This window comes from Xiphophorus maculatus, chromosome 7, assembly GCF_002775205.1.
Source record: "Xiphophorus maculatus strain JP 163 A chromosome 7, X_maculatus-5.0-male, whole genome shotgun sequence".
NCBI lineage: Eukaryota > Metazoa > Chordata > Actinopteri > Cyprinodontiformes > Poeciliidae > Xiphophorus > Xiphophorus maculatus.
Window position 1 is genome coordinate 14,978,462 of NC_036449.1, and position 72,089 is coordinate 15,050,550.

Consider the following 72,089-nt stretch of genomic DNA (forward strand, 5'->3'; position numbering starts at 1 on the left):
TGCATGAAAAAGTCAAATAAAGCCAAAAAGAGCAATTACATGATGTAAAAATATTCAAGGCTTTTATTGTGAAATTTTCAATATGCTTAATTTTAAAGTTCAAAACTAATCCCATGTGTAACAGTTACTGAGTTAAATCAGTTATATACAGCCCATAGCAGCAATTAGTTCTAAAGGCCAGTTCAGTCCTGATCTGTTTCAACTGAGCGGTCCACTATAGATAGAACTACAGCGATGCGTATTTGTAGTCCAAACCAGCAGCCAATAGCCTCTTGAGTTCCGTTGCTATGGCAAATAATGGTCTCAGCAGGTGTGAGCTCTGAGCTCTGAGCTGTCAAACACACAATTGTGTGTTTGAGCAAACACGTTTTACTGACAAAAAGCATTGGAAACAAATCCTTCCTGTTCGGGAACCGTAATACATATTCGAAAAGCGTTTGGAGCGTATGAGAGGCCTATGTGTCTTCTGCGATAGTCCCGAGATTCATATCTGTACCTCACTCAGAGCATTTACAGTGATGAGAGAAAGAAATGTTGTGCCCAGATCTGAACCGAGATCGGCTCTCACTCTAATTTGAGCAAAAATGAGAAACTTTGGGTCGCTTAGAGGCAAATTGTGGACAAACCGTAACTGGTATCGACGAGCCGTCTTCACTTTCGAAGAGATCACAGACGTATCTACAAAATGAAATTTGAATGGCATTTCTAGGTGAATTTGTGACGACACAGAAAATCCTCAAAAATAGGGTATTTCTAGGATTTTTCCCATTGACTTATAATGGGGTTTTTTTCGCAGTTTTTTGCGAATTATGTCGCCACGTTAACCCCGAATCCCACCAAAAATAATAGCTCCAATGGCGTGAATTTTCTGCACGTTTTGATACCTCATTTGTAGGTGTGCACCCAGCGGTATGAGCCGCATTAACGGTGACGGAAGAAAAATAAAGAAGAAGAATATTAAAGAGACGCTTCTCTCCGACAATAGTAATAGGTTCCTGCCATTGCTTTGCATGGCAGGCCCCAATCAAAAGAAATTCAAAACAGAGGACAAACAAGGTTGTTGACATCGGTCAGTCTGAAAAGATAGGAAAACATTCCCAAGACTCTAGTGAAACTCAATGACGGCCATTATCCAGTAGCAGAGAAATATGGAGCAATAGTAGCTTACCAACATTATTTCAAGAGTATATCAATGACTCATTCAGGAGATTGCAAAAAAAAAGGACATCAAACTGCTGAAGGCTTTAAGGTATCTGTTCTGGATTTAATAATAACAGAGAGACTGGACAAAAATGTCATCTGTAAAATAACCACTGCTGGTCAGACAGAAAACAAAGGCATAGCTCACACTTACTAAAAAAATATTGATCCCCTAGACTTTTGGAGAACTATTATGCTAGAACTTCTTGGAAAGTGTGTATCTTGCTTTTTCTAAAGTAAAGCTAACATTGACTAAAAATAGAAGACTATTATATTTGTGTGATGGTTTGCTGTGATTGAGGTAGGCATGAACTCGGCTCTGTATTGGAAAATCTTGATGCAGCGTGTCCAAGTTGGGTTATGCACCAGGACAAAACTCCAAATCTTATTGGCTCAAAAAATGAAGATTTTGGCGGGGTCTAGTTAAAGTTTAGACTTAAATCCAATTGGAATGACCTAAGACAGACCATTCATCTCTGTAAATCTCCAAATGCGGCCATGTAAAAATGTGTTTAAAGAATGTAAAAAATCTCATTTGCAGTAATTGTAGGACAACCAGGTTTAAGGTCAGACTGTGAGAACTATCCCCCGTAGGGGTGAAGTTTGTGGGTGAGGTGTCAAATTATTTTAAGTTCCTTAATTTTTAATGGAGAAACTGTTTTCCAAATACATATTTTCAAGGTAAGTTACAAGGTTACCTAAATATGTTTTATTCAGAGGTTCAATTGGCTTTTATTTATATTTGGATCTCATGCCCTGGTATGACTTTTCATCTAGCAAAAGCCCTGCTAACGGGACCTCACAAATGTACAGGGATGCCTCAAGGTATCAACGAATAAAGTCTATGGGAGCCCAGCTCAAAGATTAACAGAATGAGCTTTTTAAAACATTCTTAGCAGCAGCCTCTGAATGGCTTAATAGGGTGATAATGAGTTGAAAATGAAAATTTGCCTCTATTTTCAGAAAACCTAAGAGTTGCCGGCTGCACATCCTCACACACATGTGAAGGTGCAAGTGCATGCAGACGCAAAAGTTATTATCCCCTCATCCTTTTGAATTTGCAATTAGGCATGCATGGGCCGTCATCTTATAGAGATAATTCAGGAGAGATGAATACGCTGGCACATGTTCCTGTTTCTATTCATGTTAGATGAAATATTGATTATGAATGGCAGTAAGAAATCCGCGTCTATTAATTGGAATAACATATCGCAAGCATCGCACTCTCACCTTAATTGAGTAAAGACATTAATACATTGGTGATGTACATTCGCCTGGGCCCTGGCTGCCACCAGGTATTACTCTGGGTTGTTGCCTAGGGCTATACAAATATGAGCTGAAAATGAAAGCAACTCCATAACCATTTGGATGGTGGATGGTCTGATAAACGTGATGGAAATACTCATGCTGTTTATGTCGTCTCAGCCAGTGCTCTTCCCGGCTTTATAGCTAAATCCACACGGGAGCACGAGAGGTGATGGTCAGCTGAATTATCCTCACTGGTGCGGAACATGGGCGTAATACTAAGCAACAGCAACACATGTTGACACACGCAGGCACTCGGGCTTGCACATACAACTGTGCTCTGACACGACATGCATTCAAGCACACACAGCGAGGTAATTATTTTGTGTAAATAAATGAGAGGCACACAATGTTTTGGATTACTCAAATGCACAGAAAATGAGTGAGAGGCGCACACGCAGCCCCGGAACTTATTAACACGCAGTGTCGACACAGTGGAAGTTGGGTTGCCATCAGGGCAGCAAATGATCACGCAAAAGATGCGCGGGCAGAGGCTGTCATTAAAGGCACAATGTGTGTTACCGTGGCAACATCATAGAGGGGCCTCCGTCTTTTTAATGTTGTGGTTAGGAACAAACGACATTGCATCCAATCCCCGTGTGAATTAAAGGCACATAGCTAAATAAAGCTCAAGTACCCCCGCTGCCACACTTTTACAATCCGCCGTTTGTCTCTTCTCCGTGGGGAATTCTCCAGCAACCTGTTTCTGAGGGGTAAAGGGTAGAAAGGTGGAGTAGGGGGGGAGGGATGAGGGCAAAGCCACCAAAGTGTCGAGACTCTACAATCAGAGTAGCTCTTTGATCAAATTTAATTTTGAAACACTTACTCACCCTCATCCCCCTCCAACCCTCTTCCTTAAAAAAAAAAGAAAGCAAAACCTGTCAAATGTTGATTGTCACACTTCGAGGTGGCCGTAATTGCACAATGGAAATGCTTCTGTGTATTGGCTCAATTCTTTTCCTGACAGATTTAACACAATCCCATCATCCAGTATCTTTTGCCCCCGCTCGGTTAAATGTGAGTTCAAATCCCCAGACTATTCCATTTTGTAGCAAAATGACCTCAATGACAAAGGTAATTACCTTCGACTCTGAGTCATCCCAGCCAAAGATAAAATCCTCTGAGATTTCTGACTGAGATTGCAAGTGTGGGTTTTGCTGTCCTTCTTTGAGGGCTGTTTATTCCAGATATTCAAGTCGATCTGTTTGTTTATTTGTTTAATCATCAGCATTTGATCTGTCATCTGAGGATAAGTTGGCTTTGGTTTACACATCGAGTCTTGTCAGCATGAGGAGCCAAGATAAGGTGGATTGCAGTATTTAATTAAGAAGGAAGGAAGCCCTTCTTGTATCCGGGTACATACAGGCACCACACAGCAATTGACCTTTGTGAGCATGTCAAGACTTTATCTTGCTCCCATCAGCCCCAAGCAGGAGTTGTCAAGACAGTAACTAGGAGTGTTCTCATGCAGCCCTTTTGATCTGCACAAACCCAGCATTTTCAAGTTGTTGCCTTCATGTCATTTATCAACCAAGTGAGACAATGTGATTTTATGCTTTTTGTTGTCAAATTCCTAAAATATCTAAATGCTAATTAAGGAGAGGAATTCTCGCTCATGAACAACCAAATTAATTTCTCGCTGAGGTGTAAAATGAAAGACAAAAAAAAAATGTTTGAGTTAAATCGAATTAGAGGAAGCATTTTCCTGAGCTATGCTAAAATGTGACAGACATAAAAGGGAAAATCTATTCTATACACGGTCTGCATTGTTGCCTTTTAAAAAAGACGTTTACCGGAAATCTGGACATCAATATTTGCAGTGAGCATTTAATCACATAACAGCTTCTGGACTTTGTCCATGATTCAGTTATAATTCTGTTATTGTTCTCATTATTCAGTCATAATTGGGTTTACCATTTAATGTTTCCATATCTAATGTCTGTGACAGTGATACACAAAGCAAAGCAATTGTAAGGGACAGCTTACTACATTCTTTCCTTAGCTAAGAGTGACCCCTTGAGGTATAAGGTAAAGTTGCGTGTTGTTTTTTCTGGGGGGTTTTAATATTGGCAGCCAAATGATCTCCTGTAGGAATATAGTATCAGCATTTACAATTAAAATTGTGGTAATTTTAGAGGATATTGATGACTATCATGTTCAATAATCACAAAAAAAAATATACTTTAAAAGGTTAGAACTAATGTCTCTAAGACCTCATTACATGAAAGAAACGTATTATTTCTCTCCTGCCCTATATAAAAGATGTGTAGTCAGACATTAGGTTTGAGTAACTACAGTTGCAGTTATTATGTGTTGGTTTTTTCATGACCTTATTTCAGACATCTTTTCACAGCAATGTCAAGTACTTCTCTTTATTCACCTAATGATTATTTTTTTTGCTACTACTCAATTCAATTCAGTTTATTCATCTAGCACCAATTCACAATGGTTACCTTCATTAAGGTACCATATGATCGATTTTTTTTTATTTAAAAAGTCAAATAAATTTTGACTTTAGTTTGTAGTTGGTTTGTTAAGCCAACTACAAAAAGTTATCAATTTCAGAAAACATGGCAAACTATATAGAGTGATTGACATTGCAGCAGTTCATCCTGAGCAAGCATGTGAACTCTGCTCAGTATGAAAAGCCATCTTCCATGACCACCAAACGGGTCAAGAGGACTGAGCAGAAAGACAAAAATCACAGAAACACTGGTCCAGGTTTATTACCTTTTTCAGTCAGAGTATTATTTGAGGTTCTGATGGTCTGTTTCTTCTCATAAGGCAGATTTACCAAGTTTTCAGTTGGAAATACAACAACAATTTTCCAACTTGTACATCTTTTGAGACGCTTCAAAAGATGATGCTGACAAATAATAAAAGGGTCAGAACAGATAATAAAAGGGTCAGAACAGACTACCAAAGTAGCTTCCTTAGTCTACAACAAAAACTCTATTAATTTTGAATGATTTTTACATGACGCTACAACTGTTGACGACGATCTACCAAAGCAGCGCAGCAGAGGAGCTGGAAAGTAGTGATATTTGTGTTAATGTTTTATTCAGTAGCTTCAGTTCTCCTTCAGGTTTAAAAAGGATAGCTGACTTGGAGAACTGGCCATCGATCAGATGTCGCTGGTGTGCATTTTGTTTCATAGTTAGACAAATAATAGGGTTTATTTTTAATGTGTATCTAATACTGCCGATATGTGTTTACCTGTATAGGTCTCCAAGCAGTGTGGCCAATTTTTATATCAGGTAATTGCTCTTCTGGGCATTATATAATTGATTTAACCAAACCACTGTTACACATTGGATTAGTGTGGCCATTTAAAATGAGGCTTACTGAAAATTTCAAAATAAAAGCCTCAATATTCCTCTCAGGTTATTGAGGCTGATATTATATTAGCCTTTATTATCTTTTTCCCTCAGGTTAGGTCGCAAGGCAGTGCATTAGCATTAGCTTTTTACCTAAAATAAGCTATTAGCTATTTTTCTTACTTATTAACCACGTTTAGTATACTGAATGGAGTAAGTCAATGACAGACAACATGCTAGTGATCCCCCACATGGTCCTGACAACAGTTAGGGTAAGATTAGCATTTTGGCTAATTTTAGCTGATACACTTACTGTACTCTAACATGCTGCATGGAGCAAGTCTGTGTTGGTCAACATGTTTGTGGAGAGTCACAAACATGTTGAGTACATTGTAGCTTACTTTAGCATTGATGCTAATGTTTAGCATCAGAAAGCTGGGTACAAAACAACGGGAACACTTTGGCAGGCCCTGGTTAAATTTCTTCAGGAATTTTCTAGTTATTATTATTATTATTATTATTATTATTATTATTATTATTATTATTATTATTATTATTATTATTAGTCTTAATGAACTTATTACCAAGAGACATGTGACAACAAATATTTTATTTTTGTTTATTTTTAGGTGTAACTTCAATTAGACATCAAACATATTTTTATAAAATAAGTCATCATAGTGAGATAACTTTAATAAATGTGTTACCACATACAGTTCCTAAAGTTGGTAAACAATTCAGACAGACACAGACACACCCCTACACACACATATTTTTTTCATGTATTTTTTTTTTTTGTCTGTGAACTTTTCTCTTGCTCTGTTCTGCTCATCGCAGATTATGGACATGGACCACCAGGTGTCATCAGAGTATCTTCATTTCTTCCCAAGCAGCTGCCAGGAAAGTTACAGCTTCATTACATTCTTTTTAAATGAGATCATGAATCTTCAACAAAATATCAAATCATGCAATTAATATTCTGTACATAGGAGTCTATAAACATTACACCCAACAAGCCAAAAAAAACTATTTACATCTATGTTGTTCCTTGCATGGGTTTTCATACTCTTGTACTCTGCCTGTTCATGCACAAGCAACTGTACAACTGCACATATTTTAGGATGTATGTCTTCTATTTTTTCAAACTGTAATTTTTTATTTTAGGTTTTGGATTAACTTGCATATTATACAACTGAGTTGTTTTAACTATTTCTACTGTTGTTTTATAATGTATATATCTGTGTGCTTTCTTTAGCCTACCTATTTACTGCAACTCAAAGGAAGAAATGAAGGTCTATTCTATTGTATTCTATTCTACTCCATAAAGAGTAACCGCACTGAAGTATTATGACAGAAAAAACACACGAACAGTTAAACAAATAAGGATGTACAACATGTACAACATGTCTTCCCATGCTGAAGCAACAAAGCAGCATGGACACATGAAAGAAGTCAACTGGAATTTATGAAGCTCTGCTTTTGGTCAGATAGAGTAAGCCTACATGCTTGAGATGATAACAGCTTTCCACTGAGTCCAGGGTGCTATAGGGGCTTCAGAAGAGTTCCCAGAGGCCATCCCAGATAAGATGAAAAGTTGAGTCGTGGTAGGTGGAATTATGACCGGTCAGCCTGAAAAGGTGATAAAGTTTTATGTGGTTGAAAAAATAGGAAGAAAGAGAGCTTGCTTGACTTTACAGAAATTAAAAATGTAACTAAATAAACCTGAATTCTTTTTTACAAAAGTTTAAGGGGTAGAAATTGAGTGTAAATATATCCTAAATCTGTGCAGACTTAGGCAGTGCTACCGTTACTGTGTTCAAGTGGGAAACAACATGCTGTGTGTGGCTTTTATAATGGCTTATAAATGCTGACTGCCAAACCAAGATCTGCCTTCAGGACCGAGGGGTCTATATGGAGGTTATGAGATGTCATCCATGATAGCTGACAATGTTGCCAACATATTTTCTCCCTTGCCTCCCTGAGGGAGGCCTGACTTTTTCTCAGAAGCTTTAGTTCAGACTGCTTGCTGCTAGTCCTTGCATCCACAAAATAATTTCCATGCCCTGTCTGTTATTGGCCCTGTCACTTAGTCTGGCCTCAGTTTATTGTCTAATGATCATGCAGAGTGTCAGTCTGTCTCCAGCACTCTTCCTTTGAGCCCCGCAGTTTCTTGTCACTAGTTTTGTGGTAGCCTTTTCAAGTCTGATGTGAGAAGCTTCTTGCCAAAAAATAAAAAACATCCTCCAGTGAGCTCAACAACCAGCTAATTTGTCCCTGCAATGACAGACTAAATTGTCTCCGAGGTGGCCTGGTGTTTAATCTGTCAAGTCTCCTTTAACTGCATAGATCTCAGTAGAGCGTTGACATGTCCCTCGTTATTCAAAAAATGCATTGTTGAAAAGTTTTCTTAATAATAGACAAGCTTTGATAGATTTTCTAAAAACCTTTTATGAGCTTTGTTCTGCACTCTTGGATTGTTGCTGCATGTTAAACACTTTTAACAACTTCTACAGAGCATTGTTAGGATGGTGTGCAGGTTGAAGCACTGAATAATGTGGATTAATTATTCACCACTGAATATTCCAGTCAAATTACGTCGGGAAAAGTGGCATTGTTATAATACATGTTCATCTCATTAGATTGCAATCTCATCAAAATTTCAATTTATCTTATTAATTCAGTTCAACAGACAATTCTAATTTATAAATGCATTCATCCACTAAATGAATGACCATATAGTTTGTTGTGCCTAGGTTGCTTAGTCCTTTCTTCTAATCTTCCCTCTGTGCACTTGGTTTGTTTGATATATTTCAATTACTTATTTATGACAACATTTAAAAATCAATTCCTCATAAATTGTGTGTTTTGAAAAAGAAGAGGACTGTTTTGTAAGGCAGAAGTTTGGAAGCTTGGAACCTGCAGCTCCGAGGAGGAGCTGGGTCTCAAAGGAGGCGCTAGGTCCACAGGCATTTTGCACAGCTCAATGGTTGCCTTGGGAGATTAAAGGATTTATCAAACATGCATGAAAGAATCAAGGCAACACTCCAGGTATATTTTTTATGAGGGTATAACATTATAACATGATGTAAAGCTCAAAAAAGTCGATTTTACGCAATACTGCCCCTTTAATTCCTTGCCTGTAATTCTTCTTAAAGCCTTCAAATCACCATGTGGCCCTCAAGCTTTTATCTGCATTTTAGCAGTCGTAATATTAAGTAGAAGAAAAAAGCATCTACAAGGCAAAGGTTGATGTGCTCTAAAATTTATTGATGTTAACCATTTGTTTTAGTTAATTTTGATGGTTAAGCCTCAAAGAAAATGAAACCTGAAGATGGGAACATATTGTTTCCCTGAAAATTTTAATATTAACCTAGACGAATTCAAAAACTTTCAGTGGAAAAATGCTGTGATGTGTTCTGTACAATTATGGAGAAAACTGCTGACTTTATACTTGTCCAGCATACAACCACTGACACCCTACAAAAGGTTAAAAAAAATTGCCTTTTCACAAAGTGCCGAATCCAAGCATAGTAATTGCAAGACTAGAGGAAGGAAACAGTGTGGTAGAAAGTGGTGCAAAAACAGCAGGGATAATTGCACACTTGTGACAATTGTAAGGCAAAGCCAAATCAACATTTTGAGAAAGATTCACAAGGTTTCAGTCATCAATGGAGTCAAAGAGTAACCACACACAGACTTATCGAGAAGGAAAGCTTAAACTATCACAGTCCTTGTGTTAATAATACTAAACCAGAGAAAATATCAAACGCCTCTAATCAAGGCTGTGCAGAGAAGACTGGAGTATTACTGGGTGGCCCAAACACTTTTCAGACAAAAATAATTTATAACATTTGTTTAAAAAAAAAAAAAAAAAAAAAAACAAGGACCAAATGTCTGGAGGAAGAATAGAGACGTACATGATAATCCAAGATGCTTTGAGTCCAATGTGAAGTAAAATTACAAGAAAGTTTTGTATCACTTTATGATTCACCCCAATGTTAATGTTGAATATCATTAACAGATATTCAATAAATTTTAACATTATGAAAAAGTTCATTTATTTCAATAAATCAGTTTACAAAATAAAACACATTTTATGGATTCATTACACACAGAGAGGGGTTTTTCAAACATTTATTTTTGTTAATTATGAAGATTTCTACTTACAACTAATGAAAAGATGACACCTAGGATTAGAAAATTACATCAGACTAGCGATCTGTTCAAGGTGCACCCCAGTTTACCCCTGAAGGCCGCTGGAACTAGGCAGCAGCCCCCCAGAAACCTTACAGGGATAAGGAGATAGACAGTAGATGGATGATATTACATCAGACCAAAGAAAAAAATATATTAAAGAAATGTACTGTATGTATGTAATGGAAAGCCTGTTTAATACCTGCTTATTTTTAAAGATTCTTTTCATGACAAATGCTCTTCTTTGGAACCCATGCTGTAAGTTAATGAATATTTTCCAACTGGACTCGGTTTCTGCCAGTGCTGCTGAAAGAAACATCACCTGGTTCAATGACGATCACATCACTATTCAAACTCAGCTGACTTTATCCAATTAGAGATTTTATTTTTCATTTTTAGGAAGAAGACTAGACGCAGTGGGCCCAATAACAATGGGAAGATAAAACCTGCTATCAAAGCAGCCTGGGATTCCACTTCAGGAGAGCCACAGGCTGATCCTATGCATGCCATGCTGCAAATACACACTAATTCATTCAAAAACAGCCCCAACAAAAACTTTACTGCATATGATAAACATTGGCATGCTTCTTACTAGAATCACATTTCTTTAATTAAATTCCTTTGTTTTTGTATTTCTCTTCTTTAATATCCCATGATTCTGAGAAACAAAATTTTGGATTCCCATTAACTGTCAGCCATAATCAGCAAGGTTTCTAGATTGAAATATATCTCTGTACAGAGAAAATTAATATATTGTAAAAGTTTTCATTTATCAGCTGACTTATTAAAATGAGTTAACTTATCAATTTCTACTTCAATTTATGCAGATGTCCTTGTATCTGCATTAGAACTAATGCAACAAAGGCCAGTCAGAGCCCTCCTGGTAGACAGTGGTAGAGCGTTTTATTGGAATGCTGCAGCTGGACGCACATGACAAACTGCAATGTGCCATCCACATAGAGAATAAATCAAGAGAGCTACCCATCATCCACTGTGGCATGGCTCCAACTCCATTTGTGTATGTCTGACCTTGGAACACATAATTGTTAGTCATCATCATTTTCCCTCATTCACTTGCTACATGTGTGCATTAGTGCATGTGTGCATGCTGCCTATGTGTTTGTGCAGCACACTACTTTCTGCTCCCAGTTGGTGAAGATTATGTTCAGTGTCATGGAAGACTTAGAGAGATACTAAATGAAGCTCATGTCATGCATCGCCTCATATTCCTGCTACACTTTTTGACCAGGGTTGAAGATTTATTGTAATAATGTAAGAGAAGCAAACATAAGCAGGAACAAAAATGAAATGCAAATAAGCACATTAAAATTTGGTAATAAAAAACAATGCAGAGTGACTGATATTTGACTGCAAGGAGATAAAATCATATCTTATCATACTTATACTGCACTAAAACATAAATGCTAATTTATGCAGAAATAGAGTTATAATGATAGGCTTAGCTAGCGATGAAGGCCCACACTGAGGAAGAAAGCCTCTGAAGGCCGTGGAAACAGAAGCAAAAATGAATTGCATGCACACTGAATACCGCCGTCATACTCTTTAGCATGAGCCACAGGCAGTGTCCCTGATGCGCCTGCTCTCATCCCATGTGAGCAAGAGCCAAGTGGAGAGTATGATGGATACAGCTCCATGAGGACACAGCAGAATGCAATGATACTTGACATGTTTCTGCCTCAGTGCTAACCCATCCAGCTAAAAAGTGCCAGACAGGTAGTGTTTTTTTTTTCTTGCGTGGGTGTGTTTTTTCTTCATTTGCTGTATCACTGAACTAACATAATATTTAGTATGCATCATGTGTCTCCAGTTCAGATCAGAAGCATTTAAATAATTAACACCGATTATGCCTGAAAGCCTATTCCATAACTGTTTGGTTTTCATTAGGGCCGACTGAAAAATATGCACACAGGGTGGACAGTGACTCACACACTATGACTCAGTTTACCTTTTAGAATAAACACACACACTGTTTAACTTTTTCTTTTTTTTTAGCAAAGCTTTTAATTATTGTAATCTCCGATTTAGCACATTCGGATTAATCCAAATAGCTAATTATCAGATTGGTTATGCATTTGTTGAACTTTATAGCTGCAGTCTACTCCATTAACATCAGCCCTTCTTGAAAGTAATAAATGATGATAATAATAACATAGGGATTTGTTGCTGCTGAATTCTACTTAATTCACAGGAAGCACCAAAGGGCTATCTTTTGTTCAGTTTATTTACAAAGTGCTAATTCACAACAAATGTTATCTCAAGGCAATTTAGAAAAAGAGTCACGTCAATCACACATTAAATCACACATACATTCCAATTAAACCTAGTTATTATCATATCCAATTGCATCATGCTAAGTACCGGGTTGAGCATCAGACTACAGTATGTCAAATTTAATTTCCCTTTGGGATTAATAAAATATTGTTGCATTTGAACTGAATTGAATTGAATCCCTGTGAATAAATGTGTTCTCTCTGGGCTGCCCAGTTACTGCCCACAGTCCAAAAACAGGTGTTTTAAATTATCTCTGTAAATTGCCTTTTAGTTGAGAGCATGTGTGTCTGTGCATGGTGGTTTGACCTGTGTGACCCTCTATGACCCTGTAAGGACCTGAAGACTTGTTCAAGATGTAAAAACTGAACAAGACCAGATGGCTCTGTGATTTATCTCAGGCTGGAGACATTTGAGATTGTGGTGGAGGGGAGGAGACAGAATAAACTCTTATGAATCATGGTCAATATGGACTACTCCTCCACTACATGCTGGACAGACAGCACAGTACCTTCTACAACAAACTCTTATTGCTCTGGTGTTGAAAATACAGCCTTCAACCTAGACAATAACTCTATAATTACTGTTCACCATCACTGATCCATTTGCACAAATATGTACGGTATATACATTTTTGGAGAACACTATTTTACTGTATAAACATTTCCATTTTATTGCATTCTTATTTATGTTGTCTGTTTTCTGTACAGAATATCATGTTGCTGTTGCCCAATAGCTTACCAAATCTGTTATCAATAAAATATGGTTAATCTTATTATTTTAGTAGAAAATAAGTCTTTAGCCTGCTGGAGACAGGCTTCAGTGCTCTGGCAACCTTGGAGAGATTAGTGGGTGGATTAATAGACAGTTTAAATCTATATGCTAGGTTATTTAAACACTTGAAATTACCCTGAGGTGGGACTGCTTGCATGCGTGATTGTCTGGCCTAGGTTGTTGAGTAAACTAACTCTTTGTAGAAAGCAAGAAGTGCTGAATCCTCTGCTAGTCCTACCCAGATCAGCTCAGAAGGCATGTGACCTCTTTTTTATTTATTTGCTTGTTTTTTTAAAGACGACTAAGTGTAGTCCCTTTCTTTTAGCTCTTTCCATATTTCAAGTAAGCTTCCCTTTAATGAAATTAACATTTGCAATGAATTTTGACTACATTATACATTCTATCATAAATAATGTCATTTTGTTTTATTTCTATTTGTTTGACTTACAATCAAATTGCAATTTAGGTACTTTAAATTTTCATATCCCTAGAGCGCCTACAATTATTCCTCACTTTGTACTGTGACTGTGTTGCAAATTTAATGTATGATTTTTACCCTAGTAGGTAAGTAAGTAAATTTTATTTATAAACCGGAATTCAAGCGCAACATTAATCCTAGTGAAGTTCATATGTGGCTCCAGAGGAATTTAGCTTGAAGGGCAATGGCTTCTTTTGGGGAGGTTGGTATACAGGCTTTTTAGTTAATATAAATACATTAAAAAAATTTTTTAAAAACCGTAACATTTCTCATAAAACACCTTTGTTGTCTATTAATACAACATAAACAATAGAAAATGCTGTCATTATGCTTTAAATTTGCTCATATGTTGCAGAAATCTAAGAAACTAATGTTTCCAATTTCTGAAGTCTAATTCTTTAAATACAAAATCAAGCAATGATGTCTGAGAAATAATTTGTATGTTATAGGTAGCATATGTTGTCTATGCCAGCTATAACACAGACAAAAGTATTTTGGAGTGTGAATGAGAGTAGAAACCCTGTCCTGATACCTGCCTGTTTTTATTTTAAATCCTCCACAGAGTCAGCAAAGTAAATCTGAAGGGAAAAACTGTCCCACAGTTTAGGAGCCACAGACTGAGAGAACCTGTCCCCCTTAGTTTTTAGCTCAGTGTGTTGAACAATCAGGAGACTCTGGGCTTGGGACCAAAGGCCATGAGCAGTAGAGTGTTTGATAAAAAGCTGACACAAATAATCAGGAGCCTGGACATTCTGAGATCTGAAGGTGAGAACAAGTACTTTAAGCCAAATTCGAAAATCCACTGGGAGCTGAAGTACATAGTATAAGACTGTGGTGAATATGAATGTATTTGCTAGATTTAGTAAGAAGTCATACTGTTGCATTCTGAATAGCCTGCAGACATAAAACTCATGATCTGTCCAGATCAGTAAAAATGACATTACAGTCATCCAAATGTGATGACACAAAAGCATGAATAATTTTCTGCTCTGGAGACCATGTCTTGAAATGTTTTGTTTTTTTTAATTAAACAGTAATGAGAAACAGCTCTAATGCAAGAGTGAAAGCCTAATGAGGAGTCAAATGTAATCCTACATGTTCTTACATTGTATTTGATTACTGGGCAAAAATAATCAACTGACTAATTGATTTTAGAATGCAGGTGAATAGAACCTATTATAAGAATCTCTGTCCTATTTGTGTTAAAAACCCGAAAATCTGTGGAGAGTTAGTAACTGCTTTTCCATTAAGTAAGAAATTAAATTAAAATCTCACGTGATCAAGCTTGTTCACACAATAAATAATTTAAAATCATGGCAGCAATGGATGTCAACATTTAGATTAAATATAATCATAATTGAGCCATGGCATTAGCGCTCATCACCTATCAGCCATTAGAGAAGACATTGGAGCAATAAGCCTTGGCAGTGGCTATGTATGCAGTGTTTTGACAAAACTGTAGTCACTGATTATAGAGAGGAGCTATGGATTTAATGTGTTGGAACCAATAGTTCAACTTTTAATGAACTGTGTGATGCTGATAGAGCTCTGATGGAACCAGCTGCACATTATCCAAAAAAACCCTAAAACAAACCATCATCCTCCTACCACTTCCTTCTTTGTCGTTTCCGGCTGTTGATCACATGACTCGTGTGATGCGCACAAAGTATTTGCATTGCAGTTTTGTGGATTACACCTATTTTGATATGGCTGAAAAACCACCTCATCCCAGCAAAGAAACTTATTATTGAAAAAGCTTTTTTTTGTTGTTGTTTCCATTAGGTAAACTTCTTTTCATAATTTCAATTTGCACAATTTTATGGTAAATGGAAATGCACCTAGTCACTCATCTGATATAAACACTGGATAACATGTTTACTCTAGCAGTAAATTAATATTATGTAATTAGTTCACCATTCTTTGGTGTAATTATTTGTTGTTTGCACACTTTCCCCTTGGTTTTCAATTAAATAAAAATTTCACTTAAAGATTTAAAATATATATTATGGTCAAAGTTAAGTTTGGTGCCCATAGGCAACAACTTTGCAATGTATTAAAAGTAGAATGTAATTAATAGATTTAGTCAATTCAGACTAGTTATTGTGATTAGGCACAATAATAATAGTAATAATATTGCTTTTATTATTATTGCTATTATATGAATATTAAAAACAGAACATTTCATATTCATAATATTCTTTCGACGTGTAATGTAGAAAGAAAGAAAAAGTTACAACAGCACCTTATATCAGTTTACTTTGGATTAGTCCAAATCCACAAGCTATGGAAAGGAAGAGCCAGAGTGATGGTGGAAAAGATGTAATCGATTCATGTCTGCAAAAAGACAGACAGTGACACGGTTATCCTTTTTTTTCAAGCTGCATCGCTATCTCCCCCCTGCAGGCATTTCTTATTTCAGGTCTGGCAGATTATATGAAGAGCTGATGCAACTTGGCGTTGGCAGGGCGTTTTTTTCTTCTTCTTCTTTTGTTTTGGGTTTGTTTTCTGCATGAATAACCAAGATGCGTTGTTTCAGATGCAGGAAGCACGCCTCAGACTTTAAATCATTGATATCTTTGGCGGACTTCTTGCTGGTAGGTAGGTCAACATCTTTTGGGGTGGTTGAGGAATGGGTGACGGTGGAGGTGTGAATTTAGATGGGGGTGCATCTCTGTATGATGCTCCACTGAGCTGATGTTTTGTGCATGAAATGACTTGACATCCTCTCGACCACCGAGTGAGAGGCAGCGTGTTTGTGCGCGTCCGGGGAGAGGAAGAGAGAAAAAGAGAGACAGGGAAAGAGAGAGAAACGGGGAAAGGGAGAGAGACAGGGAAAGAAAGAGAGAGCAGGAACTTAGTTACCAAGCATCGCTGCCGTGTCTCCTCCGGCACAGCGAGCTGAAAGAGAAGCATTTGGCAGTTATGGTTGATCAGCGTTTCTTTCATCCTCTCCTGTGCATTAGTGACGACGGCTGCGTCTACATTCCTATTTCTGTTTCGCTTCGAAGGATTAAAAATAAAAAAGATGCGCTGAAGCACCCAGGAAAGACCCTACATCTTCTTCAATGTGCGTGAGGTATGTATTTCCAGCAGGAGTTGGAGAGAAAATTATGCTAAATGTCTGTATTGGATGTAAGACGCTAAATGTCTGTTAATCTGCTGTAATTAAGGTATATGGTTCAATTGAAAGCTTGTGTTTTGCGTTTAATTGCTTTTTCATGTTTCAGCAAGCAAATGCAATATGGCTTCTCTACACAGACATTTGTTTTGTTCTTAGTTGCTCTGACCTCGCTTTGCTTTTTTTTCTTTCCTTTGCACTGCTCGAAGAAGTTCCTTTCAATTCATAGTAAAGTTTCTTGATTGTATGAGCAAATCTTGACTCATGAGCTTTCTGATGTGATGTGAGAGTTGCTGTCAGATTCGCATTACGATGTGTTTTTTGTTTTGTTTTTTATTCTAGATGACACTGAGGATACCTTAGCAGGACTGCAAGTTTGGCCATTATTTGCAGGAAAATGCAGCTTTGGATTCCATATGTTTTGCTCGGTGCAACATCAGTGTGCACCGTTGAAATGTCTGGCCATTATGGGGAAATCTGTCAAGAACTATGCGCCTGTGAGGAAAGAGAAGGGATGCTTACTGTGAGCTGTGAAAGCCGAGGAATTGCAAGACTCTCTGACATAAGCCCAGTGCTCTTCTCCCAGTATCAATTGCTTCTTACTGGGAATCTTTTGACAAAGCTTTCTACCAATGATTTTGCTGAGTACAAAGGACTTAAAATATTAAATCTTGGAAATAATGAAATATCAGAAGTTAAAGCTGGAGCTTTTAATGGACTGCAGGGATTAAAACGATTACATCTCAATAATAACAAAATTGATGCCTTGAAGGAAGAGTTTTTCTATGGCCTTGAAAGTCTGAAGTATTTACAGATTGATTATAATTACATCAGTCATGTGGAGCAAAATGCCTTCAGCAGACTTCGACATCTGGAGGTCTTGATTCTGAATGACAATTTAATATCTAGTCTGCCTGTAAACCTTTTTCAGTTTGTACCTTTGACTCATTTAGACCTACGAGGGAATCAGCTCAAAGTGCTTCCCTACATTGGTCTGCTGGAGCACATGAACAGCGTTGTGGAGTTACAACTGGAGGAGAATCCGTGGAACTGCTCCTGTGAGTTGATTGCTCTGAAGACCTGGCTGGAAAGCATTTCGTACACAGCCTTGGTTGGGGACGTGGTTTGTGAGTTCCCATTTCGGCTTCATGGAAGAGACCTTGATGAGGTTTCAAAGCAAGAGCTGTGTCCAAGGAGAGCCATTGCTGAGTATGAGATGCCACCTCCCCCTCATTTGGGCATTGACGCATACTACAGGACCACTCCAGCTGTTGGCGCCTCCTTCACCGCATCTGGCATCGCCAGATCTTCATCAAGACCGACCAAGGGACCTCGTCAGTCAGCCAAATTAAAATCAAAACCCACCGCCCGTGTCCCATCCAATAAGCCACAGAATTATGGTCAAATTGTGTCATATCAGACCAAATCTCCAGTGCCTTTAGATTGCCCAACTGCCTGCACCTGCAATCTCCAGATTTCAGACCTTGGGCTGAATGTGAACTGCCAGGAGAGAAAGATTGAACAGATCTCTGACCTGAATCCTAAACCATACAACCCCAAAAAGATGTATCTTACAGGGAACTACATCCCTGTGGTGCATTGCTCAGATTTTATTGAGGCAACTGGATTAGATTTACTTCATCTTGGTAACAATAGGATAGCTCGGGTAGATGATAGAGCTTTTGGCGATTTGACAAATCTGCGAAGACTGTACCTTAATGGGAATTTGATTGACCATCTTAGATCCAGTATGTTTTATGGACTAGAGAGCCTACAGTTCTTATATTTAGAGTACAATATCATTAAAGAAGTAACCGCGGACACTTTTCAACATGTCCCAAAACTTCAGCTTCTTTTTTTAAACAATAATCTCTTGAAAACTTTGCCTGAGGGTACTTTTAATGGCTTGACATTAGCTAGACTAAATCTTCGTAACAACCACTTGCGGTATCTTCCTGTCAGGGGTGTACTTGATCAATTAAGAGCCCTTGTTCAAGTCGATTTATATGAGAATCCCTGGGATTGCTCTTGCAATATACTAGACCTGAAGATGTGGCTGGAGCTGCTCAGCATGGGCACAGTTGTAAACAATGTCATCTGTGGCTCCCCCAAGAAGCTGGCTGGGGAAGATATGAGATACATTAAGACAACTAATTTCTGCCCTAATAACTCTGATATACTTGCTTCTATGATTCCGCCCTCCGAGGAATCCTTTCCGGGAAGCACTATCACTATAGAAACATCTTTAGACTCCGACACTCAGCTCCACACTATTCCTTTATCTGTAATGATTCTTGCCCTTCTCCTCTTATTTATTGTGTCTGTGTTTGTGGCTGCAGGACTGTTTGTGGCTACAAAAAAGAAACGGCAGAAGAGTCAAAGTGAGCAGAATGAATCGATGAATGCTTGCATTAGCTCTCTCAACATGGAGTATGGCCTTTACAAAAAGGCATCTATTCCCAAAGTAAGAACATCAGCTGGGCATGTATATGAGTATATCCCACCTCCTACTGAAGCCACATGCAGAACTGCTGCACAAACCCCCATGGACAACAAATCAGTGGATGGATTTAGAGACTTTGACGAGTTAAGCAGCGCCTTTCTGGGTAACCTAGATGAAGAGGCAGCCAGTAATGTGATAAGCTCGGAGTACAGCGCCACCACTCCAGAGCCTCTTAACAAGCCATCCACCCCTTACCGAGACGATCCATGCTACTATAGAGATGTACTCGAACCTGACAAGAACAGATGCCACAGCAATACTTTACCTTGCAGACATGGTGTACACTCATCAAATCAGTATACCTCAGACTTTGATGCAAGGCATCAATATGTGCAACCAGAGAGAATACAACAGACAATATTGTATTGTACAACACCGAGTTCCGTTTATGTGGAACCCAACAGGAGCGAGTACTGGGAACTGAAAGCAAAGCTTCATCTTGATCCAGATTACCTCGAGGTTCTGGAAAAACGAACTACATTCACACAGTTTTAAAACACCTGTCCTCTCAATGATCAGTGTGGATGCAATTGTGTGGTACTTGAAATAAAAAAAGGACAATTTTCTCAACTCAGCAAACTGCAGTGCAAGACATTAAATGCTTTTCTGGGAATTATGCTTTACAGAGCGAGAGATACAAGAGGGCAATTATTCATTTTGAAGTGTCACTTAACACTTCAGTCCAGTGTGGTTTGCAGTTGAGTTTGAGTGTGCAAATATGAACATAAAACTCAAATTCAGGGCTCTTATGACTCACCCTTTCACTGAATTCACCCTGAAGAGAATCACTGACAACAATTTGAGCCTGAGCTTTAGCTCTGAAATTGGCTGCATTTTATGAGTATTAATGAGCTATGAAGACAATATATTCTTCACCTCTAAATAAGCTCATGTTATTGGACAGAGATACGCATATGGCAGCCTGTTCTGCCAATTTTCTTACTTTTTTGTGTGAAACTCAAGCATTAAAGTTCACGTTAATTTTTATTGATTTATATACAATAAAATTGTAGAACAGTTATATGAAATACATTAATATTTTTCATTTTTACTACAAACATAAATTATGGATGCAGTGAATGTCTCCACTCCAGCAGATAAGTGGGAGAAATGTAATGATTGTCTGTAAGATGACAATATTACACTAGCCTCGTTTGTATACTTAGACCCCTCTGGTGATATCATCTCATTTCCCAACCAGCAAATGTTTTAGATTAAGTCAAAACTTGTTGCACTTGTGATTAGTAACCAAAACTGTGTATCAGTTCGGATGTCTTTATTTCTGTTTTCCACACTGCAAATTTGTACAAATGTAGTTTCTACAACTTTATTACACATAAATGTACATCCGTTTTAAAATTTCCTTAAGTCAACACCAAAGCAATCCAAGAACGAAAAGCATAAAAACATAAATATGCAACAAAAACCCTGTTAAATGTTTGATTTATACTACCTGTATTTCTTGTGCATCTGTGCAGCTGTGTTTCCATAACACCACATTTAATGCTTAGTGTAAAATAAAAGTCGAATCTGCTCAGTGTGACTAAGCATGAACTACAGCTGTTGACCCACAACAAGACCCCTTGTCAGTGTCAGGTTTGGCTTAATTTGGATGATGAAATTATATACGTTAGCTCAACCTCATCAAAGAAAGGACACCAGTATTTACTGTAATTACCATAATAGAAAAAGTGGGTGAGTAAATTAATTTGAGTAAATTATCCGGACCAACAGTTGAGTCTTTTTCAGGGTTAGAAAGAGCTGCAAAGAGATTTATTTACACACTAGGTTGGAATGTGTATAGCAAAAAGAAAATGAGAATCTTAAAATAATAATTTTGCAACAGACTTGGTAGTCCTGAATAGAAATATTCACCTGAGCCTGACTCTCCGTCAAACTAGAACTCAAGCATAGTATTTTCTCTGTTTGTAGCATTTAACTGCCAGAGCTGGGAAATAAATTCAGCAGTAGCTCATTATGACGTGAAACTTTCACGTTATAGCGAGATGTAAAACTCGTTAAAATGTGAAAATGTTCTCATTTTAACGATATGCTGCTTTTGAATTTATTTCCAAGTTCTGACAGTTTAAGGCTTCTGTAAGTTTGTCCTCAATGTTTATTGTTCAGGACCTGCACTGTACATACAAGTAGAGGGACAACTTTTAATAAAGACTTAACTTGTTAACTTGCAAAAAGATAAAGCAAAACTCAAAAAAATTCAAGAGGTTGTCAAATGTGGTGAAATTAAGTTACAAAGTGGTGTATTTCAAATCAAAGTCATTAATTTTGCATGTTAATGTTGAGAATTATGAAATTTCACCTGCTTCTGAGATATTAAAAAAAGATCAAGTAGGTAATCAAGTCAGTATTTTTGATTTATATAAAAGTCATCTCAGTTGTTGATTTTACTGTTGCTGGCAAATACTTTCGAATTTGAAATGTCAGGGAACAGCAGAAAGACATGTTGTGTGCATAATGCCAGTTTTCAACCCATGGCACTGGGTAGAAAACTGGTTGAAACAAATTTGCATTTGCACGTTCATGTATAGAGCTGCACAGTGACCCAGTTGTCCATGGTGTTGCCTTGCAGCAAGAAATTCCTCGGTTTAAATCTCGGTCAGGACCTTACTGTGTGCTTTTTGCATCTTCTCCCTGTGCAGGTGAAGATATTCTCTTCCAAACACCAAAAATATTTGAATGGAATGAATTGGACAGTTTAAATTGCCCATCAATGTGCATGTGTATTCATGGTTGTTTGTCCTGAGTGATAATCTGCTAGATTGGTGATCTGGCCTGGTTGCACCCTGCCTCCTGAAAACCTGACACTGGTAGGCAGTTTGGAGTTGGGTCCGTTTCATGCTTTGTCTCAATATTCCTTTTATTTAGAGAACATTTATTGGCCTCAGGCATATGTGAGCATCTGTTAAAAAACTATTTTTATATTATAAAAAAAAAAAAACTCCCTTTTATATATATTTTATTTCCTTTTCTTTAGTAATAGAAGATGAGAAAATGCACTATTGACTCTACTGATCAATGATGATGTCACTTTTGTAAATTCACAATAGAGAAACATGCATATAGCCACTGATTTGGTCTGATAAATGCAGACAGAAGGGTTACATTATGTTACAAATTATTTACTATGCATAGATATAGATGACACTCGGACAATCTGTTCATTTCTCAGTTGTCACCGAACCTTTATGACTATGATGCCATCTCTTCAAATGTGGCACCTTTACTTCAGTCATTTACTTCTTTATGGTGAGGGATATTATAGCCCACGTAACAACTAAGAGCTATTTGATAGAAAATCATAATAAATGACTGGTTAATCGGATAAAGTTATTTCTATGCATAAGACTTTCTTCAAAGGAACTAAGCACATCATCCAGTCTTAATCTAGTCTAATCAGGTCCTGGGGTAATAGAGTAAGCCAAGAAATATGACTTTCCCTGAGAGTTAAATACACAGTTATTTCTCAAATGCACTGAACTTGTCACCACGGCTCAGCCAATCAGAAGACATGCTGTTTCTACACTGTGTCTGCATGACAGCGAGTTTTTTATTGCAGCATGATGCTAAGCAAGGAGGATGTCTTGATTTGTTGCCTTTCTTGTATCAACTTTGTCATGGATTTACTTTTTTTATGATTAGAGCAAGTGTGCTAAAATATTCACAGCTGATGCATGATATGTACCTGCACAGCTATATTTTTATGTTTGTTTTGTTTTTTTATTAGTATTCTGCTATAAAATGAAAGTGATGAAAACAATACAAAATGCTATGTTTATTTGATTGTATCAGGTCTGAAGTTTGTTCAATTTGTGGTGTGTAATAACCTTTTTAGTTCAAAGCAGCAAAAAAAAAAAAAAAATCGAGTTCAGGTAGTGTTGAGAGAAAGTCTCTTAAATTATATTAGGGATGTCCTGAGCTGATCCCAGGCCTACTGTCTCAGCAGTGCAGTCATTTGTTGCAAACTTGGTTTTGAGGTTTATAGCTTGACAAATAGAACAGCGCTTTATTGACCTGAAAAATCTTGATTTTCGAGTAGCCATGTAAAGCAGTCATCATATTCTTTCCTTGCCAGGTATGGTGGTGTATTGCAAAACCTATGTAATTCAGGCAAAAATATAACAAAATTAAGTGTATTTTTTGGAGCATCACATCCTTACACAACCTGAAAACATCTGTGGTGCTTTTGATCCAGTCTAATGTTGAGTGTGTATTAGAATTAAAGCTGTAGAATTCGCAATGTCCAGCTGCATCAGTACAAGGTACATTAGTTTTAATAGAATAGAATAGAATTACTTTATTCATCCCAGCAGGGAAATTATTTCGTAGTTACAGCAGCATAGAGACAAGACACACAACAACATTCGATATATGTGTGTGTATAGGCATTTCCGTCCACACTGTTTTTATTATTAAAATTACATTTCTTTCTGTATCTCTCTGGATAGCATGTAACATCACCAATACTAGTTGACATGAGAGAAAAACTTGCCGATAGGGTAAAATTCCTGAAAACCTTCATTTTTCTGAGATATGTGGTGAATGCTAGTTTGCAACTTCTACTTCTTGTTTTTTACCGCTATGCGTAATGTCAACATTTGACAAATTAAACTTTGCATAGCCTGGTTGGTTTTCTCCAAACGTGCAGATGGAAACATGCCTATTTCGCATTCTCTTTCTTTCTTTCTTTTTTTTAACTTTTTTGTGACATCTCAAAGGTTTGCTCAAAATTCGCATGACAGTTTGTTGGAAACATAGCTTGTGTCATGTGACCTAGCCTGTGCAGTGCTCAAATATAATTATCTTAATGGTAAACAGCAGCTGAAACAGTTGTCATTAAATTTGAGACATTCAAAGCAACGTTATTAGTTTATGAAGCAGGATAATTACTTTCTCTGACAGCTGCCTGTGCCCACTGTTGGGTAGAATTACTATGAAACATATTTTTAGCCAAATCACATATTAAAGCAGAGTAAACATGCTAATATTAGCCTGGCACTTTTGTAAACTTCTCAGCATTAAAGTTTATTTAGCAAAGAAGAAGATATGAGTTTTTTTAAGACTATATTTGAATGTGCAGAGCCAAATATATCATTATAAACAAAAAAAATTAAATGATGCTTTATGAATGACAGAAAGTTTGGACATCCCTAATTCTTGCTTATATTTGGGTTAATCTTATTTTCTACAATGCAACAGTGTAATAAAATGTGTTTACTGTATATACCAGAAATTTGTAAAGTTTTTTTTTATTCACTACGTGGTTATTACTGACAATATGCAACTGTTTTTTGGTCCCTATTAAGACTATAAATACTACTAATCTAAACATGCTAGAATTAAATGTGACTGTTGTGTGAATATTTGCAAATGTTTAAATTACGAAGAGGAAACTGGGTCAGTCTCTGGTTCTTATTCCAACTTCTCTTGTTTGCCTGTGTTTGCTTTGTTTGATTTTCATACAAAACAGTGATTTTTCTGTGTCAGCCTCTGTAAATAGAACACATCATCAGCATTTTCATTGCAAACTTGCTTTGTCTTTGAAGGCAAAAAAAAAAAAACTCATGTCTCTTTATTTGGAAAAACAAAGTGCAACTAGGAATTTGTGGGATTAAAATATCTACAGTGTGCCATTTTATTTAGTAGTTAGCTAATGAATAAAAGATATGCATTCATTTGAGTTGCTGTTGTCTTCCTTAGCTCTGCAAACCATGTTGTGTGTCACACTGTATGGGAAGGACAGAATTTAATCGTTCAACAAGCCCTCTGGCGATTTCATGAACATTTCAGAGCTGAAATCCTATTAAAATATTCAAGACATTCTTTTTTCCATAGTTAAACAAAAAGAAATAATGAAACACTCTATGATGCATATTATTACTGAGATTGACTGAGAGCTTGAATAATCAATGAAGCTGTTTCACGAAGTTCAGACAAAGGCTATTTGCAAAACTGGGTTTTATTTAATAAAGTCCCTATGGAAAAACAAGACAGAAAATTTTTAATGTAATGTACTCTGTGCTGTAATATTAAAACAATTGACCTCGTTGTAGTTGTGCAGTACAAAGACATTTGTGTGCTTACAGACACTTAAGGAAAACAAGATTTGTTTTGGGATTTTTTTTCTGCAGATATAGCTTTTTGGAAGCTGAGTATCCATGGTAACATCCAATTATCTGACACATAAACAGAAAAAATCGTGTGCATGAGATACAATTGCCATACAGAGTTTGTAAACATTTGATACACAGACTTCTGTTATGTGTATTTTTTTAACTGTATTTCAGTATCTGTTGTCTGTGGTTTATCTCTCCTAATCTTCCGTTCAATTCTGACTAACACTGCTGTCCCCAGTGAAAAAAAGCATGAAAACAGTATGATGCTGCCACCAATATTTTTCAATGTGGCAGGGTGCAGTGCAGTGTTAGTTCTTCATCAGATGTAATCTGTTGTGGCGTTGCTCTCCTCTGACAAGAGCAACCTTGCAGCTCTTGTAGAGATCTACTTGGTCTACTGGATGCTTCTCTGATTAACGCGCTTCATGGTACAGTCATATCGCCGTTGTGCCATTATGATAGATTGGACAGCACCATGTGAGATGTTCAAAGATTAGTATATTGTTTTCTTACCTAACCGTGGTTCAAATTTCTTAGCTTTATCACGGACTTGTTAGGCAATTGATTCCACTACATTTTATTTTAGTGTATCAGATAGGAAGTGAAGACAAACTCAAACCACCTTTTCAGACTTTTATTTTGTAAGACATTTTGAAAAGTATCTAGAATTTTACCCTTCACAATCTTGTTCTACTTTGTGATTGGAGTGAATATTAGTGAAAGGCCCCGTATACTCATTCAGGTTTTTTTTTTTGTTTTTTTTTCAGGTTGATAGTGTAATGTTGCTTTGATTCTTGAAGACCCCAGCTTTGCCAGGGAGAGGGAAAATTAGGGCAGATCAACATTACGTAAGCTTGAAGAGATGTGTCAGGCAGTGTGAAGACGGCATATGACTGCAAGCGCTAACCAAAGGACAAACACTAGCTTCCATTGGTCGGGCAACACGTTAGAAACACAGATGATTCAAACCTCCTTGACATTTTTGTCGTTGCGAAGAGTAGAGAAAAATCTTATCTGTAACAATCCGCGTGTGGTTTGCAGTTGTTAGTCTCAGAGTCTGTGTCTGTCCCTGAAGATTTCTGAGTCTTCTGTTTCCCTGAGCTGTGTTTGCCGTGTTTCTCTCCCTCTCACTTTTATCTGTGTGTGTTTAAAAGTGTGTCTGAGTGCATAAATTATTGACTCAGTGTGTATTCATGCTTGCCTCAAGGACTTTGCCAAACATGGCAATACCTTCATCCTGTCTATTCGTCTTTCGACATTTTCTGATTTAAAAGCCCTCCCCAACTGAATGCTTTCAGTAATAATTGATGCGCTGCATTTCAGACATAAACTACCATTTATCTATGTCCAGTTTTCTTGTTAAATCATGTATGATGTTTGACGTCCACTGGATTAGGATGATTCTGGAAACAAATCACACGTTTCTGGGCTGGGTCTTGAGGGATTCAGATTTGCAAAATTTTGTCAAGAGTATTGGCAACCACTGAAAACAGTATGTTCGAGGCAGACTAATATTTATGAAGGCTGATCCAAGCTTATGTCTGCCAACCTGAGAAAAGTGACAAAATCCCCCCATCATCCTCCCATTTATAGTACTCAAGCTGAACACAAGAGTGATATTTCACATCAAGAAGAAAAGAGAAAAGCTTAAGCAACAGGCACACTAAGATGCCATATTGTGAAGACAGTGAATTGATGTTTGTAAGAAGCTTTCCTAGCTCTGAGTAAGAATATCTGCTGGCTGTGAGCATAATAACGTCTGAGACTTGTTGCTGTTACCAAGATAAATGAATTCCTTTTATCCCAAACATTTGCCAGACATGAAAACATCCAAATCATGAGTCATTAGTTACCATTTGGAATAATCAAGAATATATATGTTTATGCATTTGTCAATACAGAGAAGTAGACGGAAGAAATGTGTTTCTACCAGTTGTATAATAGGATTTTGGTTCTTAAATGAAGATGCTGAAAGTTGCTTCTGTAGCAAAGGCACACGTGTGGTATATAATGTATATGAGGACTGTAAATTTTTTAACATGTTTTCATGGAAGCTTGATTAAATTGTATATGCTCACGTTTAAAATGCATAGTGAAGCAATGCACTTGATGTAGGTAAGGTCCTGGGTTCGATTCCCGGCCTGGGGTCTTTCTACATGGAATTTTCATGCAGACTCAATGTGTATCCATGCTTGCCTCAAGAACTTTGCCAAACAAAGCCTCAAGGACTTTGTACCGGAGAGAAGCAGGGTACTCCGGCTTCCTCCCGCAGTCCAAAAACATGACTGTGAGGTTAATTGGTTTCCCTAAATTCTCCTTAGGTGTGAGTGTGTGTGTGCATGGTTGTTTGTCTGTCTCTGTGTTGCCCTGCGACAGACTGGCAGCCTGTTCAGGGTGAACCCCTGCTTCCCGCCCGAAATGTCTCGCTGGAGATAGGCACCACCCTCCCAACCCTACTAGGGACAAGGGTGTAAGACGATGGATATTAGCCAATATATTTTGTAATTTGTTTTCACTGTAAGCATTGTTAAGCACAGGGATATTAAATGAGTAGCTGGGTTCAAATGTGATGGAAAACACAACAGATTAATCCTACTCTGTCAATCCAGAAAATATAATATAATGTAAACTGTGAGTCACCAACACAAAATAAATATTTTTGTATAACATTTAGCACCTTCCCTAGAGTTTCATCTATGTCTCAGAATCCATCCAAGAAGTTCTACTTACCTAACAGGATTTTTTTGTTGGGTCCATTGTAACCTGGCATTCTTAGATTAGCACTAGTTCCTCCTCTGGCAAAGACTGAGAGTCGAAAAACAACACTTGTTCTTGTAAAAGATTCTAGTAGTGGAGGCACATCTTTATTAAACATCTCTGAACTGGTCAGAAATTACTCTCAATATTTGCACACAGTTCAAAGTTTTATTTCATGATTTATTAAAAAAGGGATTAAAAATACTAAATAAATAGCTAAAGATACATAAACTGAAATTATTTTCCCTCAGGAAGGAATATCAGGTTATTTTATTTGCTGAATGCCAGAATAATAAGTTGGATATGTTGTTTTCAACAGATGTTTTTTTTGTGTGTGTGTGTTAAATTAAGAAGTTTACATATTTTTTGTTCTTTACAATAGTTTGCTAGAATTCTCTTCCATTCCTCAAGATCTGAATTCAGAGACAACCTTGCTCGTAATAAACTTTGTAAAATTTATTTTATGTTGCAGTGAACTTTGAAGAACATCCACAGACTCAATTTTAATTGGAATTTTAGAAAACCATTGCATCATTATATTTATGTTATTAATCTAGCATGTAGCAATTAAAATTGGTTTGCTTATCCAAATTGACCTAAAACAAAAACAAAAGGTTTAGTCTGATTAAATGTCAGAACAAAAGGTTATGTGTTTTATCAAACAGTGTAAATATGTGATTTCAGCTATAAATAAAACAGTGTTTACAGGCACTATTGTGAAAGGGTTAATAGCGCTCCCTGGTTCAAAGTAATCCGCTATGTTTTCCTCTACTCAATCGTTAGCATACTGGGCCATTCTCATGCTGCCCTGCAGAGTTGCTTATCTCATCTTAACCTCGGCCTTTCTTTCTTTTTTTATCAGCTCCTTCTTGTAGCTCTTCATCACATCAAGGGCACTGATGTGTCTTGGCCTGAAGTGTCACAAGAGTGGCTACCATTAAAAGGCAGGCTTACCGAGTATAAATTTGTTATAAAAAAAAAAAAAAAAAAAAGGAAGAAAAAAAAACGAGCAGGACCAGGATAGGCTAGATGGTGTGTTGCATTTGTTTAATAAAACTATTCTGGTTGTTTATGTTGTTTGCCTCAAGGTAGGTTTATTTAGAAATGCAGCACACCAGCATGAACAGTGTCTCCTGCTGATTTGAAAAAGATGTGACCTGAAAGGGCTCTGTGTTTGTTTCCTCATTCATTTAAGAGAGAGAAGAGAGGGATAGAGGAGAAAGACACAAAACCCAGAATGAAAAAGCAGCTGAGCCTTAACAATAATGCCAGACTAAAGATAAACTTTTAACTAAACAAATGTTATCACACAGCTTACATAGAACTGTGGGTTAGTTTGGGAATTTAAGCATGAAAATACATATTATTTATAGTCAAAAACAAAACAGTACTGCTTTTTTTAAAATTTCATAATGTAAGGCCCCTTGATAAATCTGACTTGACTGTGAATGAAGTGCTCTGATGTGTGAGTGGACTGTTGCAGATTGCCCATGTGCTGTGGCAGACTGAATTTAAATGCAGCAACTGCTCGACTGTTTCCTTCTTCTCCTTCCAGACCATCTTACAAACTCAAACCGACACCTGGAACGCAGGTAGCTAATCGCTGGAGCATAAATATTCAAATGCGTGCTTTGTTCTCACGCATGTTACTAAATCAGATTTGATGCTTGTAATAATTATTCTCCTCAAATGCTTCCTTTTTTTCTGGCAAGAACAGATAAAACTTTGTTGCAAAGCAAATAGGTTTAATTACTTGAAGCTTATGTACTTCAATCCTGCATTTTGTGCAGTGGGCGAGCATCGAATCCTTAATGAGACACTTAATGTGCACCACACAGTGGAATGTTTCACAGCAGATTAATGGTCTGTGGAAATAAAAAGTACTACATATACATAATTGCTGAAGTAATCATAAAGGTAGGGGACTGAAACATTTTAAGAAAATGTCATTAATAATTAATTTGCTTAGTTGTATACAGAAACATATACAATGGATTATAGTGTAATGAGGGGGGGGGAATTAATAAGTTTATACTTCTTCCTGCTTCTTTTTAAACTGATTTTTGAACATCTTGTTTGATTGATTTTCTCTTTTGTTTGCTTTTAATTGTGATTTTTTTATTTTGGTTTTACAAACCATTTCTATGTGAAAGGTATGTGTGATTGAATTGTAATGAAGAAAATACTTTTGTCTGATATTATTCTCTAAAACAATGAAACTAAATATTGGTAACACCAAGACTTTGTTTGATGATTTTAAAAAGTCTTTGTAAAAAAAAAAAAAAAAAAATACAGAACCTTTTGTTTACTAAAACGCAGTTGAAAGCAGTGTAACTCTTTGTTTCGTTGTAAATATTCAAGGTAAAACTGTCACTTTCTCTGCCTATTTTGTATATGTTATTGACAAATATTTGCTAAAATTGTTAACTATTCGTGTTTTGTTGTTGCCCGCTGTGTTATTTTCATTTAACAGCAGTGGTAAATTAATAAACCCTCAAAAATATAAAATCAGTGGACACAAAAACAAGTCGAAGGCATCTCAAAAAATTATAAAGTTGAACTTGAAGAAAGTTTTCTAACAGATTTTAGTTCAAGGCATGGAAAGATCCCAAAGCTATCCTCAGCACTCATGACAGGCAACGGGTGTGCTGTGGTTCCTAAAAGCACTTTTCTGTTTTTCTGTCTTTCTTCTCTCTAAGTATCCTTGTGGGATTTCCAACAAGCTACAATGGATTCAGACAGATGGCAAGGTGGGGGTGCTGGGTAACGTCTTCTGGACCCGAGGGAGTCCTGCCATATTCAAGCTGTCAAACAAATGTCTTCACCCAGATTTTTATGTGTTTTAACATAATGAGATCCTGACTTTGACGGTAATGTTTCACAACTGGTCGAACATCCAAAACAACTTCAGATGCAGTTTTGCTCCCAATTTATTGGTTCTTGTTTGGAGGTTTATGAATATATTCCTGTATTAATTACATTGTTGTTCTGCTGTAGCAGCATCTCCACAGCCTCCATGGGCACCAAGGCCATTAGTAATTTCCATAATGTAAAGCAGCAAATAGGTCAGGAAAAACATTAGCATTCAAAAAGCACCACTTCAAAGAATGCTAAGCCAATGCCTCAGCATTAAATGCATTTGACCATACATATCTTTCTTCATTAACCACTGAGAAGCATTATTGGCTGAGGGCTGTGTACTGTGGGCCAGTGGCAAGCGCATCAAAAAACTCCTTTTAAGTTTCTCCTTGTGCTCTGGCTCGTTCTGCCACAACTCCTAACAAGCTAATGCCAGGCAGCCTTCCACCCGAATGTGTCAGCTCCAGCATCATTAATGAAGCTCTTATTAATTTATGTAAAACAGCACTTCAGTTGTTCACTGCTGACTGGATAATTGACAAGCTATTATTGGCTGGCTGCCAAGATCTCTCCGATTTCCCATGATGTGTGTCAAACTTGTCCTGCAAGCTGCTGAAAAGCTTCAGCAATCTTGACAAGGATTGTCTGGTATTATGAAAACATAAAGCACATCTTTAGAAAAGTTTGAGAGGTGTCATAATATAAACAACTGAACAAATAACATCCTTAAAAGGTGCCCGATTCTGTCATAAATTTTAACCTTTCTATGTTTTGACATGAGCTATGTTTGAATTATTGTTACTTATGCACATTCCTTATTGATAAAAACAAGCTTGCCAATTAGCATTACCCTCCTGATGAATGTCACTTTTGTGTCCTTAATAAGTACATATTGGATTAATTACTTATTTCTGCATAAGTAGCATTGTGTCAGTTCTGAAATACATTAAAGTCAACAAAACATTTTGCAGAAACTGCAAATCTATTTGCTCCAACCATGAACGGTTTACAAAGATAGCTGTAGCTTATTTGATAATAATGTGGCAAAGTAAAAGAAAAAGTCAATAGACCAGTTTTTGCCAAATGTTGCAGTGAAAAAGTACTTGTCTCTTTACAAAATTCTCATTGCACTTATTCACCAGAATGTTGTAAAGAAAAAAAAAATATTATCAGACAAAGATTGCTTGAATTAATTCACATCAGCAGTTGTTAATTAGTTTTTTAATATTAATTTATTAATAAATGTTTACAATGCAGTTTTTTCCGTTAAAAAGTAGACAAAGAGGCAGGCCGCAGCCAGGCGGCCTGGTGAAAAACAAGGAGTTTTTTTTCTGCATAGATTAGGAGTGAAAAGAGGATGTTAATGCTGCTGTTTAGACATATGAGGAGATGCATGAGCCACAAAACTGGAAAGCTTGAGCTGCTTGAGCAGCCAAATAAACAGCCGACTTCTGGCAACCTAAACTGGTATGTAATTTTGGTTCTTGTGTGAAATTAGATGAGATTTATAATTAGCCTTTATTATTATTTTAATTGATCAGTTTTCCCTAAGTATGTTAATATGAACAAGCATTATATAATTGTATCACACAGATAAACAATGGCATTTAATCATGCTTCTACTCATCCCTTTAATAACTTTAAGACCTTAAAATAAAAAAGGAAATGGGATGAGAATGTTTACTGTCCTTTGTCTTTTCTTAAATATGACTTATTAAAGGATTGGTGAACAGATCTACTCAATAAGAAACCCATTAGCTGGCCAGTTTAAAGTACAGTATCATTTTCTTATCCTGGTAATGTGGCTCTGTGTCATTCGCCCTGTTGTCCCTTCCTACTTAATGTTTGTTTGGTGGGTACAATGACAAATTATTTTCCCCTGCAAGTTTGTTTGAGGCATTTTTCATTTGCTTCACTTGGATTTGTGGTACATCTCGGAACTAAAACCAGGCTCTTTTTATGAAGCGGAAGAAAGCTGCTCCAGGAGATGTAAGGATGGAGGCCACCAAAGATTTCTAATTGAAACACTTTCTGGAAATTTAACATATAAAATGTTTCCAGGTAAGATAACTGTCTGTCTGATATAAAAGTACAGAAGAACAAAAACATCATTGCAAATTAAGCAAATGCTGTTTTATTGATTTTCACCCTATTTTTGTTAGGTTGCGCTGACTGAAAAAGGATCTATTCCAAATGTATGTGTTTAACACAAGATGCTCACTTTTGGTGCACCCCCTCTTACTTCTATGTCCAATAATATAACATAATATAACATTTTGAGGCTGGAGCTGTTTTAACATAATTAAAGTCCACAAAGGCCTGGGCCCCTGTAGGATGAGCTGTTAGCCCATCCTATAGTGTTCATCATGATAATCATAATATTTCATCTACTTTTAATGCATATACATGACCAGTATATATGCATGACCAATGAAACTGGTTTAATGTCATAGAGTAAAGAAGGCTCAAACTACATCTCACAAGCTGAAGAATAAAATATGTGGGATCTGGAAGATGTAAAAAAAAATGAGAGTGACGCAGATGTGTGGGATTAATTATGAACACAGGGCACCACTTCAAGTGATTCATAGAAGTGTGCAAGTTTCTGTTTGCTTCACACTCTCACCCCACAGTGAGGATAAAGGATTTCGTGCATTTAACCAATGCCTGGATGCAGTCCTTTAAGTGAACAGGTCTTTAAAAGACTTCTGTAGGAGTTGATGACAAGCCGTGGAGGTATTTCAGTCATTTATATCAAGTGTGTTGGCATAGTGTGACATTTAAAACATGCAGAAAAGGGGGCATGAGGGGACCACTTTACTGTTTTCAACATCTTTAAATTGTGTGACTTAAAGTCATTAGTGGAAGTGTCTTTTAGACAATGACTCAAAGTCTTTTGGAAATTGATGTAACTGAGGATGATTGCAGGGAAGGGTTAGGGTTAAGTTGCAGTTTTTCTCTAGCAGTCCAAGCTGTCCTTAATGAGAGCTTGTAAACCTGCCTGGTGAAAAATGACCATTGCAGAAGAGTTAGGTTGTGCCATTTATCATTTCTGTTCATTATCATTGTAGTGTTCATCATTACTACACAAAACCAGTCCTCTGTTTTGAAAAGTAACAACTCATGTTCACTGTTTAGCACTTTGATAGCATCAGTGTTGGCTCATTACGATTTTAACCCAAACTGAGTAACCCTAAAGACTAGTGCACAAGCAGTTTCCTAAAAACTAAATTGTGAATATGATTATTGAACATTATTATGGATAAATCTACCTCAGTAAGTTGTCATGGAGCCCAATCAAACTTTCAGTAATGCATTTAAGTTTTGCTTCTTTTTTTTAAAGTTGAATCCAGTTTTGTTTTGTTGTTGTTGTTTGTTTGTCAATTTAAATGGCCATTATAAAATCTGGAACTTGTTTCCCTTACATGCATACCTACAGTCACAGTGGAGTAACTGGATATGCAGCTTAATGGCACAGAAGGTGTTTTTAAGATGTTACTGTGGAGAGTATGTCCAAAGTATCCAGTTTCAGTGAGTTGTTTTAAAAAAAATTATTTAGAGGAAGCACAGAGATTTCAGAGGCTGTTCAAAAGGAAACAATTTTCTGCATAAGATATGGAGTTCATTAATGCTGCAAGAGAGCAAGACTTTCAGCAGACAACAGGAAGGCTGAATGTAGGAAACCTTATCTGTTTCATTCACGCTTTAAATGTATGTCTTTGCTTTAACATGCCGGACCTGCAAAGCTTGACAGCCTTTTGGAAATCTCGCTGTTATCGTAATTTGAACGGTCTACATTCTGTGGGAGACACAAATATAAAAAGAGAGTGCTGTTTTATAATTCTAGCAGTGTTAACCGCACTAATATACAATGCTAAAGTGACTGCTCTGTTGTTCCTACTCTAAATAATAAATCATTAATGACTGCTCACACCAAAAAGGTTTTGTTCTGGTTTAAAGCACCAAAATTTGACATTTCAGTGTTTCATACAGTAATGGTCAGAAGTAAATAGGGTTCTTTAGTCTTAACTACAGCAATCATTTAAAAAAAGGTCTGCATGACAATCTGCAAGATAAATGCATGAAAAAAATACCAATGACAAAGGCCATTAAGACACTTTCATATATATTTTAAACCACAGGAAAACTAGAAAAAAATGACAGCATAACCTATTAGTATACACAAGCAGCTGAGGAAACACAATCATGCCTCCAAACAAAGAAGAGAACATTCCCAATCCCTAATGAACGCTGGGCACAGCTGCATCTTAATCTGCACGATCAGCCAAAACTGCAGTAACGGCAACTGGCAAGCCTGGGTATGCTGAGAAATATCTCTCACATCGACAAGTTAATACACCATGATAGTTATGATGAAATCATATGGAATGGAACATGAAGTTATTTAATTGCTAATAAAAAATAAAATATTATAGTGAAAAGAGAGATGTTTACTCTCATGGAACATTTGTTACAGGTTTGTATAATTGCTGTCTGAAATTAATGCTTCCAAACTGACCTCTGCATTGCCGAGATGGTGTAGTAGAGCATTGCCCTTTTGCACCAGACTTAAATGATCACTGAAAAGTTTCATTGAAATGTGAAGTGGAAGTGCTTCGGTAAGCCATATTCATGAAACATCGGGATTTTCTGCTTTTAGTGTAAGGTAAGTTGAATACACTTTGAACCAGCAGAGTGTTAATAGAAAGCTTTGAGTCTGACTGCTAAACACCTCCTAATATGAAAACACATTTTTATCCTGGTGCTAAAAATCTAATTTTATGTTGAAATGCATTTAGAAAATACAAAACACAAACATTACTGACTATTTTAATTCAAAAACATAAAACTATGAAAACTTGTGGATGAATTATTCAAAGACACTATTTTAGATTTCACAATGTCTATTAATAATTCATCTGCTATCCTGAATATTTGAAAATACCTGAGCTTTTGTGGAGATTTAAGTGCATCCGTGATATATTTGATCCAGAAATTCAACATTTCTGAGAGAAAAAGGTAGTTCCACTCAGAGGTATACAGACTTACAGACATTCATCAGTATACATGTTACTTCAAGGTTAGGCTTACAGCTCTTTTTTCAAGGTAACATGCTTTATGCAACATTACATTATAATTTTTTCTAAAAGCGAGAATCATTTGTATAAAAACCTGAATTGATTTAGCATTTTTTCCAATAATCAAATAATATTTCGAAACATATTCCTTAGCAAGATGCAAGATGCAAAGGAAATATAATCATTAACCTTACCATTGACCATATTCTTGACAAGAGCTTGCTTAATTTGGTTGCTTTCTTGACACAAACCCTTCTCTGAAACACATTTCTTATTTTATAATAAAATAATGATAAAAAACAAAACAAAAAACAGAAAAACATAGTCCTTAAATTCTTCTCTGGGAGAGCTTGTAGCACTCCCAGAGGTTTGATTTGCCTGATTTATCTTTTCAAAAACAAATTTTAATGGGATCATTGTCCTTGCTGGAAAACTCAATAGTGACCAAATTTCAGTCAGTTGCCTCAGTTGTGAACTTTAGATGAAGGAAAATTGGTAAGAATGATGAGGAATATTTTAGGAAACACCCAGACTCAAGCTTAGCATAAACTTGAATTTGCTATTTGAGTCTGTCTTTGTGGGAAGGCAGCATGGGAACCCCACTATGCCCTCCTATCCAGGTCCTCCACTGCTGCCTAGGATGTGAATATTTGCCTTGCAAATATAAGTTGGGGTGCATATTGATCATAATATTCAGCACTTTTTTATTTTTCCACAGGAAAAACATCTTCTTTAATGTCTCCCTACCTCAGATACCAGATGCAGGTAAGGAATTTCCACACGAATAAAACAGTTAACTGGAAAAAAAAAAAGCTTTTTGCTTAAGAGACATGCTGATGTATTATGATTAGAACAGTTGCATATAAATCGCCTTAATCAAGGTAATTCTTTGCTCATACAGCACCTGTTGTGAAAGTCACAGATGGCAGCAGCAGGTTTTGTACAAGCTCCAGTCTGCTGGCTTGTTATGAAAAAGACACCATTCAAATAGTGATGAAAGCCAGACTCTGTCAGTCAGAAAGGAAAAAAAGTAATATTTTGGAAAAAAGTAACATAAGAAAGAACAAGAAAATATAAACTTAATTTTTTTGGGGAAATGGTAAGAAGAAAACCTGGTTCACATTATAAAAATGAGTTTCAAATAAAGTGGAGTATTTTTCTTTTTTAACTTGTACAACAAAACAATGCTTCTTAAAAAAATACAACATTAAAGTGAGTCACTTGTATTTTGCAGGTCTGCAATAAGCAGGAACATTTTCCATCTACACTGTGGAGAATAAATTAGATGCCATCTTGGAAAAAAAAAATAGCATTTTGAAAGCTGCAGCGCTTAAATGACGACAACAGGAGACGTGTGTATATAGGGTAAGAAAATTGCGTTTGTAAGTTAAAACTTTCATCTTTAAAACTTCAGCAGGCAACTTTATTAAAAAAATGTTTTTTGCATATTTCTTAAAACTCTCACTATGCTGTGGCAGCATAACATGAGACAATCCATGAAAAAAACTGAGCTCATCTGGCTGCTTCCTTGGCAGGTAACCTGTTGCTCTGAACGGTCACCTCTGTAAAATTTTGTATTTACTATAATGGTACAGCTTGGTTGATGTCTACATCACTGCCTCACTTTTGGTCATAAAACCATTTTAGGAGTCATGAGTTGGAATTTCAAGAGTAACAAACTTTGATTGTTAGCATTTCTTAACTCAAAACATCTGTGATTCATTTGCTGTGTGAAGTGGTGGAATGGGTCTCTGTTCTGCTCTGACTGCAGGTGGTTTCCTGCAGGACTGACTGCAGTGTAGTAGGAGCTCACAGCACCATTCGCTTCTCCCTCAGTCAGGACAGGTGGTGCAGAGTGATTGGTGCTTTAATTACTGTCACCAAAGTCTTCAGTAACACAGCAAAAAAGAACTTGATTTATCGCTAGTCTCTGTTTTGATAAACCGTCACTAGGGGTGTCTGAAAGGTGTCTAAGATGGCAATGGCACTTTCCCTTATCCTGAACGCAGCACTGCCTATCCTCCACTCATCCCCACACTTGGCCCCGCTCCTCAGTGTCTCTGGGCCCCACCCACTTTGATGGAACTTTTAAACATTTTCTGGGGTTGGGATTGTGCATTCACAGGCGATTTCGTTACACTTTAATGTTTCCAAACACCAGCATCAAATGGCTGGAGGTTTTCTCTGTTTTCTTTTGGTGTCACCTTTTAAAATGATGGTACAGGACACTGCATTGAGCTCTCTGTTCGACATGCAGACATTTTGCATGTGTTCAGGTATACAACACTGTGTTTGTTCTGTACACATTCATAGTGAACTGACAGACCTGTATCAAATATATTTGATGGAGTTTAACATGGACTGATTACATGGAGAAAGGTGAGACTTGCATAATCACTGCATGCCTTTGCAAATACAAATCACATTGGTGACATCTGTTTGGATACATTGGAGAGTTGATGCATGCAGGCGTCAGAGTAACAATGCTGATCACAACTGGAGCAAAGATTGCAACATCTAACCAGAATGCTTTCAAAATGTTTGTGTTTTGAATTGCAGCTTTTGTCACAAGCAATCATTCCCCACTGTGCTTAACAGCAGGCAGAGTGGGCTCAGCACAGAGGGCTTTTAAGATCCTCTGTAGTGTGCCGGTTTGAAGTTCAAGATTTTTCTGTAACTATTCCTATTTTTATCATTGGGAGATATTATGATATGGTATTTTAGGGATTCCAAAAGTCACATTATCACTCTTATTTTCATTTTGCTTGCTGTCTTTTCTTTCGCTTTTTTCAACAGGTTTCTCAATTTCAGACATGGAATTCTATATAATTTACACAGTTGAAAAGAATAAGTTGTGGAAACAGTGATGCATACTCCCTCTATTTGCTGGTGTTGACACACGGATGTTGATGTAATTATCATGTGGTGGAGTATTGTTTGAGTATTTTTCCGAAAAAGAAAAGAAGAAGCAGGAGAACAACTTCTGTCATGACAGATCCTCCATAAACATTATTACATTCCAAAATTTACTGAAACATTTGTGTATCATAGCGACAGTTGATGTGAGTCATGTTCACCTGTTAGAGAACAGATCCTGAATACCAAATGTGTTAAAAGGAAAGCTTTAAAGGAAGCTAAAAGGAAGATCACACCTGCTGGGGTAATTTTTGAGATGCTAGAAACAGTAAATTTGCTGTTTCACAAAATTGGCCAAAATGCAAAGGCTGAGCAGACATCATGTGAGTCTGCTTGCCAATTATGTGGTGAAACAGGAGAAGAGGGAGCTGCTTTTGGGATCTTTTTCATCTTTTTTGGGTGCAAAATAATTGTCCCAGTTACAAACTTTGAAGTTTTTAGCTCTTATGGAAAACAGCATGCTTTGAAGAAACAAATCTGTGAACACTGAGACACATTTGTTTGTACATCAGCATACAGTGATACACAATTTTACAAAGCACCAATGCTTGTTGTCAATTTTTTATCACGTTTGTTTGCTTGTCCTTGTCTCTTTTAGTCTTTCCTGTACTTTTGTATAACACTCTATTTTTTACACACCGTTTTTTTTCTAGGACTGAAACTAATTTCTTTGAAATCCTAACGAGGGACAATGTCTACAAATTCGTCCTGGATACACTGCAGCTCCCTTCAAACTGCAACAAAGCTTTCATGTATTCCTGGTAAACAAATGACAAATACAAATCCTGGCATTCTTACATGAATGTATTTCTGTTTAAAATGAAACAAATGTTTCACAAAAAATGTATGACAGCAGTTTTTTTATATTATTTTAGTTTGCAGTTACACAGATGAAGTGTAGGTTTTGGAAAACAAATCTATAAAGGTAGTCCTTTGCAAAAAAATTCACACCACTTTAACTTTTTTACATTTTTATACAATATAACTACATACATGTGTTTTTGGGGGGGTCACATATGATTAACACACAGACAAAATCAAATTAGTGAATAATTATTTTTGTGCAGGACAAAGTGGTAGTGCTAGCATGGTTAGTGCTCAGGGTCAGCAACTACCCATATGTTCATCACCAAAAAAAAAAAAAAAAAAAAAAAAAAATATATATATATATATATATATATATATATATATATATATATGTGGGGGGGGGGGTGTAGATGTTAGAGGGAATTGGGAAAAAGAGTGCCTCTGGAAGACAACATCTAGCGTATAATTAAGTAGTTCGGATTAAAGCAGGAACGCCGCCTAATCAGCAGCGGGATACGCTGATAAGCACTAAGCCACAAAGGCCGAAATTATTCAAAACCTCATCTGATCAGAAGGTCCCATAATGCATCAATCCTTCAGAACGAGGTCAACCGCTTTGGATTTTCATGCATACAGATCCATTAAATATGTGGTTTTACCAGCAACAGTCCCAGGCTTTTCTTGAAGCACCCACACAGAGCAGAAAGAACCATCCTTTATCCTTTAGTCTCCCAGTGAACATATGTGTGCAATATTGGACAGAGAGAAAATTGTGGTTTGAGATGGTGTTTTTTCTAGGAGCATGACATTTCTTGGCAACTTAAAAAAGCTTCTATTTTTGCATCTCTCTAGAGTCTAAAGCATTTGCACCTGACAGTTGTCTTTCCATCTTCAAAATTTCTCCACATTGCATACTTTAGCCATTTTCATAAATAACCTCTGATTTTACAGATCCTTTTCATGGTTTATGGACATGGTCTTTGTGTAAATCAGATTTAAATATTGCCAAAATATGGCTGTCATTCAAGAAGGATGCATTTTCTGCCAATATATTTTACAAAATTTTTGTCACTGTTCTTGTCATTGCTAAGCAAAAAAAAAAAAAAGTGCTGCAGAGCACAATATTTAGCAATGTCAAGACAATGTGAATGCACAGTAACATCCATTACTTATTCATTAAAAGACACTGGAACATTGGAAGGATTTTAAATTCCTCTCTCATCATCTGTCTCACCCTGCATGCTTCTAAGTGATAGGATATAGTTTGGAAGCAACTCTTGCAGCAGCAGCACTGGATATAGTGTTTTCAGACATGTTGGCGTGTGTGTGTGTGTGCGTCTTTCTGCTGCTCTCTATAATTACCCCTCTTTCACATCTGAATACCTGATCCCTCACTGTTCAATGTGATATAATTAAACACAACACATTTGTTAACACATCTCTTCAAATTTGTCTGCTAGGGTTAGAGGGTATAATTACACATTGAAATATAAATTCCCATTAAGAGGAGGATGATTTGTGCAAGCTTAATCGTATGTGGACAGGTCTAATTTAGACTCTGTGCAGTAATCTGTGGCAGACAATTAAAGGATAACACTCCTCTTCATTTAATGAGGAAAAATTTAGGTTGTGCTGTTGAGGCTCTGATTCCCTATTTTACTGTATGTACAAGCTGAAGACTTAAGAACTGATGTGGTATAACATTGAATTCAGTTCAGTTCATTTGTAAAGCACCACTTCCCACAAAACATCAGATCCTATTTATATTCAGAAATATGCAGAGATTATATTAACAAAAAATAATTTTCAATTACATACATACCGATTTATTTATTTATTTATTTTTTGCCAGGAAACTCCCATTGAGATTAAACATCTCTTTTGCAAGAGAATCCTGGCCACAGTTTTAGTACAATGCATTCAAATTCAGTTTGTATTGCCAACTGGTGAGAGATAGAGAATATTCTATCTCTATCCTGAGATAGAAGATTTCTATCTAAGGAAGTCCAGTCAACAACATCAAGCCACTGACGTTGAAGCAATCCCTCCTCCTGAGCAAGCATGTGGTGACAGTGGAAAGGAACAACTCAATTTTAACAAGAAGGAACCTCCTGCAGAAACTAGCTCAGCATGACAATTTGTCAAGGCAGATCAGAACCTTAAGCTCCAAACACAAATCCCTGTTTTACATCAGAAAATACAAATTACATGTTACTGTACTCATGAATTTATTAAAAAAGAATTACATTTAATGAGCATGACTTTTATTACGTTTTTGTTTACAATTGCCAGGAAAAACTGGAACAGTGAATCAAAAATTTTAAGTCTTATTTCAACCCTGCATTTCATTCATTATGTTTTTTTTACAAAGAAAACCTTTATTGAGTTATAAAAACAGATATGGAATTGGATTTTTTTGTAGTTACAGCCTGTTTACTGAAAATTGCCATACAGTGATTTATGTTGGGTAGTTCAATTGCACTAGGAAATGCTGTGTGACCATAAGTAGTACTTTTGAATAGCAGCTTAGAAGATCCAAATTAATTTAGTTGAATTCAAAAATATTTCACGAATCCAAAAGGAAAATTAAATGTTGTAATTCACACAATCTAATGTCTTGTTGCAGATGGTGATAGCTGTGGGCAGGAAGGATCTCCTGTTGTGATTAGTGTTACCGTGAATCACAAGAGGCCTTACTCTATACACACACACATATATATATATATATATATATATATATATATATATATATATATATATATATATATATATATATATATATATTCCATTAAATGACAGCCACCCATTTGTCTTACATCAGCTTCACACATTACAGCTTAAATCTGCACTTTTCATTTGAGTCATGTGTGTGTGGGATGGAAATTTGAATTTCATAGCAAAGCAAATTCCATCTGTTCCCTTGCTATTGCCTTACCAGAGACAATGTTCCGAGATTTATGAGATTTAGCTGAGCATAAAAGACTTTACATTGTGCAGAGCTCTCTGTGCAACACACCCGAACTGACCTTGAAATCCCTTTCGATCTGCCCCGAGAATGTTCATGATTAGGCATTGTTGCAAAGGCATGACCCTTGTCTGAAAGCCACAGCAGAGTGCAGTGATAGTGCTGTTCAGTGTCATTTTGTTTCTCCATGTTCCATCAGTCCTATTCTGAGCTGTAATGATCTGTGGGACCAAGTGATGAGTGTACAGGGACAGCATTGTCGTTATGCAACACTCCCGCCTGCACAAGTGTCAATTTGAAAATATCTCACACAGAGAGGAGGACACATAATGCTAATTAGATTGGAAACACAGAGCTGTTGCTCTCAGTATGTTTGTCCATTAGCAGCTTGCTAAAAATAGTCCCTGTTGTGCGATTGAGGGGACATTCTAATTATGACAACATATGCTTTTGGTTATTGTGGCTCCCTCTTTGCAAAGGCAACTTCTGGTGAACTTTTAAACTAGATTGCAAAGCTGCTACTGTGGTTTTTTGATGCTCCTTCAAGTTGTGATGGATTTCTTCATGGGTCAAAACTGCAGCTATCACAGAAGAGGATGTAGTTTCTTTAAAATAATTCACAGCCCTTGAGCGCTTTCATATTTTGTTGCATCCCAACCACAGAAGTTGATGTATTTTAAAAGCATTTTATATTAAAGGCCTGTATATAATTGCCCAATTGAAGTAAAATGATATATAATTACTACTAAAAGTATAATCACACTAAAAGTGTCTAACAATGTTGTTGAGTGGCTTTCTAGAACTACTGCAGTAAATGGGCCAAGTTTTGTGTGCTTTGTCTCGACTAGTTTGCAAATCCAGAAACTAAGACACTTGCAAATTTCTTGCAAAAACACTCAAGCTCAGTAAAATGGCGCACGACCAATCCATATATGTCAGTTGCCAGCTCTTTCCACAGATCATCTACTAGATTTAGGTCAAAACTTTGACTGGACCATTTTAATAAATGTATCTTCTTTGATCTAAATCATTAATATGTAGAAAAACAGGCCAGACCTGTGAGATGCAAGAGTAAAAGTGAAACTCTGCAACTCCTCCAGAGATGCCACAAGTCTCTTCCCTGCTTCTCTGACTAACCCTCTCATTGCTTGGCATGAGATCACGCTCGGACGGGGTGTTAGTAAATTTATAGTTTTCATTTACGCAAAGGTGGAATCGATTTACTTATTAGTTGAATTCTGAATGCTGCTGGCTGCCCTGGATTTAATTTAAGGGTATCAGAGTAAAGGGGACTGCATACTAATGAACACCTCAGATTTTTAAATAAAATTGAATTTGTCGTTTTCCTTCAACTTCCCAATTATTCTGTATTTTTTGTTGGCGGGTCACAAAAACAAATCCTGCAAAAATAAATTTTAATTTATGGCTTCAACATGATGATAAACCTCAAGGTGTGAAAGTATTTTTAAGTAGCTAAAATGTAGCTGGAGTAAAGGTTGTTTTTTTTTGTGAGTGTGAACAGCAGTCAATAAAAATAACGTTCTCCTTTGTTTTTATTAGGACAAATGATACAGTAATAATCCGGTTCAGAACAAATCCACTGAGCTCCTGAGGCAAAGCGGTTTATCCCCTGACAAATGATAAACCAAGTACTAGAGCCTGAAGTTAAGTTTCCTTCAAGTCTATCAATACCAGCTAAAACAAGGGCTGAATGGGAAGGCTCCCTATCAGTCATTTCCCCCAGAGCAGTTGCTTAAGCTCTGTCTGTGTGGTTAGAATCTTAAAGGCGAGGATCCACACTCACACTGAATGCCGCTGGGTATTTCGGAAAGAAAGGGGCACTGAGAAAAGAAAAGCAAAACAAAAAAAAAAACACAGGCTCAACATGTGGAAAAATGTGAAATACCTCATAAGTCCACATCCAATCCCCTAATTTTGGGAGCATTAGCCAATTTACTTATTTCTTATTACTTTTTTTTTCAGTGAAGCTGACAGGGACATGCACATTGGGATTTGTCTGTTTATCCAACACAGTAAATGAATAACACCGGACAGAAAGTAGAAGTCCTTACGTTGAGATGACTAAAGAACTGTTGATGTCGGCTTACAGGGGACATTCAGGCTGCGATGGATTAGCTTCAGGCCAGAGAAAAGCAGAAGAATTGAAATGCAAATAAGATGGGGATTACTGAGAGAGCATTCACTTCACAAGTGACTCCTGTATTAACCGGTAAATTACTGCTCATGATTGGGTGAAAAAAGGCTGATAATGAGTTCAATAATAATTCACCTTTTTTTTAATGCTATTTACAGAAAGTTAAATATTTGCTTCTGTTTATCTTTGAAACAGAAGCAAATATGAGAGTGTTTACCTTCTTGTTTATTATATTACTGAGAATATAATAAACAAGTTTGTATTCTTGTCTTTTTTTTTAGTCTTATCAGCATTAAGATTCTTTGTTTATGCCAAAGGATTTAAGGTCCAAGAGAATCATTTTGGATTGTTTAGGTATGCATATGACATGGCTTTGATAGCTATGGGGCTGCGGATTATATAGGAAGGAAAATTATAAATGATTTAAAAATATATTTTACAAATTTTACTCTTTACTCCAAGGTAAAATCCATCCCAAAGAATGTGACAAACCCAGCAGGAATAAAGTTGTGGAGATGTTTAGAGCAGCGTTAGGTCATAAAACAATATCACAGGCTTTTGAACATAAGTCATGTTAACATTGGAGGAGCTGCAGAAACCTAAAGCTCAAGTACAGCATGTTTACAGCACAAATGTTACTATTATAGAGAAGACAACTATTTGTATTGCACTGCACACATCGGATCTTTGTGAAAGATTGATGAGATTACTAAAAGAAAACCATAAAAAGTTCCATTTGTGCTTTGGTACAAGCGACATATGGACTTTAAATATGGTGGAACTTGGAAACCTTATGATTTCCTGAGGTGATAATTGTAATAAAAAGTTTGAGAATTACTCTCTTACGAATTTTGCAAATTGTTGTTCTGCTACAGAAAGACTGTTTTCACTGAGCTTTGTCTGTAACATCAACCCGAAAACACAAACATCTTTTTTTGACAGATAACACGTTCGACAATGCAATGAGTTGCAGTTGAATCCAAAGAATGATGATGCCAAATGAGAAATTAAATCTTCTCAACTTCAAAAGCATGCTTTCTGCAAAGCCAGAACTGTGAAATTTGTAGCTGCAGGGGAGGCACTGACTTGAAAGTGTTCAAATTTGACTTCTCTTTTGTAGTTCCTCAGATCTGTGAAGAATATCAGAGTTATTTACTGGCTTCCTTCAACCTTATCAAAATGCACCTCGTGCCCTTGAGTATGTTCCTGTTTTAACTTTGATTAGTGTTGCAATTAATCATAGTTGTAAACATATTTTTCACACAAAAATGTGTCCATTTTCTTTCAGTGTGTTATCCTAAAGCTAAAACTGAATAACAGCAGATAAGCTTCGTAGCAGTGGTGAACATGCTACAAAGCAAACTAATGTGAACTACACAAGCAATCATTAAGCTATAATATGAGACACAAGGTGACGTTCTCTAGGTAAACATCTCCCTCTGCTGGCAGCATTCGGTCATAGCACATCAAACTAACCAAGATTTCTGCTCTTTCATCCTGATTAGGTAGGAGGAATTGCGAAGCCTCTTTTGCTGCACCCCCTGGGGGTTATCAAGCTTTCCCACAAAATGAGGACAGATGGGGAGTTGATTTTTTTTTCTCCACTTCTAGTTTCTACTGCTCTTTTATGCACACAGACTGTAATATTCAAGAAAGATATGGACTATGATTAAAGATGCACATAATAAGGAAGTAACTTATTTTAGCCACTTGACTATAGATGAAGCCAGGAAAGAGGGCTCACATTAACCTTAAAGTGTTTTTAAGGTTAAGGGATTTTTAGAACTGATTTTAAGGAGCATTTAATGACCTGTTAAAGGTGTTAGTCCCACGTATTTATTATATCTCTCAAATCAACTACAAGAAATATATTTTGATAAGACTAAAAACATAAACCATATGGCTCACACATAAGCTCACACCACAATATTTCACTCAGACTTAATTGATTGTGACTAGTTTTTCCAAAACCAGAATTTTTGGGGGTCTTTGTAAGCTTTTTAGAGTTACACTTGTTGGTGTACTTTGAATCGCTGTCCTAATCCAAATAGGGTTATGTACCAAGAGCCTGAGATATTTACTAAAGATTTTCTGCTATAGAGCAGAATTTGATTCCATAATTTGCAGCAAGATGTCTGAAACAAATCTCTTTTTCTGTCCACTAAATATTTACCCAAGTCTTTGGATCATGAGAATGTTTTTGTGCGGGGAAATAAGATGACCTTATTGGTGAATCATGAAGACTGACCTTATCTAAAGCAAGTTAACCTGACAGCGCTTTAGGCATTGTTCTAGGTTCCTGTGTGACTTCCTGGATAAGTTATTGCTTGAGGTAAATTTGGTAGCATTTGAAAAGGTTTAATACTATTCAATCTTCATTTGTGGATAACGTATCTCTTTGTTGTTCAAAGGATAAATGACTTTGCAAACCTTTCAATGCTGACAGATGTTAATGACTTTCAATGTGTGTTCTTGAATTTCTTTCGATAGGCACATGATGCCTATCCATAGGGCCAGGGTTTACTTGCATTGTATTTCTTGTTTTATTTTGCTGAATTTTTACTATTTGTGACATTATTTTAACACATACATCAGTATTTTAGAACACGTCTCTCAGGATCTTTGTCTTTCAGTGTCTCATACTCATCTACACAATTGTTTAGATGATGAGTTAGCTAAACAAGGCTAACTCCTCAGCTTAGCCTTGTTTAGCTAATTTATTTGGTGTGCTTATTTGTTTGTATTTGTTCAAAGCACTTTTATGTGTTCTTGTGAAAAGTGCTTTATAAGACTTTCTGATTAGTTTGAAGAAAGAGACAATTCGACAATCAATTCCAGTGCGAGTAGCTCTAAGAAGGGGTTTTCGTTTCAGCTCAGGTGATTCCCTTTACCATTTCTAAAGAAACTAATTGTGCCTGACAGTAAATAATGTCAAAACGAATTCTTCCTGCTCATTGTTTTTATTTTTATTTTGGACATTTGTCTCTGACAGGAAACCTTGCTTTTGTTTTCCCACATTATAAAAACAGCCAACAAGCTGATCGAAGGCACCGCTGTCAGTGACACAAAGGGAAATGGAGAAGGTATAAAATTTTTGGGAGACCACCATAACTATGTGCTCTTTATCTGAGATTCATCACAACTTCGAAATGACGACAAAAACAAAACAGCACCTGCAAATCATTTCAGTTGTCACGTACACTCTGAAAATATACTCATAAATTCTGAATCAAGTGAATCATTACTCTTCATCATGGTTTCAAAGCACTTTCAGACTTGGCTATTTTTTCTATTAAAAAAAACAAACATCTTCTGATTCACCTACAATTATTCAGCAATTGTAGCACTTAACTGCTATACAAATACAAAAGTCTTCATAAAGTTCAAGAAGAAATCTATGTCTGTATTTTCTTTCCATCTCAAAAACAATGCATGAGAAAGAATACTACAAAGTACTAAATTTCCATTTGGCAGAGTGGGAAAAGACAGACAGGCAGATGACCTCCAGATTAAAGTCATCTGCCAAAAGCTGAGGGAGGTCAATGCAGCGAAAGGATCAGTTCTTTTCTACTGTGAAAGAATGCATTTTCCAGGTTGAGTGGAGCTGTGACCAGACTGTCACTTAGTATGCAGAGACACTGTCAATGAGATTTTAAGCAATGCCCCGTTTGCATTGTATTGGTAAATCACGTTTTGCACCAGCAATTGAAGTTAACGGAATGTCAGAAATACTGACTTTGAGTCAAATAGAAAGCTAAAGCGCCTTCCACTATTTTTGGTGTCCCTGGTAAAGTTGTATGCAAAAACTTTAAATGTGCATATAAAATCTGTGTTAAATGTTTCTTTCCCTTGCTTTCATTTTTAAAGTTTCTCTTTAAAAATAAAAGTTTCTCTTTTATTCAACAAGGTCTCCCTTTTTTTCACTTTTTCTAGTTAAGTAGGGTGACCCTGAAGCATTTTGCATTGTTGTCTTCTTACTTCGGTAACACTTTATTTGACGGGTTGTGAATAAGACTGTCATGACACCGTCATAAACATGACATAACACCTTTCATGAACATGAGTAAATCTTCATGAATATTTATGAATGTTGTCATAAAGTGTCATGACACTTTTAATACAAAGTTGCCATTATTCAAAATGTCTTCGTTGGAATGCAAATAATGACCCGGCCAGAACACGGTGCATTAAATAATAAAACATGACTGAACGGAGCTTCGAGGCAGATAAATTTTCCTCAAGAAATTTTGATAATCGAGGTACTTGAATCACTTGAGCTTCACTCAAGGAATCGTTTCAGCCCTAATGGGGGGCCACCTAACGAGGACTGTTCACAAAAAGATGGATTCATAATCTAACTTTTGCAAAAGATTGCGATGAAAAAAAGAATGCATGCTGTTTTTGAATTAAAATGGGCATTACATTTTATTATCTTAAGGGTATCTGCCCTTAGGAAATCAGACAGCTCTTTTACTTTTAACATTTCTTTCCTCATATTTTTCCTAAAGATTTATACAGGATTTATGTCACAGTAGAGGTATAAAAAGTTAATTGTTTTTAATGGTCCCAATGTATAATAATCAAACAACCTGCCATTCTAGATGTGAATACAGTTTGAAAATCCATTGCACATACAAAACAAACACAGAACTAAATTATCTACTTAGTAGATGTTTCTGTATTTTGCACATACTCAAGATTTTAGGATGCAACAGGACCCTGGACATTTTTGCAACACTGTTCAACATGGATTTTCTAGAGGTTTCTGAAACCTTACAGACTGTCATAGATTTTGCAGTGTAGATATGCCAGTTTCTCTGCCCTGCTTTTCCTCAGCATTGAAGACCACTCCCAATGGCTCAGTTCTACCACCCTGTATCCCGCAATTTTCAAGTGTCGTCTCTTCATGGCATGAAGCCCCAGCAGCTGCTGTGACTGTATGCAGTAGTGGTTCCTGTTTGAAATCTGAACAGCAATTTTGACTGAGTCTTTAATGCCTTGGCGAACCGAGTCCTGGTGAGTACGGTCGCTGCGGCTGGGTTTGGTGAGGGCTTCTATCATGTCATTGGTCAAATCTAGAACTGAATCAAACACTCTCCCACCTTCGTCAGGTGGTAGCCTTTGGCGTGGTGTCTCTCCAACTGAGGAAGCTGCTATAGTTGTTGGAGGAAGCTCAGTTGAGTTTTTGCCTTTTATTAGTTGTGCTACAAGGTTGTCTGTGATCGTTACTCCTGAGTTTATTTTCTCCCACCTTTGGGAAGAAGGAACCATTGTGGGATTCTGCTTAGGGCACAGTACGTTCACAGGTATTGGTTGTCCTTCGGGGTCCAGATGTATTTCCAGATCGATGGAGCGAGTGTGCGGCATGATCATTCTTTTGCATACAAATTTGTCTCCACCGAGAAGATCCTGAAGAGCTGATTCTGCCTCCAAAACCTCTGGTTTTAGGCAAACGTCTGACTGTGCAAACTTCCACAGCATTTCCGCCACCTCTTCTCTGAGTTCGCCACTCAATCGTGGGCCTTTCCACTGAGGGAGCTCCAGAGTCACAGCTGCATCCAAGGTGAACAAATCTTTTTTCAGCTCTAGCTTGGAGTTTCTCAGTGCTAAGTGGACAAACTCAGGACTTAGAGCTAATATAACAAGATCCTCTGGAAATTGAGAAACAAAAGCCAAACCTAGAAGACCAGTCAGCAGGTGTTCAGGGTATCGCTGGAACTCTGCTTTCCTCTGCCTCAGGGCATCTGTCAGGCTCGGATAAAAACTCTGACTCTGAGCTGGAAGGAACCCTAAGGTGGAAAAGGCCCACAGGAGTTTGCTTGAGTCTTTACTCCTGCAATGTGGCACAAGAGAGGGAACTCTCTCTGCAATAGAAGACAGGATGCTATCATTACAATAATGAAGAGCTGAACAAGTTAAAGTCACATGCATCAGGCCCTGGACTCCCATCCGATGAGCCCGTTGAGGAACTTCCCTCCCCATGGCTTCCAACCATGACCTGTGAAAAAGATAGCTGAAACGCAGGTATTTCAACACATTGACCATTGCAAAGTCACCCATCTCAGTCACAACAGAGAGTGCCTTATCAACAATACGAGTCACTGCTCCCGCTGGAAGAGAGGTTTGGGCTTTAAAGAGTCCCAGACAAACAGTGCCAACCTCCTCAGGATGCATTTGTGCTAAATGACGCATGAGAAGTTGCTTTATAGGACAGATTAAGTCTTTTGGACAGTGTCTACCTTCTCCTATTATGTAAAGGAGCTGCACCAGCTCAGGGACACCTACTTGTCCCAAATAAAGATGAACTGACTCAAAGAGACATTGCAAGAACTGTGGCACCTGTCTCCCAATACAGCGCCACAAGTCAGCAGCTAATAATAACTGATGTAGAGTCAGCTGGTTGGCCCGACGGCTCAGTTCGGCTTCGTACACCTCGAGCATGGTGTGGGATGAGGGTATCTCCAACCACACAAACGACTGTAACACCTCCAGCAGCTGTAGCTCAGAGAAGAGGCGGAGGTGCTCTACAGAATATCGGAGAAGCATGATAAACCGCTGGTCACTTTGCAGCAGAGGCATCTTGTCTGGGTGCAACTTGCTGAGCTCCAAGAGAAACTGCAACACGTCAGGTGGCTTCATCCTGGCCCTTAAAACAGACACTTTTTGAAGTCGTGGCAACAATTCTACCCATTCTACTGGTTGAGGTCGCTGGGTGAGGTCAAGGGACAGGAAAGCGTACTCTGGTCTGCATTTAAGGAAGGCTCGTGTGTCAACTTTAACATCTGGTGTGACTGGCTTCCTGTTGTAGGATGACACAGATGGTGCTTCGGTTTCAGATGCTCTGTTTAGAGCTAAATCAAGAAGTGTGTTTTTGGAGCTTGAGAGGTGCCGTGAGCAACTCACGCTGTAGTGGTTGCTCTGCTGCCAAAAGGAAGCACTGAAAAACTGCTCCTCTTCAGAGCTATCCATCTGACTGCGAGAATTAGCAGAGGTCCTTGTAACGTGATATGACGAAGGATTGTAATACAGTTTGTATCCACGTTGGAAGGAAACATCCAGGTGATCCGACACATTCTTGTTTTCCTCCTGTTCACTTATCTCTTCCCTTGTTTTGGTGTGATTGTGTTGACCTTGGGTGAGACTTCTTCTCCAGCCAGGGAGGGAGCAGACCAGCCGACACAGCACACGGGTGGCCATCAGTGTGCCACGCTGAAACAATTTGAACACATGAAAATCCAGTCAACTTGAGATTATAATGTTAAAAAAGCACAGAAAGCATTCAAACTGGAGCAGTTTGCAGTACCTTACATAAGTATTTGCACCCCTTGAACTTTGTTGAGTTTAATAATAACTACCACAATTTGCAATACATTTTATTAGGATTTCCCATGATACACTAATACAAGGTAGTGCATTATTGTGAAATGGAAGAAAATTTCTGGGGGTGTTTTATGTTTGTTTGTTTGTTTGTTTTAGCAAAGCAAAATCTGAAAAAGGTTGTATTTTTATTCAAAAACTTTTACTCTGACACACCTAGATAAAATTATATGCAATCAATTACTTTCAGAATGAGTGGAGGCCAAACTGCAACACTAAAGGAAGGTCTAGTGAATCAATATGAACTATTTTCATATCAATTAGCTAATCTAACCATCTAATTGTTTATTAGATTTTAAAAATCTAATTTAAAAAATCTAATAAACCATAAATCAACAATTAACTGTAAGTCGATTAATTGTTTGGATCCTTATACATGATGTTATACATAATGAAAAACTAACACTGCACATCATCCTGAAAACACAATCTCACCAGCGAAACCAGCTAGTGGGAGCATCAAGCTAGGACGCATTCATGCTTTCCGCAGTAAATGGGACACTGCTCAGAATTGATGGTAAAATGGATGGAACAAATGAAAGGGGGAAAATTGAAAGAAAACCAATAAGTGGCAACAAAACACTTGCACTTGCAGAGAAGGATGAACTTCCAGCAAGACAATAAACCAAAACTTACAGCCAAAAGTAGAATAGACTGGTAGATTAAACTGTATTACTACTCAAAGTTTTAAATTGAACTTAAAATCTGAATACTGAAAAATCTATATTCACAGGTGATTTCTATATTACCTGTATGAGCTTGAGCTTTTTTGCAATGAAGAATTTAGCCTCTAGCTGTGCAAATCTAGTAAAGAAATACTCCAAAAGAACTGAAGTTGCAGCTGAAGTCGATGTATTCAGTCCTGACTGAATACAAATTCATGTCACATTCCTCAGATTTGTGTTCACAAAATAGTTTTTAATCCACCTCACAAATAAGTAATACCTTGGATTGAGCTGTCACAGAAGATCCCAACAATACATAAAAACTTAAAGATGTAAAAGGACAAAAGGTGAAAAGTAAGATGGTAAAAATACTTCCACTGGACAGTATATATTGTTGCCCAAACACAAAAGAAGCTAAAAATCAGTCTGATAAAAACACCACAAATTTACTGAAGTTAATTTTACAGCATAATACAGAGATTTTGAGGAAAACACTACATTACACAGCTAGGCAGTGCCATAAACAATCATTTTATTTTGACTAAACATATTAAAGTTGTAACGACAACTCAGCAAAAGAAATTAATGCCCGTGGCATAATTTATATTGCTTTACTTGCCACTATCGACAAAAAGCCGTTTTAGTGACAATTGAGTTACGCTAAAAAGGTATGTTAACACAAATAAATGCTCACACATTTACTTTGTTTTTTTAAGTGTGTAAGGTTCTCCATTTCCCTATACTAACCGATTTTTACACAGAAGCTGTGTTTCGGGGACCAAAGTTCATTTTGACTCTGTTTTAACGGAGTTGTTTTGAGTCCAACATTCTCAACCTTTAAATGATCTAATTTTGTAATAAGGGCTTTTCTTAACTCACCCTCTACTCTTCAATGCAGCTGTGAAAAACACCGTAAAACCTCATGGAACTGTGCACAGAAGACACATTTTACCATTTGAGACGAGTTACAGTCAAACCGGAAATCGGGGGATTTCATTTCCAAAATAAAAGAAGACAAGCTGTTGTAAATCACACGATGGGCATCAATAATGTTTTTAGATCTAAGTAGATCAATTTATTTGTCACATAGTCATCGGCTAAATGTATTTCTAAAAGTGAAATAGTTGTAGTGAACTTCTTCCTGTGTCGATGTTCTTTTATTGTGAAAGAAAACACTTCATGGGACGGGGAGAGCTTCTGCTTTTCAACTGAACAGCGTTTGACCTATGGCAACCGGTTAGGCTCAAACAACAGAAAACAGAAATTCAATTTCGGAAATGTGAACTAAAAATATTGATATTGAGTTTATTAGCTTTTTGAAACGTAAAAATTGTAAAAATCTATTGAACTTAAATTAATATTTTTTTTTTATGGGGAATGCTTTTATTTTCAGTTTGTTGCTCCTTTTAGAATACAAGTCTAAATGCTGCTAAACTGCTTTGGTCAATATAAAGTAAAAGTCATCATATGTTATTTTTTTTTTTTAATTTATTTATTAAAAGCAGCATGTTAAAGCATTGCAGCAGGAGTGTATACACTTTTGAGATCAGCAATACATTTTATATTGTTTTCTGTTGGCTTTATAATTTAAAATTCTGTCATTGTTTTTCTATCTCAACCTCTTAAACTTCAATCATTGTCGGAAACCTGGTGACAGCTGCAAAAATATTCAAGACAATAATCATCAGTGCCGTAAAAGTCCCTTTGAGTTTCAATCTGTAGTTCTCAGAGTCAAAGTACAAATATTGCTCCTACTTAGTTGCACTTTTAAATAAAAGTACAAGTAACTATACTAAGTGTACTAAGTAAATAAGTATACTCAAAACAGTATTGGGGATTATGCACATTCTTGTCACAACTTTCTTTTATGATGATTGAAGTACTTTACTGAAACAAAATTAATCTTTAAAAAAACTGACCTGGTGATTGTTAAAATAAAAAGTTATTATAAAAGTAGAACAATCAGTATAACAAACATTTTAGATAACTAGATACGAAAAAAATAATGCTTATTCTAAAAAAAATGTATTTTGAATTTGACTCAGCTCTCCTTTAACAAAATGTGATGGTCAAATCCTGACCTGTTTCAAAACAATGTTTCTGTTTTATTCATAAGATTCATCTGAGAAATTAAATCTTCAACTTTGAGCTTGTTTCACAATGCAACATGAAGATGAAGCATTCATTTTTAATGCAAATGTACTTAAAGAAAAGCTGGACAAACTGTAATTAAATATTGTTGTTTTGTAAAGAAAATTCATTTAAAAACTAAGTGTGACAAGGTTTTGCTTGCAAATTGAGCTTGGAGTACAAGCTAAAACTCATGATGCAAAATTTGATGGTGAATTTCAATAATAAAAATAGTATTTTATTCCAAAATAAAATAATTAAAAAAATAAAAATGAAAAATATGTCTCATTAAGTTATGTTTTATGGTTTTATTTTTTTTTTTTTTTAAATCAAAAAATACATCCGTTATAAAAAAATAAATAAAATCAAATACATTTCCAATTAAATAAAGTTATTCAAAACATTAGATGCAAACTTTAATTCAATTAAATTGATTTTCTTTTTTCGTAATGAAAAGGAATAAGATTCACCTGAAGACGCACGGGCCGAAGCGGACAAACTTGGCAGAGGAAGTAGCAGATTTATGTTAATGAAGTGAGTTGGGGTCCGGGCTGGGAGCCGCCCTTCATTCACCACATGGTTAAACCCAGACTCTACTCGCGCCACTTTCGCAATCTTACTACGACTCTCAAACTCTCAGCAAATCAAAATAGTAGCACATGGTTGCGCACTTTTACTTCCCCCCCCCCTCTAAGTCTACGTTGAACGCGAGATTTCTTCTCAGTTTTGCAAGAAACAGAGTAAATGGTAAGTCAGAATAAGTCAGTGAAGATGGTGGATTTTTTTTTTAGAAGCTGATGTCTAATACCACGCGTGTTATTGGCAGGAAACCTGTTGTTAGCCTATTTTTGGGGGGAGATGCTTGAAGAAAGTGAAATACTTAACGCGACGCGGAGCCTACATGCGCGTTTAAAGTAATGACGTGTTTTAATCTGGATGTATCGCATGTGAAAATAATGCTGTGGAAGCGCCTGCCAACCTCTCCACCATGATAGTAGAATGAGGGAGATTTGAAACGCATGTGTCGCTGCGGCTGCACCTCAAGCACGATACCTCGGGAAAGTGGCTCTTCCAGTTAATAAACAAAACTCTGCGCTTTATAGCTGCAGTTTCGTCATTTAAACTCTTGTACTCGGGCTACAGACCGACATGTGGCTAAGACGTGATGTTTTCGAGCAGTTTCTGGACAGTGCTGTGCATTTAAAAGTGCCTCCAGAACAAAGCAGTAGCACATGGGACTGCAAGCAGGCCGCAGCTATCCTGTTAGCCGCTAATGCAAACTCGGGCTCGCACGTACAAACTGTGGCTGTTTACATGAGTCATTATCGGCTGCAGTGGTGGAGTGTGTAACCGGGAGAACGCTTAGTCGTATTTGCAGTTGTTAAATTTCCCCAATTAGGTTATATTTAAACTATAAACGAGAAGCTGAGCTTGCTAACACTAGATAAGTACTGAGAGAAGACGAAGTGTGGCTGTGCCCACTGCAAGAATACTTTTTGTGTACGAAACTACTACCGCAGGTGTTCAGTTGCGTGGGGGAAAAAACTGTATCGGACATGATTATTTTCTAAAACTAGTCGAAGTAGCGCATTTATTCCATATTTTTTGAAGAAGCCTGTGTGTGGACCCCTAGCTTGTTGTGTGTTGGGACTACTGCTTAAGTTTGCTGTGCGTGGTGCGTTAAGTCGTTACGTGTATTCACGACTCCCACGCATCGGGTTCGCTTTGCGCTTAAACGTTTTAGCGTTGCAGTTTTATTTCTGTTATGATTCTAGAGAACAACACGGGTAGATGTATCAAACGCGTGAAAGTATGGACTTCTGGGCGCCATGTTAGTGCGTGGGGGAGGGGCACAGAAATAATGCTGGCGCGCCAATGTTGGTGTCCTCAAGCAGTCCAGGTTCAAATTGAGGTCCCACATTCAACTTTGATGTAGAAAACATTACAATAGTAGCTTTAGGCCAATCCTGTTAGCTACCTAAGTACTTTAAATAAATATACACAATCCAATAATTATCTCTGCAATCATTTATTCTGCTGGTTAAATAAGAACATTTAATTGTAGACCTCAGCTACACTACTCCCTCTGTTTTTTTACTTTAAATTAAATCAGCTTTGATTTAAGGGACTTCAGTTAGAGACTGCAATACGTATGCAGTTATTGGCAAAGTCATAATTAACTACATTAACAGTCAAACAAAAAGACAAACTATGACCTATAAATGATTGTAGTAGGTAATGTTGTGCTTAACATATTTTGCTCTTTTCCAACAGGCGAACTTCCTCAATTTGCATTTAGAGTTAAAAGCAAGGAGAGCCAATAGGTGAAGAAAATATTAAAATGCCTTTACTGTTTTTATTTTATTTAGTAAAGAAAGCACAATTGATCATGTGAAAAGTTAGCCCCTAGGTCTTGGTTATTAAAAATCTCCAGATTTTCTCTCCACACCTCACTTTGTAGCTCATTAAAAGGTTGGGTTTTTTTTTTCCTCTGTAGAAAAGAAGCGGTCTGACAGTGTGAAATATCAAGCAGAGCCTGAAAGGTTAGAAATGCATCAGTCAGTTAGCCTCACATAGCAAGTAGCCAGTTTTTCCTTTACCGACTTTGGTGATTTACCGGTTGGATGCTGAATTTTTTGTTTTATTTATTCTTTATTCAGAAGTGTCCAAGTCCAGTACTCAGGACCTACTATCATGTAACTTTTAAATGCACCACTTTTCCAAAATGCCTGAGCACATGGCTGAATTCTCTCAACATGTCAATAAGCTCTGCAGAAGCCTCCTAATGAATCAGTCATTCGGTTTAGGTGCATTAGTTTGGGTGCATTAGGTGCATTTTTTAATGCATAACTTTTTTTTTGTTCATAATTGGGGATATTTTAGTAATTCATTTATAATCTGTTGTATTAAAGTACTATCTCATTAAATAACTTGAAACACTTGAGGAAAACTACCTACATTTAATTGTAGTTTTAAAGTGCTTGCTTATAAGAAATAATGATAGGGTAACGTATGTATGACAAGCTGATCTTTATTAGTTGAGTAGTCAAGTTGGCACATTTGAAATCCATTTTTATTTCCCAAACTGATTTCATTTTTCCCTTATCAGGCTATTTGCCTAGGTTGCCAGCCGGCAGTGGATTGTCTATGAGGCAAGAAAATAATGATTTATTCCAATCAGTTTAGTTTGTCTTTCTTGTAGATGAATTAATCTCACATTAAAATTATTGCTGAATATACCCAGAATAAGACAGTGGTATTGCAGTAAAGGCAATTTTGTAACTTGATTATAAATCCTTAATGTATTAAAAATCCCAACATAACTTATCCTTAAGAATCTGTGCTGTCACATTGGTCATAAATGTACAGTGGATGAAACTGTTGCAACACATTCACTTGCACCACAGTCACAATTCCTCTTTAAAATTGTTGTATAAAATGTATGATTTGACATCTTCTACTCAGATATTTGTACATTTATTTTGTATACAAGCCCTAACTTTGACACAATTTTTTTAATAAGCTGCTTTTGACCACAATCGTCAGTCTTTACATACTAAGTTGTAAAACCGATTATATCTTTTATAGTTTCTGGCACAAAAACGTTTGGTAGGCATGGAGATGAAAGCCATCAGTTGGAATAATCTCCAGATATCCATTCTGCATGAACGCTTGAAAAATGTTGTTTGTAAAACCTTGGAAAATTGTTTTGCAAAATATTTGTGCTAATCTGAACCTGACCATTTTTGAATGTTGATTGCTAGCCCAGGCAACAAATGTTTTCAGGACAGAACTAATACCGATTATACCATTGAAATCCGTATTTCCTTTTAAACAAATAGAACCAGCTGAAAATGGTAAATGTAATTCAAATCCAACCTTGACTTCCCTTAATCAAAAATGTTTTAATGGTATTAATATGCTTGGTTTTCCAGTTGAATGTTATAATTTTGAAAAGTCAAACGTATCTAATCCTTAAATAGTGGTTCGTGTCGCTCTTGTTAAAAAAAAAAAAAAAAATCGGATGGTGAATTAGTTCTTTAGAAGCAGTTTGTTTAAAAGTGACTGATCTACACAAATATTGATTTGCCACTTGTGCATCTCTATCCGGTTCAATACAGTGCTTCTTAGTAGCTTTTATATAATGATGCCTACCAACAAAAAATCATGTGGTTGATTTATATACTTCCTCCTCAGCTGTATTGGAGGAATGATTATAATGGAACCATTAATTGTCTGGAACTCACTGATTTCAGCTCTTTTATTACCCAGATGTTTTTGCTCCCGTTATTCACAAAATTAAATTGAATCTCTTTGGGTACTTTCACCACCTGGCCTCAGCATGTTGATGGATGTGAACTTTCTGCACGTCTTTTGCTTTTTGTAGCTTGCATAATGCATTGTGAATGTATGGTAATGCCGGGAGGGACAATGTGCTCACTTCTGAATTTAAGTTGCTGACCTGCTCTTAATACTTATTTACTGTTGCAGGAACCCCGCATGCATCTTCACCTGCTGGCCAGCACCCATCCTATTTTAAAGAAGTCGTCGTCTGGCCTCAAAGGAAATGCCACATGAACATTTTAAAATCACTGTAGTGTCAAAGTGCTTACAGTGCAGGTAGTTTTCTAAAAATCTACTGCAGTGAAGGCACTTTCAGCACTGTGCTGATAATGTGAACTAAAGGAGTGGGTCTATTCATCAAGCCCAGCTGGGTTGTGACTGCACTGAATGGACTGAATGCGACTGCTCTTGTTGACGCACATCTGCAGGATCTCGCCTTCTTGCTGTAAAAGGTTACTGTGGGCTTTATGGAGCCAAGAATCAATATTTGAAGAAAACATGCAGAATTTGTAAGATATTTTATCTAGCATTAGCCATGAAACAATCTTTCTTCTTGCTGAATTTCAAGCCCATTTGTATCACAACAGTTGCTTTTGTTTTGTCTTCTAGTGCTTATGCTAAGGTGCATCTAGTGCAGATAGTGAAATAGACTAGCACCTACTGCCCTAAGTGCTCCTTCTGGCATAAGGAGCTGGGATTCTCATCTGCCTCGTTCCACAAGTGTTCATCTATAAACAAACGGTATTGTCAGTTCTCTGTTAGTTTTGCATAGTTGCGCTGCAAGAAGAAATGAGTTGTGCAAATCTATGCAAAACTGACGGGGCCCTGTGTTTCCATCCGAATCCTACCAACAATTTAAATTCTTCCCATATGGCGGTCAATCGGGTTTCCTCCTCTGCTTCGTTTAAAAAGGCAAATGCAGGTTTCAGTAGTATTAAAGTGCTTATAGTGCAGGTAGTTATGTGGATTTCTACTGCAGTGTGAGCACTTGAAGTACTTCTAGACTTGATCCTCATGAGGAAAAGCTGCGGGGGTATCTTGCACACGTGGGTCTCTGGTTAGTTTTGCTGGTTTGCTTTCAGCTTTTTAAAGTAGTGCTGTGCAAATCCATGCAAAACTGATCATAGAACTGAAATGAGTCTTGTCAGAAAGGATCCCTTTCTGTGCAGGTTGGGAGAGGTGGCAGTGCTCTATGCTTAAGTGGTATTGCACTTGTCCCGGCCTGTTGAGGACAGGGGAACAGTTCTGCATCCGTCAAGGATTTATCGTCCTGGTTGTAGCAATTTCCTGTACATGTTCTAGGCATTCATACTGTTCGGTCAATTTTTGGGTTTGCTAATGTTTGTACATTTTTTATGCTCTCTTAAGGAACTGTAAAATTAAATTTGAAATATAACATGTTTAAAATTATTACTTTTTTGTGTTATTTTTTTAAATAAAAAAAAGCTCTTTCCACATAAGGATAGCTTTTCTTCTTTTTAATAGTTATATATTATGGAACAAATTTAGACTATTTTTTTCCTTCAGTGTTTTATTTTAGTCATTTTCAAATAAAGTAAATTCATAGTGCAATAGTCTTTACAATGTTTATATGTGTTTGAAAGGTACTTTTTTTGAAATCTCAATATTTGCCCCAATTATCCTAAATTTGTGCTGATTTAAAATGATAGAACTTCTGTTGTCTCAAATTTGTACATCTGTTGCTATTTCTATTTTCTTAATCATGTATCGACTGAAGGAATATAAATTATAAAATGCATTAATTGCTTTGTGTTGGTCGAGCTAATAATTTAGTTGAGCTGTGTCAAATTCAAATCTCATGAGGCAGCCTAATAAGATGAATGGGTTTGTGCAACGTTGGAGCTTTTTAATCAGTCATCCCTTGTACGTAATGGCAAAGATGAACTTTATGCAGTAGGTAGTGATATGGCTTGGGTTGAGTGTTCAAAAATATGTGCTGTTCTTATTGAAAATGAGTAATTAATGCTGTGGTGATCTGTGGATGTCCCATAAGAAAATGCTACAATGAACAGTCGATTCTACAGTTGATTCAAAATTAGTGATCAGCTGTTTTAATGCAAGATGTTGCAGTTGAAGGTGGTTCTTCAGTTGAGTCTCCCAAATTGTAGAATTGTAATTAGTTTAACAATATTTTTCCTTTATCTCAATTTTAATCACACCTATTTTTATGGATCCCTGTCGAACCTTAAAGGAAATTTTGATTATAAATCCTTCCCTTGCACACCTAATTGTTCCTCAGAAAATAAATCATTAAGAATCTTGAAACAAACCACTTTCAGTTACTAACATTTGCTATTAAACACTTAAGAAATGTTGAGTGAATTTAATGTTTTAAAAAAATAAAAAATACATTCTATAAAAGCTGTGGATTTGCTCTGCAGTGGAAATGTTACAAGTTCACAAAGGATGATACATAGTGCTTTGCAAAATAATTTTACACCATTGAACCTTTGAATTTTGTCACAGTTTGTCAGTAACAAACTATGACTGACAAACCTAAAATAGAGCAGGTCTATAAAGTGAAAGGAAAATTGTACAAAGAAGCATATCCTTACCATAACTTTGTCACTACCCTCTGCTATTATGAGATTTGGGAGTTCATTAAACGTTTGTGGTTGCAAAATGAGATCGAAGAGTTTCTGCAAGGTACTGTTTTGTGAAGGTATTTGCATTGAAGATCCAGTAACGGGGATGCAATCCGACCTTCCCCCAGCAGAGGGCGATAGCTGCCAATAAATATTTTAAGCAACAGAAACAGCATATGAAATCAGTAGTATATGAGATAAGACCTTAGTTTAATTGAAAAATACATTGACCTGAAAGTTATTTAAGATTTTGGTATATTTCGAGTTGTGTTTATATATTTAAGGGAGAAAAGGTCTGATTTTTTGACTAACTTGTATGATTTTCTACTAGATGAAGAAATGTCATGTCTTTGAGATCATAGCCCATTTTTAAATATTTTATTTATTTATTTTAGTTTTTAATTTTATGATCGTTATAATGTGATACATCAACATGTTCAGTGCTCCAACTACACCACGCACAAGTTGCCACACACAGATCCAATAAATGCCCTGCAGACCTGTGGTCAATGAGCAGACTTTCCATTATTTGGCATTGTATGGTAGGCTGGCAGAGGGAGCCACTCACTGGAGTGTTCACCTTTCATTACACATCCTCTTTACTTGACAGACAAGATAAATGGGAAACATTCAGAGGGGACCTGAACTCCGAGATGCATTTCTGCTTTTCAGGCCATGCCTTCGTGCTCTAACAACCTCTATTTACGCTGATGTCGAGGTATCCCATTTCTTTATGAGACATAGATTGCAGCATGATTGTGGGTTGTCAGGGCGATGGCACCTGGTGACTTCAAGTCATAGCGTTTAATATGACCTGCCTGACAGAAATCCACTTGCACTGCATATTTTTGACTCTCAAATACAGAATATTAAAATATAATACTTTGGATAAACATATACTTTATAATCCAGTTTTCTTCATGAAACTCCTTGATGGATTATCACAGAGTTTCAGACATTAATGGTTCCCAGAGGATGAATCTTAATTATTTTGTTGATCTACTGACTTCCAGTGGTGTCGTGAGGTTAATATTCATGAGATTGAGTGAAAAGTCAGAACTGAAATTCGGCACGCTTTTTATCTTGTTAGTGACCCTGGAATTTGTGACTTCAAACGCCATCGAGCCACTTACCAGTAAAACTGTATCAGTGCCCTGACTCTGTCCTCTGTTAAATTCACTTATAATTAGAAAACTTGGATGGGATGAAAGAAATAATAAACATCACAACTGCCTAATCAATTTTATCAAACCTTATTTATATATCACTTGTCATGCAAAGTGTTATACAGACACAAAACATTCTCCATCTATACCCCTACCCTGTCTTAAAAAAAAACAATTACCCAGTAGATATAAGCATAAGAATGGTCAAAGATGCCTAGTCCTAGTGCTGGAAAATTAATGTTGTAAGTGTATTTTATTTTATTTGTTGTGTTTTTCTATATTCATCTGCTTCTCTCTCCATTCATGAGCACTCCTGATGAGCAAAAACAAACCCAAGTTTACTGTAAATCTCAACTCTCTTCTATTAGAAATAATTTATTTACAGGATATAAACATCCTATGCTAATGAATAATTGCATTCTACAAAATCACTAGGGTCAAAATTATAAGCATTCTTTCTGTATTATAGATGTTAGTAAACACTTTGTGATATTTCAATTTCAAGGGTCTAAGAACTTTGCTCAAGGGCTTTCCGTCAACTCTTTGAGTTCACCAAAACATTTAAACAAAAATATGGTGTCATCTACCAGAAAATTGGACATTTATCTTTGGGTTTCTCAGCTGGATAAAAATCTCAGCCAAGTCAACAAAGAACTAATTTACAAAAGATAGAAGTCATCTTCCTTGGCCAAATTAGTCTAATTAGTTAAATAAGCTTAAAAATGTGAATTTATTTACTAGTCGAATTTTTCTCAACCAAAAGAGCAGCAACAAAAATACTTTTCTTATTTCTGAAAATACAAAAATCATGTGTAAAAGCAAACTTGATTTGTTTCATTCATGTAATAATAAAGTGCTAATCATCTGATAGCAGATTAGGGCGATTAAGGGTTAGAAGGTTTTATTTATCCATCTTGCATTTTTCCAGTAGGAACATGGTGTGCCAACATTAGGTGACTTTAAAAAATGTTTTCATCATTGGCACCAGGACATTTTGCTTTCAGATTTTACAATTTTACAAAAGGAAAATTGCAGAGGCAAAAACGTTGGGCAGTCAGGCTAAAGCTGCTCCACTGCTTGTACACTGTGATAAAACATTTTTAGATTTAGTTTTTTCTCTAGGCAACAGTTTAAAAAATGTATGAGACCTATAGACATTTTGCAATGTTTTTCTTTTATTTTACTTTGAAGAAGACTGTAAGAACTTTATTTTACACACATTTTTTCAGGAAGTCTGTGTGAGACGGTGTACTTCAAAGGACTAGTTTAAAATAACTTCAAAGCATGACTAAACAACTACTTTGTAAAATACTTACACAAAGGTACTTTTATCATATCTTAAAATTTTGTGTAAGACAATGAATAAACACCATGTCTTAGGGGGAAAAAAAGCAAAAGTTTCATTAACTCATGTGAGATTGTATTGTGCATTTTGACCACTGTAAACCTTTCATTCCAATGTGCCTGTATGTATTCTACTTGTTCATAAATGTTCACTTATGTTTTTGGCTTTGTGAGATAGAGTCCACTAAAGTTCTCCTGGTTCATCATGTTGGGTGTTCGGCCTTTCTGCATGGTTATGCTTAATTTTGTTCTTTCCTAATCTGCATTCAGAGCTCAGCTCCACACTATTGCCTTTCCTCCTTCCATTTTTGGAAGAAATAATAGAGATATTTACATACATCTTAACTCCCAAATGGTACCTGTTATTTAGCCCTGGCTTTATGTAAGACTGACCTTTGATTGTGAGACAGTCAGTGCCTTCACTGTCTCCTGGATTAACTGAATTTATTGACAGAACTGCCAAGGCATTCCCTCCTGCTGCATCTGGATGCAACATGCTCCCCTTTCCTTTGAGTAACTACTAAAATCATACTTTGACACCTGCACACACGCACAAAAATCAATATGGCATGATACCTCGAGGATCGAACTGATGGGAGACTGTTTGTACATACTTCAATTATTTAGGTTCCCTTGTAAATTACTGTTGTGAATTTGTCATGGATGGTTGAGAAAAAAAGACTTGTGAGATCAATATCAGCAAATTTTCATGAAGAGCTGTTGGTTAAATCAGCTTCTGAAGGTCTAGCTCTCTATATACATTCTCAAACTTCTAATCAACATGGGCTCTGATAGCAATCACTCAACAGGACTTGTATCTGGTGATACTCACCACACTGTTAATTCATAAGTTGAGATATAATTTGTGTCACGGAAGGCTAAATCAAGAGAAACCTGGTTAGCTTATTGTAGTCCTTGTAGGGTTGATTAAATATTCAGAGAAGACCTTGTGTGTTGATGTTATGTCTCTGGGGATTGCTTAATTCTGCTAACAGACACAAAAAATCCCAGTGTCAGGCACGCTGCTGAGGCTGCAGTTCACTGCTGGCATTCACTCTGATAAGGTTGGTTCCTTCAGCTGACCTCTGAGAGTTAAATATTCCTCTGTCTCTAGGTTTTATGCCCGACCAGAGAATGAACTCATGCCTTAAGTATGCACACGGCACAATCCACCTGTCAATTTATGCTAATGACACTTTTGAATTAGCCATGAAAAACAATTAATTCTGTATACAGGTTGGTGAGTACTTCTACAGGGAGCAAGAACACATGCTGCCTAGGTGGTAAGGCAGGAGATACTCAAGTCACAGTAAAACAAATACAATAGAACATTAACAATTCTTTGATAATGTATTCTTATATTATTGTGCCCATCATATTACTTGAAAATAGCCTCAATACAAGAATATTATTATTTACCACAATCACTTCTGGGACAATTTATTGTCCAGGCCTAACCATGATAGGATTCAACCAAGGCAATAGATACAGTCATCAAATTTTAAGACTATTAAATATTTCTTTGTCAACTGTTGTAGCACTATAATTAAGTAAAAGTGAAAGGAGATTACTCCAAGTAAGCCATATGGTGTTTCGCCACACAAATGCAAAACAAAGGGTCAGCAGTAAAACTCACCAACTTTCTGCAGAGTCAGAAGCTACAGACCTTCATGTGGCCTTTATCTGAGATCATAAACAGTGTTTAGAGAATTTTATAGAAGGTTTTTCCATGACTGAGCAACTGGATCCTAGTCTTGCATCATCAGGTGCAATGCAAAGCATCTGAGGCATTGTGTGTAAAGCAACCCCCCACTGGACACAGTGGAAATGTGTTTTTTGGAGTGACAAAGCTCTGAATTGGAATCCAATTGGCGAGTGAGGGTTTTGCAGTTGACAGTAGAACAGCATGTGTCTGATTGCATTGCGTTAACTATAAGGTTTGATGCAGCTGGGATTAGAGAGTGGCGTTGTTATTGAGAATTTGGACTCAGTCCCTTAGATCGGAGAAATTAACTTTCAATGGTGCAGCAAACCAACACATTTTGAAAAATTTCATGCCTCCATCCTAGTGAGCACAGTTTGGGGATGGTTCCTTCTTGTTCCTGTGTCTGTTTATGGGGCCCAAAGCTTGGACCCCATAAAAAGAAGTGCTGTGTTTGGGTTAGGATGGTTAGTGTTCGGGAAAATATCTGAGTTAGTCATAAATGCAGTTACTAAAATGAAAGGAAGTCAGTACAAAGTCCTCAGTTTGTATAGAAGTACAAAGTATGTTTGTGGCCTGGCATTTTGATACAGTGTATCCAATATATACCACAACTGCTCCTTATGGGACCCAAAGCTCTGGCCCCATAAGAAGTGGTGCTGTTTTTGGGTTAGGGGACTAAGGTGTGAATTGAGCTCAGGTTAGGTTTAGGATAAGCGTCAGGGTCAGGCTAAAGGGACGCAACAACCATGCATCCCTTTGTGGTACACCCATTACATGCAAAAGCTGTTGCGGTAAAATGTTTTGTTGGGTTTTTCTAGAAATGAATGAAAAATGAATAGAAGTCAATTCAAAGTCCCTGTGATGATATGGAGAAATATTATTTATGTGGGTGTGTGTGTTTTTATGTGACTGAACACATTACATTTAGCTAAAATACTTTAAGCAAAAAGAAAGACATAATGAAACCACTGAGTAACATTTGCTGAAAGAAGACACTATTTGTTTTTCAGCTTAGAATCTCAAGGCACCAATTTCATTCATATTTTTAAATTAAAATAAGTTTGCATTTTACTATATATGACAAAGTTTTGCATGAAGTGGAGAACCCCAAAGGCTCTGCTACATTTACATGCACATTAACTCAATCACACAGTATGTCTTTAACCACAGTACCTCACCTCTATCCAATCCATGTCCTATTTTTACTCACTCTTTCACCTGTCTTTTTTTCCCTCCCCTTATGGAATGAAACTTCCCTTTGGCTCCAAACTTTGTGCGACCCTATTCTTGCCTGCCCGGCTAATTTTCAGTGGGTCAGGCAGTCACATGAGCTGGCAAAGTTTCCATCTCTGCCAATGTTGGAAAATCAGCTGCTTTAGTTATCTTCCTTGTAATTAGAATTTTCTTTTTGTGATTGAGAACCTTACTACAAGCTTGCAATCACAGATATATCATCTGATATATCAGATGATACATCAGATGATGTGATCTTGTGAATAGAGGATTGCCACTGATTAGGCACATAAACAGTAGAGTAGCAGCTGTCTGTGAGGGTTGTCTACTCAAATTACAGAATGAGGGAGCATAATGTATTTTTATGGATTGAGCAAAGCCAGAGGACAATTACGTTCAATGCATGTTCATGGACTAGGGCAAAATAGGCCTTCATGGTAAACTACAGTGAAACATCTGTGTGTGTTCCATTACTTTTATAGGATGTGAACAGTCCGAAATGTACCATCTGCACCACTTTTCTGATGTTCCCCAAACATCATTCACATATACACTCAATTTCCATAACATTATTATGTCATACTTAGAGTAGTTTATTGGAGTCTCTTGCTCAGTCATGCACTGCAGGGGACAGTTCTGTAAGGTGCAGTGGGTTTATTGCATAGTTAGCAGCTGCTGGAAACAAGTTAAGAAGAGCACTGAAACTGTACTATTAGGATAAAGAGGTGCTCCACTAATGAAAAGGAGTGTTTTTTAATCATCCGAAAGGATAATGATTTTTAAATATCTTTAAATGTCATTTTGAGGAACTTTAAAATAACAGCCATCACATCCTAAATGTCTCAAAAGGTATTTTCATTTGTGGGATACCCTTAATGTTGTTTTAAAAATAAATTCTGAGCATGAGTATTCCTTAGAGATTCACAAAAAAATAAATAAAGATAGCAACAACCATGCATCCCTTTGTGGTACAGCCATTACATGCAAAAGCCATTGTGGTAAAATGCTTTGTTGGAGGTTTTTTTGCATAGTCTTTTTTCCCCAAAGACTGAGGTGAAAATATTAATAAAAAACAAAAATGGAAACATCTTGAATGAAAACTGATTTTACACTTATTGGCCCTTCCAAATCTAGTCCATCCTTGATAAATACATGTAAAAAGCCTGATAAATAAATGTTTCTTTTACAAAAGTAGTACAATTTCTCCCTGAAATAAATGATGAAAGTTCAAACTGCATTTAGGTATATTCAGATGGGAAAAACTCACACTAAGAAATATAAACATGTAAATTTTATTTGTCTTAAAAAAATACATAATAAAAGAAAAGAAATGGCTGAATCACACCTATTTCATGGTTGTCATGAAATAGGTGTGATTCACCTATTTATGTTACGCCCCCATGGTCTAGGGGTCCAGGGGCGGTAACACAAAAATGTGTTCAGAGAAAAAAGTGGAATGAAAAAATGATTTATTACAAAATGAAGGTTTTCACAGAACCAAAACACAATACAACTTAACCCAATTAAACAAAAGTAAAGGACCAGCAAATGCAGAAAACACTGAGTGCAAATTAAATAACAAGATGTGCAAACACAGTCTAAAGTAACTCAAAACAACCAAAAGGAAAGGACAAAAGGGAGCACCAAAACCTCCCAAACACAAGCCTCTAGCTTGTTCAAGATTTACCTAAAGCAGCTTCAAACCACTTAGCGGAATAAGCGAGAACAAAATTGTTCAAACTGTCCAAAACAGTCACCAAACAGGGAAGGTGGGGGTCAGCTGTACACAACCTCTTCCTGCTAGCTGCCCCACTGGAGGAATGAACTCGGACGTCTTTTATACGATGCAGGTGGGTCTCATCAACATCTGATTGGCTTTGCTGCTCCAATGGGGTGGCTGCTCTCCTGCAGCTTCTAGGCAGCCAATCAGAAAGCTGTGCCCGCACAGCTGATCCTGCATAATAGAACAAAACAAAGCCTGCACAGCCTCAAGAGGCGAAGTCTGAAACAATAGAGCATGTTATTTTAGAGTGTTGTAAGTATGAAGAAGAGAGAAGATGCATGCTGAGAGAGTGTGTAGGTATTAAAGAAAGGTTTAATTTAATAGAATTTTTGAGGAGAGATTTCGGGAGTAGACATATTCAAATAATTATTCGGTATCTTAAAAAAACAAAGCTATTTCATAGGATATGAGTAGAGCAAGTTGGGTGTGAATGTGTAAAGAATATCAAAGAGGGGTATATAAAGCTATAAGCAAGTTGGATAATATAAGCAGGTGTGTATGTGTGGGGGTATGTTTAATCAGGAGTTAATGGAGGGAAAAGGTAGAAAGTGAAAGTTTATAGACCATCTCGAACCACACTCCATACTGGTAAGTGGCGGTAATGCTACTGTAAGTTTGTTGCCAACCGCCAATAAATACCAAGAAGAAGAAGAAGAAGAAGCCTCAAGAGGCCAGGGGCCGTAACACTCCCCCCCTTAAATTACAAAAAAATGTGTCACCAATGATTTTAGGGATTTTTGAGCACTCATTGTTTCTCCTCTACGAAGAAAAATATCAGGGTAAGATTATACTGCTGATACTGCTATTATTAGGAGCAGAAGTAGCCCAATAATATAAAAAATGCCTACCTTGTATCCATTGCTTGAAAACAGTTACTCCAGCAGGGGTGGGCAACTCCAGGCCTCGAGGGCCGGTTTCCTGCAACTTTTAGATGTATCTCTACTTCAACACACCTGAGTCAAATAATGAGGTCATTAGCAGGACTCTGGAGAACTTGACTGCACTTATGAGGTGATTCAGCTGTTGGATTCAAGTGTGTTGGACCAGGGAGACGTCTAAGAGTTGCAGGACACCGGCCCTCGAGGACCAGGATTGCCCACCCCTGCTCCAGAGAGTGTTTCTTTTTCAAACCAAAAAGATTCATAGTGTTTTCTTTACTGAAAGCGTATTAAAATATATTGATCTTGGACATTTTGACAACAGTCTACCAAATATTTTAAGATATAATTACATATTTTTCTACTAATTCATCCTTCACTTATATTAAGCCTACCAGTATCATGTACTACAAAATATAAACCATGATGTTCTCACCTCCGAACTTGACGACTCGTTCGGTGTTCGGTGTCATGTGAATTGTCATTATTTCTACTAATTCGGTGTGTTCAATGAAATTCAGAGGATGCAACTTCAGTTAAACTCACCAGACTGTATTCTCCAGTCATATTCAATATATTTTAATCTGACAAACGTAGAATGCTTTTGAGAATAACCTCTAAGCAGGTATTAAATAAAATTCACAGTAAGCATTTCTGTATTAAAATGTTTTTTGTTCTTTTTCTAGTGATTTGATGTAATTTTCTATTACTATTCATTAAAGCTCCACACTTCAATGCATTCTCCTTCAGACAGGTATGAGCATTTACAATAATTGTCTTACTTCACTTGCAGAGGAAACATGTGCTTACAGTTCCACTGTGGCCAATGAATCATATAATTTGTCATCAGAGTGCAATTCCCCTCTGAGCTGCGATTAGATTACAATGTCTCCTAATTACTCATTTTGAATTTGCATAATTTTTCAGCTCCACCCTTGAATGTTTACGGTGAAAAGCTTCAAGCAATTATCTGTCACCATCTTCAGTCGGGAGAATTGACTATTTGACCCTGCTCATCTAAAAATCACTCTTGACACTTGTACTCCTGCTGGCAATGTCAAACCAGACAGCTGGGGCCAGCTCTGGATGACACACATCACTGAGTTCTGCTAAAGATGTTCCATTTGTCAGAAATAAACTAATATTTCCTTTGAGCAATTGCTCTCTGTTCCACTACATTTCATATTTGCTGCAAGGCTGCTCTGAGTGTGTGCAAGGTAAAACATCTCCTGCGGTATTCACACACATAATATGGCACGAGCGAGACCACTGTCCTAGATGCACAATCCCCTCTATCTACACCACGGTTCATAGAGAGTGGTCGAGATGTTCTGGCTGTAGACAGTTTTGACAAGAAATTGGCAGCGTTGCCAGACTGAGTTCTAAAAGGCTTCAAGTAGCTTGGCCACCAGAGAGATGGCCATCACAGTGTATTGGGCCAGAGTTTGTAAAGACTTTGAGATAATTCATAGCGCTCTCTCTATTCCTGGCAGAGTACCGAGCTCTATTCACAGCACAGTTAAAGATGCAGTATATTACACTCTTTCTACAATGGATTTGCCCCTGTAGAGATTTGATTTCCTTTGTGGGTGCATTATATCATAAAAGAACAGAGGAAATCAAAGAAGAAATGTGTGGGATTACATAAAGGAGGCTTGCTGAGTTTATTGATGAACCTGTGGGCGGATTGTGGGCTCGTTTGAACATGCAAGTATGCATGTAAAGTAGGTTTTCATGACAAAGGGCTCATTGTAGATTACAAGGTATTATTTAATATTAAATTTTACCAACTAAGCACCACAAGTGCAAGTACTTCAGTGGAATATTTTATTGAAAAAGATGTGGTTCTCCAAATGACGAGCTCCCATTCGCCAACATCATGGCAGAACATTTGGTGAACTGACTTCAAATTCAAGTCTTTGAATTACTGAGCTGTAACCTGTGTTGTACTTTATTTCACTGCAACTGAAATTAAAACTGAACTAAAAAGAACAAAACTAGGAAGAAAA

General features: G+C 36.9%; 2 protein-coding genes across 3 annotated transcripts; one reads left to right on the forward strand and one right to left on the reverse strand.

Moving 5' to 3' along the window:
* Positions 1-16,009: 16,009 nt before the first annotated feature.
* Positions 16,010-23,546, forward strand: LOC102223370 (SLIT and NTRK-like protein 5). 2 transcript variants are annotated; one of them, XM_023337629.1, is made up of 3 exons: positions 16,010-16,151; positions 16,521-16,633; positions 17,018-23,546. In XM_023337629.1, exon 3 carries the CDS (start codon positions 17,073-17,075, stop codon positions 19,671-19,673), a length of 2,601 nt encoding a protein of 866 aa, XP_023193397.1. In that variant the 5' UTR covers positions 16,010-16,151; positions 16,521-16,633; positions 17,018-17,072; the 3' UTR covers positions 19,674-23,546. The 2 variants fall into 2 exon arrangements, with proteins under 2 accessions (XP_023193397.1, XP_023193398.1); XM_023337630.1 differs by lacking the exon at positions 16,010-16,151 and having other exon boundaries at positions 16,291-16,624.
* A 25,382-nt stretch (positions 23,547-48,928) lies between these two features.
* fastkd5 (FAST kinase domains 5) lies at positions 48,929-53,855 on the reverse strand. Its single transcript, XM_005799387.2, has 2 exons — positions 53,771-53,855; positions 48,929-52,058 (listed from the first exon to the last, which is right to left on the reverse strand). Exon 2 carries the CDS (start codon positions 52,044-52,046, stop codon positions 49,623-49,625), a length of 2,424 nt encoding a protein of 807 aa, XP_005799444.1. The 5' UTR covers positions 52,047-52,058; positions 53,771-53,855; the 3' UTR covers positions 48,929-49,622.
* Positions 53,856-72,089: the final 18,234 nt, after the last annotated feature.

Bases quoted from the DNA above. Each gene is read 5' to 3' on its own strand.
- LOC102223370 (XM_023337629.1), top strand. From the start codon at position 17,073: ATGCAGCTTTGGATTCCATATGTTTTGCTCGGTGCAACATCAGTGTGC.
- fastkd5 (XM_005799387.2), bottom strand. From the start codon at position 52,046: ATGGCCACCCGTGTGCTGTGTCGGCTGGTCTGCTCCCTCCCTGGCTGG.